General features: G+C 37.4%; 1 non-coding gene across 1 annotated transcript; it reads right to left on the minus strand.

Annotated features, from left to right (window-relative positions):
- Positions 1-19,531: 19,531 nt before the first annotated feature.
- Positions 19,532-19,634, minus strand: LOC125084161 (U6 spliceosomal RNA). The gene has a single exon (XR_007122518.1). It is a non-coding gene; the product is annotated as a U6 spliceosomal RNA (small nuclear RNA).
- Positions 19,635-72,089: the final 52,455 nt, after the last annotated feature.

Genomic DNA, 72,089 nt, shown 5'->3' on the forward strand with positions numbered 1-72,089 from the left:
ACCCCCACAACCCCCCCAAAAACTCCTTACTGTATACCTCCTAATGTATTGTCTTCATATAGTCACAGCAAAGTGTACAGAGTTTAAAAAATAAGGAACCAAATAAAGACCCAGCTCACAAGTCCATATAGCTCATAAATCAAGCTCATCTTGAATTGTTCTGAATGCTGTGAAAAGAGTTGTTGCTTTATTTCCTGCTTTTGCTCTGAGGTTTTGCAATTTTTGGAAGAATTATGAACAAGGTTAATGCTAAGTGGTATGATGATAAAGACACAAATCACAAAGCCCACAAATATACACACAAACGCAAAAATTTCTAGTAGGTTACAGTGACTACAGCACAATGTAATGCCAACCACTAATTTTGTAGTAAGGCCCAGGCAATGATTTTATCAGCAATAAAGGAAGGCAAATAGAGATTCTTGACACAGTCAGAATTAAGCATTAATAATGTCTCCTTTTTATGTCTTAATTGGGTGTGATTTGCCTCCGATAGCACCTTTCATTATCAGTACAGCAGGGCATCTATGTGTTCCCTTTGAGGTGTCCATTGTTCTAATTATTCCTGCATGCTGGCCATCTTCAATGCATGTTAAATAATACCAGTAATGCATATTGGAAAAAGACCACCACATTTAGATATATTAGAGATACTATGTCAGCCCAGGGTTGCTTTTTCATTTTCTGATTGTAGAAAACTATGTGGCTATTTTACATTGATAGGCCTTTATATTGATTGGAGGGGAAAAAGAAAGTCCTCGTTACAAGGCTGCTAGCAGTGTAATTATAGAGTGGCACCCGTGCTGGGTGTATTAGGAGCCAACTCCTCTTTAAAACTATGTAGCAGGGGCGCCTGGGTGGCTCAGTGGGTTAAAGCCTCTGCCTTAGGCTCGGGTCATGATCCCAGGGTCCTGGGATTGAGCCCCACATCGGGCTCTCTGCTCAGCAGGGAGCCTGCTTCCTCCTCTCTCTGACTGCCTCTCTGCCTACCTGTAATCTCTGTCTGTCAAATAAATAAATAAAATCTTAAAAAATAAATAAATAAAACTATGTAGCATGCGGCATCAGTAGTTCAGCAGAATATTCTCTTTGTACTGGTAATTGCTTCCAATTAGACCCAGGTAGCAGGATCTTTTCCTTTCTACCTATCAGAAGACTGATACTGGAATATTTGGCATTGAATTTATTTTAAATCCTTGAAATCATTTAATTGTAGAAATCCATATATTAGGATTTGCCTCTCTTTAGACTTTGGCCTAATGGTCAAAGGCCTGACTTTGAGTATAAGCTCTGCCTCTTACCGGGTCTACGAACATTGGGAAATGTCTTTCTTAAGCCTCAGGGTGTTTTTTTGATTGTTTTTAGTTGAAAAGTGGGGTTGAGAATAGCAACCCTTTGAAGATTTATTTAAAAAAAAAATTCTGGATGCAGAGGACGAAGTATGTGAAAAACGGTAGCTGAAATGATGTTATCATGATTGTTACGGCACAGGAAGCAATCATCCAGACTCTATTTTTTGTTGCCTTCTCGCTGCTGACTTAACCTTCTGCTGATGTGTTTCCTACAATATTACTAGAAATCAGCAAGTAAGTGTTTCATTTTCTTAAAGACATTTAAAAATCCTCTTGTCTGAGTTCACCTTCTTTCATGTTCTTGAAACCCTGTCCACTCAGCTGGATTTCCTTTCTCTGTCGTTGGGTTTCCTAGGCACATGTCAAGTTGCCCGAGTTCTACGCTTTTGCTAAAAAGCAAATCTGGATACAGCTCCAGCACAGCTTGAGAATCCTGGCCATTCAACAACCGACCTGCTCATAGTCTTCCTCTGTGGAAATGCAGACAGAAAAAACAGTGCTGCGGGGCCTCGGACTGCTGTATTTTTTTCTCCTATGTCTCACAGAAATTCTGGCTCAGGAATAAAGTCAGGGGGTTTTTTTGAGCCATCAACAGTGTTAACATACTATCAAAGTCCCCATTTAACAGCGTTTTATGGTTCTAACAGAGATATCTAGTTTCTCCTCTGGAATGTGCAGAGTTTAGGGAACAATGACAAGCCTGAGAAGAGCAGATATGTGTGGATCTCAGGTCCAGTTTATCACTCCTTACCTGCGTGAGTGGTGACTAGTTGCTTCAGATTTTTTTTGTAGCTGCCATTTTTTTTTTTCATTTATGCAAAGACTGTTGTCATAGTTACTTCGTAGGTACTTTTTGGATGAGAAGTAAATGAGAAAATACATACAAAGAAGCCAGCAGAATACCTATTTTTTTTTTCCCCTGAAGTATGTTTTTGAGTATTGCAACTATAAGAAAGTCCTCTAAACTTGTCTTCCCCTGTGACAGAGTACAGGCTACATGTGAGAAGCTATGAGGTATGTGTCAAATTAAAAACATTCCTGCTCTCTCATAGTATCAGAATAATTTAAGATTCCAGAAGAAAGAGCCATTTCTCTCCTTAGAATTCAATGCTTGTCCTTGTATATTGACAAGTTTTTGGAAACAGAGTAGCAAAAGACAAAATTTTAGGACCTTTCCCTTCAGTCACTTAGGTCATGCATTCTTTGACTGATACGGGCAAGTCATATTCTGTCCCTGTTGCTGGGGTGCCTGGGTGGCTCAGTGGGTTAAGCAGCTATATTCAGATCAGATCATGATCTCAGGGTCCTGGAATCCAGCCCTGAGTCCAGGCTCCCTGCTCAGTGGGGAGTCTGCTTCTCCCTCTACCTCTGCCCCTCCCCTGTTCATGCTTGTGCACTCTCTCTCTCAAATGAATAAATTAAAAAAATCTTGGGGCACCCTGGGTGGCTCAGTCAGTTAAACATTTGGCTTCAGCTCAGGTCATGATCCCAAAGTCCTGGGATGAGTTCCTCATCAGGCTCTCCGCTAAGCAGGGAGCCTGCTTCTCCCTCTCCCTCTGCCTGCTGCTCTGCCTGCTTGTGCTCTGTCAAATAAATAAAATCTTTAAGAAAAATCTTTTTTAAAAATTTTGTCTGTCCCTTTCTCTGCAAAATGGATGACCTCAACTTCCCATGGAAAGAAATTTTGAAATTCCTCCTGTAAATACAGGCTTTGCAAAATAACACCAAAACAACCTGTAGATAAGACAGAGATGAATTATTTTGCTTTTTTGTACCACCTCTAGAGAGCCTACTAGACTTTCAGAGAGAGGTAGTCCAAATGAGGATAATCAAGAGTTTTTGAAGTCTGGTTTAAACTAGGTCTGTCAGTGCAGGGAGCTGGTGAGGACTGGGGAAGAAACATGAAATAAGATTTAGGATTACTGGATAGAGCCAGGTATACTGAGGCAAGATGCCTAGAGTCTTGGATGTAAACTGTCATTTGACAATTTCTGTTGAAGAGTTGAGGAATTTTTCAGGCAGTTCTTGGAATTAAAAATAAAGTTGTTTCCAACTCTCATCTTTCTGAGTAAGAACCCCCAAGAACAACAAAGCTATGTTGACAAAGACAGTGGAGTAGTAAAGTCACATTAATATGATACCAATCAGACTGGCAAAATTATTGGCAGGGATGCTAATAAAGGTACTCTTAAGTTTTGGAAATGTGAAATGTTATTTTTTTTAAAGTTATATGGTATCCTCTTTTAAATATAAAAGTAAAGTTTATGGTAGCAAAAATTGAAAGCAAAGAGAATGTTCATCAATAGGGGAATACATTATAGTCCATTCAAACCGAAGAATATTACACATATAGGGAAATAAATATAGGGAATTCAAGCAACACTAGTTTTATTGGGAGAATTTGCATGAGGTCCTATTGAGATGGATAGGATCATACAATTTCATCTTATAGAAGAAAAAACAAAAAACAGTGACTGTGTATGTGTGTGGGGGGGAGGTATGATGGAAGGCAAAATGCAGTGGACAATTAATGAGATAATTTTATTACTCAGGCAATTGTAATAGAAGAGAACATTCACTAATAAGGGACATGTCAAACAAAAAAGGACTAAAGAGGAAGGGGTTATAGGTTTTTGCAAAGACAAATGAACAAGGGAGTCATGAGGAAAGGTGAACAGGAAGACTGAATTCTAAGGAAGAATCAAATGGGTTTTATCTCCTAATACAGGGGGCAGGGTGGTTCTTTGAGGTTACAAAAGGGTGGGGGAAGGATGAATTTTCCAACCCCTGTGGCATTTCAGGGGCAAAGGACTTAGAGAAAATTCAACATTTTTAATATATGTATGTGAGTTTATGTATGTATATGTGTGTGTTTATACATGTGATTGTATTATACACATACATACAATAAGGTAAGTGAGTACTCTGGAGGTTTGAGTGGGGAGGTCAAGCAAAGGAGGGGGAAGAACATTTGTTGTAAAGAAAAAAACATTTATAATGTGATCACATGGTTCACTCATTTATATTATTCAGATGTAATCCACGTATGAATACTTATAAGAATGTTTGACTAATATAAATAATAGCAAGCTAAAAATATGTATTTTTCTGAGCATAAAAGTAATTCATAGAAAAGTTAGACAATACTCAATGCATCTGTAGTTTTAGCTCCCTTTCCAGAGCAAGTTTACAGAGACATACATGCTCATTGCTCAATTATGTCCTCAGACTTACAGTTAAAACACTCATTTTCATGAATAAAATAGTGTTATATTTAAAAGAATTTTTTTTTTTTGGTTTGGCACTATAACGATTCTATAAGTATGGGATCATTTTAACAGGATGAAATATGCCCATGACACTGGGGCAAGTATTCATATGTTTGGTAGCCTTTGTCATCCTGAACATGTGTGCCTCTACTACTTCCAAAGAAAATTGTTTTGGAGACTCAGTAATTATAAGAAAGGGATGCTAGTATGATATCATAGAGGTCTGGTAACAAAGATCTTATTTGAGAACAATCTCTTCCCCATGGCCCTATCATTAAAATATGCTGCTGTATTCTTAAATCTCTAACTGAAGGACTTTGAAAGTAAATGATCCAGACGTCAAAACCCTCTTACCATGTCGATAGGTGAGACATTTCTAAGTAAATGAAGTATGGCTCCCGGTGATTTAACCTGTTCTGTGTTCTCTTAATTTAGGCATCATTCTGATGTCATTTTCCTACCTTTCTTGAGTCCCACCTACAATCAGGATTTCTTTGGAAACTGACTCAATTTCTTTCCCAGATCAAAAGATGAGCAAGGAGGTAAAAGAATAAAGGAAAGACTCTTGTCCTCTGAACATATCCTCCAAAGAGTAATGGCACAAAAGGCAGATTTAAAAAAAAAAAAAAAAAAAAAAAAGAGGAGAGTCCACAACATAAAATCTTTCTTGATGTAAGTGAGGTTTTATAGGCAGAATTTATTCTCACTAAAAGTGAAAATAAAAATATTTTTAATGATTAATTTAAGGAACATAAGAGAGTAACAAAAATAACTGAAGACATCTAGAGCATTCCATTCACCAAGAAAAGAGTTTCCTCCTCTTAGGTAGAATTGATTCCCCCAAATTTAGCCTATCAGCATTCAATTTCTTCAACACACTAATACTGTGTCTATGTTCTTTTCTTCATATCAGAATAAAACAGTTTTTCTACAATAGTGCATTTATTTAAAATCCTGTTTTTGAGTATGTGCAAAAATGAAACAAAGAGAACACATCCAATGAAACAATAACTTGAAGAGCAGTTTCCAGCCTCAAAATGGGACGAACCCAGGAAGAAAATCGCCATCTTTGGCTTCCTACAAAATAAAACTAGCCCCCACCTCCCCTCCTCTTGCCTCTTCCTCCCTTATTTACAGTACAGTGAAGGAATGGAAAACAGTTAATAAAACCTTTGATGGGTATTAATTACTTTCCACTTAATTACCTGCCATGTGGATCTTGTTGAGCTATTGATTACTGGCAAACATACATCCCACTGGGGATAAGTGTGATTTAACTTCATCCAAAGAGTCAATTAGCCCAAGTAACATAGGGAGAGCTGGTGCTTCGCCGCAATAGCTGGGGTTTCTTGCCAAGAAGGGTAGATAAGCCATTTATTCGTTCATTAAAACACAGCACTGCTATCAACAGGAGGCACTTACCAGGTGTTATTGAGATTGGTAAAATGTCACTCTGTGTCCTCAAAGATTAGGTGCATGGTGCTGAAGCAGTATGGACAGAGTCTTTCTTGCTTGAGAACCCTAAAGGAACTGGTGAGGTTATGGAGTTAATCCCCAGAAGGATAGTCCTGTGCAGTTCTGTTCTGTATAACCAAACGGCTTTATCAAATACACCTCAACACAGCTGTAGGATGAAGACAATGCTGCCTTTTGCTGGGTGACTTCGGGATCCCAGATTCTTTTCTTTGATATGTCAGATCAAAAGACATTTTCTGAAACTTTACTTAATAAATTGCTGAACTCCATGTTAATTTTGCCACAGACTCAACAGGAAAAAAAGACTTAGAAGTAAGGCATTTGGGGATGGCGAGAAGGGAGAGGAAGGATACGTGTCAGAGAAAGAAATATCATTCTGTTGATCAATACTGGTTATTAATTTGTACCTTGAAGCCCGTAACAAAATTCATGAAGCTGATTCTTTTAAAACTTTACCCACTAAATTTTAAGTTAAAATATTAAAAAACCCCTTATTATAGAGCTCTTCAATTTTTTTCATTTTTTTAAAAAATTTTTATTTTTATTTTATTATTAACATATAGTGTATTATTTGTTTCAGGGGTACATGTCTGAGGTCTTCAGTATTTTTGTGAGACAAAGTAATCCTATAAGATATCTCCAACTCTGGGAGTTAGAGGGTCAGTGGTAGAAGAATATGCTAAAATGGTTATTGGTAGACCTTTGGCAATAAATTATGTAAAACAGTCTCTTTATTGTGAAATATTATAATAATACTTTAAAAACCCTAAAATATTTGATTTAAAAATGATCTGTGAACTGGAAATTAATATAATCTGCCTTGTTGTGGAATTTACTGTGTGCTGAATCAAAGCAGGGCTAATACTGCCTACTTACAAATAAGTTAGTAAACTTTGCATTGTTAAAAAGTTTATATTATCACTGTGTGACCATTATCATGCTTCATGGGCTCTTCATCACACCCATGTAAAATACAATTATTGTTATACACCCCTTTTCAGGAAGTCGGAATGGAGGATCAGAAGGCTTAAAGTAACTTGGCTAGGGTTGCTGATCTCAGGTCTCTTGGACTCCAAATCTTCTTTCCACTGTCACTTGCTAATCCTTAGAACGATCTTGCCACCTAGGCCCCGAAGATAGCAAAATGGCAACTCAGAGTGAGTGTGAATTTCAACCTCTGGGTTCTGTTTAAATGCAAGTATGTGGGTGCCTGGCTGACTCAGTCGGTAGAGCATCTGACTCTTAATTTGGGGTCCTGAGCTTGAGCTCCATATTGGGTGCACAGATAACTTTTTTTTAAAAAGTTACTAAAAAACAAATGCAAGTGTGATATTCTTGCCTTTTGCTCATCCTCCACCCCCCATCCCACACACACCCTAATGGCTTTTGCAGATTTTTTCTTTTCTGTCTCTCCTTTTCTCTCAAGCATACTCATTTCTTTTTTCCTTAGGCCTTTTGTGTAATGCTATATGTTTGTTGGAGTGAACACATTCATTTCTATCATGCAGTCTGATGATCAAAACACTTTAAGCAAGAATTTAACTTCACTATTTCTCCCATTTACTTAAAGGTATTTCTTTCCTTCTGACTAAAAGGAGACTCTGGGACTTTGAAATGGAGAGAACATACTCAGATTTGTCATCATCAGATTTTGGGTACTTGGTTGTTACTGATCTACAGGGCATTCCTGCTGAATGGCACAGTGACTACATGTCACCTCCAAACATTAGGTCAGAAGATCTTGCCAATGCTGATGACAATATTCATACTGATGTCCGTCTGGACTCAGATGCTTCCAAGGAGCATTCACCTGAAAGACACTACGTTTTGGCCTGTAACAGTGAATCAAAGGGGCTGTAGCCTCCAGAATGGTGATGCTGGCTGTGGGAACCAGTTCTGTACAACTCAAGATTTTCACTTGTTTTGTTTTTAGAACAAAAATACACTCTGGCTTATGGTTGTTAGAGAAACCCAAACCTAAGACTGAGAGAAATGAAAATGGGAGTTAAAGGTAGTACCAAAACCTTGTCTTTGCTCTGTAAGATCTTGATGAATAAATTCTTTCCTAGAATTTCAGTTTTCCTTTCTCTGAGTTTCCAAACCTCTACTTTTCTACAGAAAGCTAATGCATCCTCAAAAAATTCCCAAGCAGCTGAACATAACACTTCTTGTGCAGATTAGAAAATTGAGGCACAAAGGTGGTGAATTTCCAATTTCACAAGATAGAGATGTGATTTAAAACTGCTAACTCTTTCTTCTACAAATATGTCTGTATTATACATTATATATATTATACACACATATAAAGTTAAAATATATATATGAAAACTTTTTTTAGTAAGTGCTGGCAGTAGAATAGGTGAGAATAGATGCACCTAACCAATGGGTTTCTACTATGCCCCAGGATTGGGGTGGGGGGTTTCTTTGTATATACTATATGATCTAAATCTCAAAACGATCCATTTAGGTTGGAAATTCTGCCTCCATTATGATTAAAATGGAAGATAAGGCACAGGGAAATAAGAAAGTTTATCTAAAGCAATATACTCAATAAAAGATTTAAGTCTCTATTAGGCTGACTCCAAACCATAGTCTCACTCCATTCCACCTCCCTGATTTGCTGGGAGATACTTTCTAAGCCCAGAAGACAGTTACTTTTGCTCATTCCTCACAAGACCCCAGGGTTTTGCAGGAAAAGTATTGAACAAATAAATCTTGACTTGTAAACTATGGTACATAATGCAACATTTTCTAATTCATATCTGGAGCATCAAAGCAATGGTAAGGCTAAAAATTCAAAATGGCCAGCCCTTCATTATTTATCTTTTTCTCTTAACAGAGAAATGTAATACTCTAAAGATGTGACTTTCAATGGATTAAATGCAATACATACAGTGGTCCCTCCCTTATGCGTGGTTTTGCTTTCTGTGGTTTCAGTTACCTGTGGTCAACTGTGGTCTAGAAGCAGACAATCCTTCTGATGCATTGTCAGAAGATCAATGGTAGCCTAACACTATGTCGCAAAGCCAACTTCACCTCACTGCAACTCAGTAGGTAGTCACTTTCTCATCTCACATCACTACAAGAAGAAGGGAGTGCAGCACAATATGATATATATTTTTTTTAAAGATTTTACTCATTTATTCTACAGAGAGAGATCACAAGTAGGCAGAGAGGCAGGCAGAGAGAGAGAGGGAAGCAGGCTCCCTGCTGAGCAGAGAGCCCGATGTGGGACTCGATCCCAAGACCCTGAGATCATGACCTGAGCTGAAGGCAGAGGCTTTAACCCACTGAGCCACCCAGGCGCCCCACAATATGATATTTTGAGACAGAGGTCACTTTTATTATAATATATTGTTATAATCATTCTATTTGATTCTTAGTTATTGTCATTAATCTCTTACTGTGTCTAATTTATAAATTAAACTATCATAGGTATGTTCATATAGGAAAAGACCCAGGAGTTACACGGTTCTGTACTATCCATGGCTTCAGACATCCACTGGGGGTCCTGAAACATATACCTCACTGATAAGGGGAAACTATTGCACCGTGTTGGGCCTCAGTATTTTTAGTTGTATTAATTACATACAATAGCAAGATAGCTACAGATAATAAACACAATTCAAAGGCAGCACATCCAGGTGAATTTTATACAAAGTTTTGTAAAATCAAAGTTGCCTTCTATAAACAATTCAATAAATGTGCATTATATTTTATTATAATTTAATAAATGTGCATTACCCTTATGAAGTTATATTTATAGAGATATTTGTATAAGTGTAGTTCACCTAAAATAGAATGCCAAACTGACATTGTCTGGGTTGATCTCAGTATTGTTTAAATGCTTACAGATAATTTATTAGTTTTTTAAGTATTTCAAAACAAAGTGATTTCTAGTTCTAGCCATGAAGGAATGAGTATTGGATCTGCTCTCTCCTAACCTCATTAAAAAAAGTAAGAAATGGACAAAACATACAAAGGGTATGCTTTTTGGTGTTGGACAAATGCAGGGTTATGGTCCTTGAGAGAAGGGAAATGATGCAGTGAACTCAGCATTCAGTTTCCTGAACGTTCTTAACTGCAGCACAGGAGAGTGAGGCCCAGTGTTCTTATGGAGCACCATTTGGATGTGCTGAGTCAGCTGGAATTTGCAAGGTATAGTAACAGAAAGGAGGGCCCCATGCAGAGCAGAAAGCCCAGCTATTTATTTATTTATTTATTTATTTATGTGTCATTTTGGAGGTTCCTATTTTATTCATGTTTTCTTTTTTTTATTTATCTTTTTTTTTATTTATTTTCAGCATAACAGTATTCATTGTTTTTGTACCACACCCAGTGCTCCATGCAATCCGTGCCCTCTCTAATACCCACCACCTGGTTTCCCCAACCTCCCACCCCCCATCTCTTCAAACCCTTCAGATTGTTTTTCAGAGTCCATAGTCTCTCATTGTTCACCTCCCCTTCCAATTTCCCCCAACTCCCTTCTCCTAACTCCCCATGTCCTCCATGCTATTTGTTATGTTCCACAAATAAGTGAAACCATATGATAATTGACTCTCTCTGCTTGACTTATTTCACTCAGCATAATCTCTTCCAGTCCCGTCCCGTCCACGTTGCTACAAAAGTTGGGTATTCATCCTTTCTGATGGAGGCATAATACTCCATAGTGTATATGGACCACATCTTCCTTATCCATTCGTCCGTTGAAGGGCATCTTGGTTCTTTCCACAGTTTGGCAACCGTGGCCATTGCTGCTATAAACACTGGGGTACAGATGGCCCTTCTTTTCACTACATCTGTATCTTTGGGGTAAATACCCAGTAGTGCAATTGCAGGGTCATAGGGAAGTTCTATTTTTAATTTCTTGAGGAATCTCCACACTGTTCTCCAAAGAGGCTGCACCAACTTGTAAGCCCAGCAATTTATAATAACTTTCGAGTCTCTGGCCAAATGCTGTGCTGCAAACCAGAGATTCTGGCAGTTGCCCAGGGCTGAGGGATGTTGGATTTCTGACCAAAGAGATCTGACTAAATGCTCCAGGAGGAGTTGAGAAACCAGGAGTCCATCCTTTAGGAGTAGGAATTATGCATATATGCAATAACACATATAACTCTCAAATGCTCTGTACTAAGTAAAACAAGCCAGACTCTGTAGGTTACATAATTTAGCAATTGCATTTAGATGGTATTCTTGCAGGCACCAATCTAACAGAGGTAGAAAATAGTTCAGGGGTGTTTAGGGCTGCACTTAAGGTGGATAGCTGATGACAAAGGAGCACAGAATTTTGAGGGGTTGTGGAATTGCTTTGTATGAGGGCTTGACAAACTTTCTTCTATAAAGGGTCAAGCAGTAAATATTTTGGAATCATGTGTTGTCTCTGTTATAGATTTTTTTTTACAACTTTTTATTAATATAAAAAAGATTCTTACCTGAAGGCCCAAACATAAGTGAACCACGGACCAGATTTGGCCCAGAGGTCGTAAAGGATGATTCCTGCTCTGTATTTTGATTTTGGTGACTATGATATGTTTGTTAAAACCCCTAGAATGTATGCTTAAAATTATTAATTCTACTGAATGTCAATTGATAACACAATTATCAATTGTGTTTTGATAAGATAAATGGGAAAGAATTGGGTAGAGTAATAAACAGAAAATCTAAAAACTCTCTACCTATTTTTTAAAAAATTTTACTTATTTATTTGAGAGAGAGAAAGATAGCAGGAGCAAAGGGAAGAGGCAGAGAGAGAGGGAGAAGATTCCAGGACTCTGGGGCTAGATCCCAGGACAATGGGATTCATGACCGGAGCCAAAGGCAGATGCTTAACTGACTGAACCATCCAAGGTCCCCTCCATATCTATTTACTAATTTGAATTTGTAGTTAGAGTTGAATTTGTAGAGTAGAAAATTCAGATCCAAAGCACCTCATAAGGAATTTTATCAAATATTTAATAAAATAGCATTTTTAATGTTCTACATACTTTTTCATATAATTATAGGCTAGAAACACTTCTCAAGTTATTTCATGAGGCCAACATAACTCTAATGCCACATCTAGCTAAGGGCATTATATACGAAGGAAATTACAGACAAATACCTATTGTGAGCATAGACATAAAGTCCAAACAAATATTATCAAATTGAATCCAGCAAGATATAAAGACATTAAATTATCATAACCAAGTGGGTTTTATCCCAGCAATAAAAAGTTAGTTTAATATATGGAAATCAATCCATGTAATTCACACATTAACACATTAAAGAAGATAAATCACATAATATATATCAGTTATAGAACACACCACCAAACAACAAAGACTACACATTATATTTCAAGTGTCATATCTATACCAAGACAGACCATATTCCGTAAAACAAACCTCAACAAGTTTAAAAGCACTGCATTCATACATAGTATATCCTCTGATACAATAGAATCAAAGTAGAAATCAATAATAAAAAGTAACAGAAAGATCTCCAAACAGCTAGAAACTAAACAACACACTTCTAAAGAATACATGAGTCAAACAGAAAGTCCTAAAGGGGGAAAAAAAAGAATCAAACTGAATAAAAATGAAAACACAACACATCAAAATTCCTTAGACACAGGTAAAGTAGTGCTAAAAGGCAAATTTACAGCACTAAATGAATACAGTAGAGAAAATGAAAAGTTTCAGATAAAGAAAACCTATGTTCTTACCTCGGGAACCTAGAGAAGAGGAGCAAAATAATCCTAAAACAAGCAGAATAAAGAAAACAATAGAGGTAAGAGAGGAAATCAATAAAATTGAAAAATAAGTAAAGAACTGGTTCTTGTTCTTTGAAAAGATCAATAAAATTGACAAATTTCTCACCTTACACCCAGTAGGATGACCAATGGAAAAAAACAACCAAAACCCAGAAACTACCATGTCGGCGAGGATGTGGATAAATTAGAACCCTTATGCACTGTTGATGGGATCATAAGATGATATAATCACTGTGGAAAACAGTATGACAGTTTCTCAAAAATTAAAAATAAAACTACTGTATAATTTCAGCAATTCCACTACTAAGTATGTATCCTAAAAAACCAAAATCAAGATCCTGAGGAGATATCTGCAAACCCATGTTCATAGTAGCACTATGCACAATAAGCAAAGAGGTGGAAGCAGCATCAATATCTATCCACGGATAGTGAGATATATATACCTTCACTACACACACACACACACACACACACACACACACACACACAATATTACTTAGCTTTATAAAGGGAAAAAAAAAAAACCGAAACAAAACCCTGTCATATGCCTCAACGTGGATGAACCTTGAAGACATTATGCTTAGTAAAATATGCCAATTATAAAAAGACAAATACTATATGATACTACTTTCATGAGGTATCTAAAGTAATCATATTCATGTAAACAAAAAAGTAGAATGGTGGTTCCCAAAGGCTGGAGGGAAGGGGAAGAAAGGAAGTATTTAAAGACTTTTTTCAAGATGAAAAAATGCTGGAGATCTGTTTTACAACAATGTGAATATACTTAAGACTAATGGACTGTACACTTAAATGTGGAAGGGATATATTTTATTTTATTTTTAAATTAAATTTATTAATTAAATTTATTAATTTAATTTAATTTAATGTAAATTGCAATTAGTTAACATACAATATAGTATCAGTTTCAGGCATACAATTTAGTGATTCAACACTTATATACAATGCTCGGTGCTCATCTCAATTATTGTCCTTAATCCCCATCATCTATTTAACCCATCCTTCCCACCTCTCCTCTGACATCCAGGATGTAAATTTTAAACAAATAACTCATATAACTCAATAGAAAAAAGTCCAATTAAAAAAATGGACAAAGAATCTGAATAGACACTTTTCAAAGAAGACATACAGATGGTCAAGAAGTATATAAAGAGGTCCTCAATGACACTAATTATCAGGGAAATGTGAATCGAAATCCCAATGAAATATCACCTCACACTTGTTAGAATGGCTAGTATCAAAAAGACAAGGAATAGCAAGTGTTGGCAAGGATGTGGAGAAAAAGGAACCCTCATGCATTGTTGGTCAGAATGTAAATTGGTGCAGCCATTGGGAAAAACAGCAAACAGCTTCCTTAAAAGTTTAAAAATAAAATTACTATATAATCTAACAATTCTACTTCTGAATATTTATCCGAAGGAAACAAAATCACTATCTCCCAAAGATTTCTGCCCTTCCACATTTGCTGAAACATTTGCAATAGCCAAGACATGGAAACAAACTAAGTGTCCACTGACAGATGAATAAAGAAAGAAAATGTCCTATCCACTCCCACCCACTCATGATCCCCCCCACAGACACAAATACACACAATGGAATATTAATCAGCCATGAGAAAGAGAAAAACATCCTGCCATTTGCAACAACAGCGATGGACCTTGAGGGTATTAGGCTAAGTGAAGTAAGTCAGACAAAAATGAATACTGCATGATCTCACTTACAGGTGGAATCTTAAAACAACAACAATAACAACAACAACAAACTCATAGATGCAGAGAACAGATTGGTGGTTGCCAGAGTTGGGGGCGGCAGATGGGCAAAATGGATGAAGGTGGTCAAAGGATATGAACTTCCAGTTATAAGATAAGTAAGTCCTGGGGGTGCAATATAGAGCATGGTGGCTACTGGTAACAGTACCATATTGTATTTGAAAGTTGCTAAGACAGCAAATCTTAAAGGTTCTCATCACAAGACAAAAAATTGTAACTGTGTATAGTGACAGATTTTGAATTATTGTGGTAATTATTTCATAATATATGCATATATCAAATCATTATTTGTACGCCTAAAACTAACACAATGTTATATGTCAATTAAACCTCAACAAAAAATAAATGATCTATCCCATGAGTTAGCAATTACACACCTAGGTAATTATGCAAGACAAAATTTTTGTTCACAGAAGACTTACACAAGAGTATTTATTGCAGTTTGTAAATAATAGCTAAAAATTGGAAATAACTCAAAATCTATTTATAAGAGAGTAAAACTATGTAAACATAGTAAACTATGGTGCAATTGTTAATGGGACTGACTCCTTAACTTCTCTCTCTTCTGTCTCATTGGTAGTGTATAGAAATGCAACTGATTTCTGTGCATTGATTTTATATCCTGTGACTTTGCTGAATTCTTGTATGAGTTCTAGAAATTTTGGGGTGGAGTCTTTTGGGTTTTCCACATACAGTATCATGTCATCTGCAAAGAATGAGTGTTTGGCTTCTTTGCCATTTTGGATGCCTTTTATTTCTTTTTATTGTCTGACTGCTGAGGCTAGGACCCTCAGGTACTATGTTGAACAGCAGTGATGACAGTGGACATCCCTGCCATGTTCCTCACCCTAGGGGAAAAGCTCTCTGTTTTCCTCCAATGAAAATAATATTCCCTGCGGGCTTTTCATAGGTGGTTTTTATGATATTGAGGTATGTACCCTCTATTCCTACACTGTGAAGAGTTTTAATTAAGAAAGGATGCTATACTTTATCAAAAAAATTTTTTTTCTGTATCTATTGAGAGAATCATATGGCTCTTGTTTTTTCCTTTACTTATGCAGTGTATCACATGGACTGATTTGTGGATGTTGAACCACCCTTGCAGCCCAGAGATAAATCCCACTCGATTGTGGTGAATAATCCTTTTAATGTACTGTTTGATCCTATTGACTAGTATTTTGGTGAGAATTTTTGCATCTATGTTCATCAAGGATATTGATCTGTAATTCTCCTTTTTGGTGGGGTCTTTTCCTAGTTTGGGGATCAAGATAATGCTGGCCTCATAGGCTTTGGAAATTTTCCTTCCATTTCTATTTTTTGAAACAGCTTCAGAAGAATAGGTGTTATTTTTTCTTTAAATGTTTGGTAGAATTCCCCTGGGAAGCCATCTGGCCCTGGACTCTTGTTTTTTGGGACATTTTTGATTGCTGCTTTAATTTCCTGGCTGGTTATGAGTCTGTTCAGGTTTTCTATTTCTTCCTGGTACAGTTTTGGTAGTTTATACATTTCTAGGAATACATCCATTTCTTCCAGATTGCCTAATTTGTTGGCATATAGTTGCTCATAATATGTTCTTACAATTGTTTGTATTTCTTTAGTGTTGGTTGTGATCTCTCATCTTTCATTCATGATTTTAGTTATTTGGGTCATTTCTTTTTTCTTTTTGATAAGTCTGGCCAGGGGTTTATCAATCTTACTATTCTCTCAAAGAACCAGCTCCTAGTTTCGTTATCTGTTCTACTGCTCTTTTGGTTTCTATTTCATTGATTTCTGTTCTAATCTTTATTAATTCTCTTCTCCTACTGGGTTTAGGCTTTATTTACTGCTCTTTCTTCAGCTCCTTTAGGTGTCAGGTTAGTCTGTGTATTTGAGATCTTTCTTCTTTCTTGAGAAAGACTCATATTGCTATATGCTTCCCTCTTAGGACTGTCTTTGCTCCATCTCAAAGATTTTGAACAGTTGTGTTTTCATTTTCATTTGTTTCCATGAATTTTTAAAACTGTTCTTTAATTTCCTGGTTGACCCATTTCTTTAGTAGGATGCTCTTTTTTTTTTCCTATTTAAGATGGTGAACTCTTTTTTTAAAGATGTTATTTATTTATTTATTTGACAGGCACAGATTACAAGTAAGCAGAGAGGCAGGCAGAGAGAGGGAAAAGCAGGCTACCTGCTGAGCAGAGAGCCCAATGCAGGGCTTAATCCCAGGACCCGAGATCAAGACCTGAGCCTAAGGCAGAGGCTTAACCCACTGAGGCACCCAGGTGCCCCAGTAGGATGCTCTTTGGCCTCCATGTATTTGAGATCTTTCCAAATTTCCTCTTGTGATTGAATTCCAGTTTCAAAGTATTGTGGTCTGAAAATATTCAGGGAATGACCCCAGTGTTTTGGTACTGTTTGAGACTTGTTTTGTGAACCAGTATGTGATCTCTTCTGGAGAATATTCCATGTGCATTCAAGAAGAATGTGTATTCTGCTGCTTTAGCATGGAATGTTCTGAATATATCTATGAAGTCCATGTGGTCCAGGGTGTCATTCAAAGCCCTCGTTGCCTTTTTGACCTTCTGCTTAGATGATACATCCATGCAGTGAGTAGGGTGTTAAAGTCCCCTATTATTATTATATTATATATATTATATATATCATATATTAAATAATATATATGATATATATTAAATATATTAAAGAGTCTATCAAACAAGATCTAACAATTGTAAATATTTATGTCTCTAATATGGGAGCAGCCAATTATATAAGTCAATTAATGACAAAATTAAAGAACACATCAATAATAATATTATATAATAATAGTAAAATATAATATATTATATCTATTATATATATATATATATATATATATATATATATATATATATAATTTATTTATTTAAAGATCACCCCTTCACTTTAAAACCAGAGGTGACTTTGGGTCTAAATGAGTCTCTTGCAGAGAACATACTGATGGGTCTTGCTTTTTTATCCAGTCTGATACCCTGTGTCTTTTGATTGGGGGCATTTAGCCCATTTACATCCAGAGTAACTACTGAAAGATGGGAATTTAGTGCCTTTGTTTTACCCGTAAAGTTACTATTTCCATATATTGCTTCTGTTCCTTTCTGGTTATGTTACTTTTGTCCCCTATCTTTGCTTAAAGGATTCCTTTCAATATTTCTTGTAGGCCTGGTGTGATTACAAATTCTTTTAGTTTCTGTTTGTTCTGAAAGGTTTTTACCTCTCCTTCTATTATGAATGAGATCCTAGTTGGATAAAATATTCTTGGCTGCATATTATTCTCATTTAGCACCTTGGATTATCATGCCAGTCCTTTCTGGCTTGCCAGGTCTCTGTGGATAGGTCAGCTGCCAGGATAATGTTTCTACTTTTGTAGGTTATAGACCTCTTGTGCTGCTACTTTCAGGATTTTCTCTGTCTCTGAGATTTGCAAGTTTCACTGTTATATGTTGGGGTGTTGATCCATTTTTATTGATTTTGAGGGAGTTTCTGTGTGCCTTCTGGACTTGGATGCCTGTTTCCTTCCCTAGTTTAGGGAGGTTCTCTATTATAGTTTCTTCCAATATACCTCTGCCCTTCTCTCTCTCCTCTACTTCTGGGATCCCAATTACTTTATATTGTTTCACTTTATGGTATCACTTATCTCTTGAATTCTCCCCTAGTAATCCATAGTTGTTTACCTCTATTTTTCTCAGCTTCTTTATTCTCCATCATTTGGTATTCTACTTTACTGATTCTTCTGCCTCATTTTTTCCTATCAGTTAGGAGCCTCCATTTTTATTGCACCTCATTAATAGCCTTTTTGATTTTGACTTGATTATATTTTATTTCTTTTATTTCTCCAGAAAGGGATTCTCTAGTGTCTCCTATGCTTTTTTTAAGCCCAGCTGGGATCATTATAATCGTTATTCTGAACTCTAGTTCAGACATCTTACTTTTGTCCCTACTGATTAGGTCACTGGCAGTCAGTACTGCCCCCTACTCTTTTTTTGAGGTGATTTTTTCCATCATGTCATTATGTCCAGGGAAGAAAGGATGAATGAGAGAACAAAATGCTAAAATGGCAACAACAACCCCAAAGAAATACATACTAAACAAATCAGAAGAGACCCAAAACCAAAAAAAAAATTAAAAAAAAAAAAAGAGAGAGAGAGAATATAATCAGGTGAACAGATTAGAGCAATACACTGGATCCTGTATGTATTTTGATCCTTTTGTTAGAAAATTGGATCCCAAAATTTGAAGAAAATCTTATATATGTACAAGAATAAAATTAAATACAATGAAAGATAGAATGTAACCATAAAAACGAAATTTAAAAGACAACAAAAAAAGAGAGAAAAAAAAAGAAGGAATGTAAACAGACAGGTGAACAGAACAGAGCAATACACTATATCCTAGGTGTATTTTGGTTGGTTTGTTAGAAGAAACTATATCTCAAAATTGTAGAGAAAGAAAAACGTAGATCTATACAAAAATAAAATTAAATATATTGAAAAGATAGAATATAACTGTAAAGATGAAAATTAAAAAAGACTTTAAGAAAACAAAACAAAACGAAAAGAAGAAAAATAATAAACAAAAAAGAGAATATGATCAGACCCATACACTAGATTCTGGGTGTATTTTGGTCTGTTAGAAGAAACTCCATCCCAAACTATAAAGAAAGAAAAAAAATATATACACACATATATACATATACATGTACATGTATGTACATGTGCACATACATACACACGCAAATAAAATTAAATCCAATGAGAGAATAGAATGTAACTGTAAAAATGAAAATCAAAAGAAGATTTAAAAAAAAGAGTTGATAAAATTAGAAACTGGTTGAAAAGGAAAGAGAAAAAAATGAAAACTCAAAGACTAAAGAATCGTGGGGGAAAAATGCAATGCTTCATGAATCTACATGTCATTCTTGCACAGGGCCATGTTAATCACTGCATCATTCTAATTGTAGTATATGTGCTGCTGAAGGAAGCACAGTTCTTATTACAGTTCTTTTTACTTTAAAAAAGAAGTTTTATGTAGTTTTTTTTATCAAGGTTCTATTTGGTACTTGTTTTGGGTACTTACCACGTTACAAAAAGCAATTAAATTACTAACTAAAAAATGTGAGCCATGCCTAGATGAATAATGAGGGTGCATGATGAACAAGGATTATGATGAATCCAATCATGTGTTCTTGAGATATTCTTTCTTCTTCATCACCATCATCATCAAAAAGTCTCCCAGTGTTCTGATTTGACTCAAAGATATAGCCTAGTCTAGGCAGAAGGGAGTAGATAGGTAGCATTTCTGTTTATTCCTTTATTATTTTCGTAAGTATGGTTTTTGATAGGAGATGGATATTAGATGATTCAGTTTGATATTTGTTGGTGGGATCTTGGAGTTCAGGCAACATAATGTGGCACTGATTGCAGTGGCTTGTAGTCAGTTCTCTGGGTTTGCATCACAGCTCTGCCACTTACCAACTATATCATCTATATGGCAAGTTACTTAATTAAACTCTCTTGTCTGAGTTTGCTCATCTGTGGGAGTGATAATCTCTTTCTCAAAAGATAATACTTATCTCAAAAGATTGCCTCAAAAATAAATAATATACTGAAAGATGTCTGGCACATAGTAATTCCTCAGTAAATATTAATTGTTGTTATTGCTAATAGTAATAGTATTCTATACTGCTGATCAAAAGCAACCTACTTTTTGGAAACAAAATAAACAAATGATAAGACTTATCCTATTACTGAAATGCATCAGAGAAAATGATACCAATTTTCTAAAGCAGTCATTAAAATAAAAAAAAACCCTCTATAATATTCTCATAGGTCATATCATTATTAAAATGGTGGCCTCTTGATATGTTTCTAAGTGTGGCATTGACATAATTCAAAATATTACTGGCACAAACAGAGCATAGTGCTCTGCTGAATAGAATTAGTTAATATTAACTACTTAAATATTGGAGAATTATTTAGCACTATTGAAATAATAAGTACCTGTGTCATCATAATTAGTGTTAATCTCTTCTTCTTGATAGATTACTATCAAGTTCATAATTCTTCTAAGGTCTGTCATGATTCATGATAATAAAACCATGACCTTATTATAAAGAAGGGTAATTATTTTCCTCTTCACTCTTGCAAGTGGGCAATGATCCAATTCCTTGAAAAAGAATATAAAAATATCTAGCTGGAAAGTAAAAAGAAAGTCCAAGACTCATTTTTCTCTTATACATTTAAATTGCTGTCTTGCCTGATTCTGGCAATGATACGATAGATATAGATTTTGCAAGCATATTAATAACTGGAGGCTTATCTTAAACTCACAGAACTTAAAAGACATATATCCATAGAACCAAAGGCAGATGTAAAGTTAATCAAAGGTCTGAAAAGTCCTGCTATTTTTAGCAGAGTTTTTTTCATTGAGATTAAAAGAGTTCAATAATAATCAATACTTCAAGAGCTAATTCTAAAAGCAACTTGCTTCTCACATAAAGAATTACAAGAGCATAGAACTTCAGGTGCTCAAGTAGAAAGATATCAAAGTTTGAAGGCATATTAAATTAACAACTGGGCCTTTATTTTTTTAAAGAATGGCAGGTTATACTTTCTTAGGTGTGGAAAACTGCATATTGAATACCTTCAGATGGAATTATAACTGAGGAATTTATGGAAGTAAAAGACTTGATGTAGAGCAAGATCTTCTCTTAAGAACAAATTTTAAATAAATCTACTTTAATTGAGCTTGCATTGGCTAACCATTTTAGTTCTCTCCATAGTTAGGACCCATAACTACTTGAAATTATACTTACATTATGCAGTTGTCTTAGGACCTTGAAGCTGGGAGAAAATAACTTTCCATATGTTATGAGAGCAACATGGTTCCTCAAAAATCCTAAATAGAACTCTGCCAAGTAAGAGACTCATCTTGGAATCTACCATCTACCATTATTTTTAATTCTAAAAGCCTTTAAGTAAACTTTAAGTTTGCTTAAAACAACCTTTTGTTGCAAGGTTTGTGGGAAGTGGTATCTGTCTGTCTGTTAATCAATGGATTGATCTTATCTATTATGTAGAGGCCTCCAGCTAAGCCTAGCACAGAAGCAGTCCAGTTTTATTTGAGTTACACTGGTAGGATATGAACATCAGTTAGGTTGTGTCAGATCCTTAGATTGATTTGTCGTTTAAAATGAAATGTTGTGAATCTTTCATTCATAAAACAAAACAACTGTATATGTATCAGTGGCTCTTAACCAGAGACGGTTTGCTCCCCACCCTTCCAAGGAATACTGGGCAATGTTTGGAGACATTTTTTGGAGACCACTGAAGGGCATTTTGGTGTCCTCTACTGGGTATAGGTCAGAGAGACTGATAATATCCTAACAATACACAACAGACCCCACAACAGAAAATTTTTCAGTCCAAAATGTCAATAGTGCCAAGTTTGAGAAATGCTGACATACATGAATCAAAATGTATTCGAAGTCAAATTAAATTGATTTTACAGATCTGCTTTTCTTTCTTTCCATTAATGTGAATAATTGTTTATCACATTCTAAATAGCATGCAGTACCTAATAGATTATTGACTTATTATTGACTTAAACCTAGGGAAATCCTTATTGACTAAGGATTTCCCTAGGTTTAAGCTACAGACTAAAATAAACCAATTATTTTTGCCTCTATTAACCACTTAATTAACTGAAACACTGAAGAATAAATATTTCCCTAACTTAAGAAAATAGCATAATATGGAAATTATTTAACTTATTCAATTATAAAAAGTTTTCATTATAATTTGTAAATCATTTTTTATATATTTATTTGTTGGTTGGTTTGTTTCCCTATTATGCTTTCATGGTTTGAAATTAGAATGGCGACTCTAATATGCAAGATTTTATCTAGAGTGTTATATCACTGGAACACACAGAATAACTTCCACAGATCATCATGGAATATCTGGCTGGTAGGACAGAACTCTACATATAAATTCACAATCAAGAAACAGGTATTAGAATGTAATGCACGCCAGTCTTGTGTTTTTAAAATATGCTTTCTCAAAATACTATAGGAGATATTATTGAGAAAAAAGTCTTCTATTCTCTACACTGGTGTTTTCAAAAGCTATACCATAAGATTAAAAAAAAAATCTATCAAATACATCAAACACGTGTGCACTTAGTACTGTTTAGATATCAGTCACAAGGCTAAACAATAAGACATTATGGAGGTAGATGTAAAAGACGTAAAATACTCTCTTGGCGTTTACATACTGGTAGCAACCAAAGAATTAAAGTATATGGGACAATTCTGAGTAGCACAGGATAGCATTTCACTGTGGTTTTTGTGTTTTTATTTAAATTTCATTTAGTGAACATACAGTATAATGTTAGTACTTTGTTTTTAAAATAAGACAACAACCTTCTCATTTTCTTTGCTCTCCTCTAGACTTAGATAGACAGGCAGACTGATAGAGATAACTGGTAGATAATCATTTTAGTAATTGCATCAGTTTGTCAAAATGAAAATATTTATCCTGTCGATGATTTTGAAGGGGTATTATTATATTGTGTCTAGCAAGTAATCACTCTCAGTTTATATATCACTCCTGGAGCTGAGATGTTCAGCTGCATAATTCAAAGTGTTATATCCAGTACTGTGTTAAGTATTTAAAATACAATTTAAGCCAGTTAAATTAGTCCTTCTGGATGAAAGAAATTAAAACTGCAGGTGTTTGACATAAATGTATAACACAATTTTTTTCATTTGATTAGTCTTAACGATTATTATGATTATTCTTATGTAATTGTGTTCTATTACCAATTTATTAATATCTACCACTTACGAAGGGGTTGCTTTGTGTTACACACTGTTGTGCCTGCTGAAAAACAAAATTCAACTGAGTAAATTTTGAAGATCTTACTGACTTGATTTGGTGATTCATGAATTGGGCAGTATCCAATCTAGCAGACAGAAAAAAGCTCTGAGAAGCTGTACAAAATGAAAGACTTTTATAGGCAAAAGGGAGCATGAGTAAGGAATTTGCTTTAAACAGGAAAGTGGATTGATTATTGAGAGAGGATGGCAGAGATTTACCAGCAGATTACCTAACTAGTGTTGGTAAGGTAGTTCCTGACCGACTGGTTTAAGATTCCATTTCTAGGGAGCCCAAGCTGTAATTAACTTCAGTCTCAGATTGGTGATTGGACCTGCTGTCTTACCTTTAACAGACCTCTTTAAATATAATCAAGGAAGAGAAATATTGTGATATAAAACCATGTCTGGTTTATAAGCCTGAGGGCCTATGTAAAAATGAGGGCTCTTTTGTTCTCCTGAGAATCAATCTTTGACACGAATGAATTGACGGACTACGCTGACTTTGGTGTAATTGCCACCTTTTCCTGCAAAAAGGCAAAGAAGAATTTGGAATTCTGGTGGGTGATGAGGAATGATGTGGGAAGAAAGAAAAAAGTCTGAACAATTTGGCAGGAAGCGAGACAGTGAGTTTTGGAAATGGCCCAGAAAAGTTTTAATTACAAAATCTCTAGTATGCAATTTACAGAGTTTTTGCATTTTCGTGAGATTTATATGATCTATCATCTATCACCATCATTATTACCTATGTCATCATCGCCTTCTCTTTAATTTCCCCAAACCCATGTTCCATTCACCAAAATGTATTACATACTCACAAATTCCTTGTGGGAGTAATTTACATAAATAGAAATAAGGGAAAAGACTGGACTACAGGTCGGAGGAGCAGCAAGCCCAGGGTAACATGAGACAGTCCCCGACATGAACTACACAAGTGGAAGCAGGAACTTAGATTCAAAGCTGACCAGGAGATGGTAGTAAGTAGTCTGACAATTTAGAGGAATCATAGAGAAGCTATTGGACCCTCAATTTATAAGATAAAAATTTGTGCTAAATACTGACCACAGAAAAGAAATGGATCACACACACAAATATATAATCCCATTTAATGTCATGTTTAGAATCAAACTGTTTTATTTGATATCGAGTAATGTGAAATAGGAAATCTGAGAGATTCACCCTAAAGACCCAGCTCCAGGGAGACTTCCTGAAAGAACCATTTTCAAAGCTCCTGTTTCCCTCTCTCTCACCTAGAAGAGTATCAAATCCTTTCTCTTGTGAATTCCATGGTTATAAGTGAGTTTAATATAAGTCATTTACACATCTACCCTCTCCTGCAGGTATACCTTCAGCTTTTCTCCCATTGCTAGTAACATGAATACTGTTAATCAATGTTAAATGAGTTAATTCACTAGTACCACTGAGGAAGGAGATTGATAATCTGTTGTTGCTATGTTCTTAAAATTCCCAATAGAGTTTCTTACCTGTATCAGGTACCCAATAAAGACTTACTATATGGATAGGGTAGATATATAAGATTCTGTTCAAATTTCCTCCTACATTTGTGTTCTGGGAAAGGTTATAGGCAAAGTAGCTAGCTATCTTTTCCGTGGGATTCAAAAGATACTAAATGTTGATCTGCCATGAAACTCTTTTCTCAAAGGTCCAGCCAAACGGTAGGGTAGAAAAAGGTGGTGTAGCAGATTTATTAGTTGCCTGACCTTTGGCAAAGCACTTAAATGTTGCAGGTAAATGGCAATTGTGGGTATTTTGGAGGACAGCTGTGGATTTAAATCTGATAAAACACCTAACAGAGTTATAAGCACATGGAAAGGATAGCAACAAAACTTAATCCCCTTTTCATTCCCCACATATTTACAACTCTTTGAATAAATGTCAGGACATTCCAGAAGTTCCCCTACGTGATTTTAACGTATTTCTAACACAGTCCGTATACTCAATGACAAAGTTTGAAAACAAGTCATAGTAGCCAGCTGTCACCTGAGTATACAGCTGCAAAGGAATGGGGTATGAATACCAAGTATCTATGGGAAAGTTGTAAAGAGTCTAGAAGAAAACTTGACTCACTGTTTTGGGGCAGCAGTAGGTGATTCTTGGTTTCCAGGAGTCAGCGTGCAGACACTGGAACCAAGAAAAGAGGGAACATGGGTAAGACACACACAAAAAATCAGGTGAAGGGAGAGATAGGGTGATGAGTTTTCAGAGAGAAATTTAACATAGCACTATTAACCAGAATATCAAAGCACACCATTCCCCACCCCCCAGCTTTATAAACCCATCCTTCTCCTGAGTCCTCCTCAAGCTCAAAGCAGTAGTTAACGAGGTTTAGCGTCTGGCATTTACAGGCATTACATCCCAAGGAGGATGAATGGAAGAACTGCCTTCCTGCTTCTTCTGCACGTATAACTGGAACTGCAGTTGAAGGGAACGGGAAGGTATGATTCTAGAGGAAGAAGCAAAAACCAAAAACCAAAAAACCATGCATGCCACCATTATGCCATCCCTGTCCTGTCTTCACTTTAAATAATTTCCTGCCATAAGGTGGAGCTATATCCTATGGAGAGAACAGCATTGGCTCTAAGATCTGGCAAAAGTCCACTTAGATCATTTTTCACTTGGCTTGTGATTTGTGATTGTTAAGAAGTTAGAATGCATGGCAGCCACCCCCGAAATCCACCACCAACTGACGTAGAGAGAGTTGTTATTTTGGTGCAGCATAGATTTTAATGTGGTGAAAAGGTGTGAAGGCAAGCAGGACCTCCTTTTTTTTTTTTAGTTTATGCTGTAAACATGGCTTCAGGGGAAACTCTTTGAAGTGCCAGATCTGAGGTGGTGGGTTTTGAAGCCCCCCTCCCAGAGTAAGTACAGAGAAACCACAGGTATCTGATAGTGTTTGCTCTTGAGTAAATCATCAAACAGTGTGTTGACAAACAAAATAAGTTGTGTTTTTTTTTTAAGTGCTTTATTTAAAAGAGTATATTGTGCTGAATAGGATATTGCTAGAATTTAAGAGGCTGAGTTATATTAGCTGCAAGAGAGGTTTTGTGCCTGTGAGAGGGATGGCCATGAAAACCCCCAACTGTGTTATCCGTAAAACCCAGCATCTCCACCCAAAGGAAAGAATGATCCCCTGAAGAGAGAGAGCACTGCAGGGTTTCCTGATAACACATCAAGGGTAATCTAGATAAAGGAGAATGGCTCAACAGGAGTGTGTGTTGCATGACTCCCTGGGCAGTGCTCTCCATCTGGAAATCAATTAAAGGGCAAGGTACACCAGCTCATAGTCGGTTTGGGATTTCCTCAGTAGAGATTTGCATAGAAACCTTGCAAACAACTAAAACCTATTGTAAAAATCCAAAGATGTGGTAGGTCTTGGTGGAGAAAAACCTGTATCCAAAAGAAAGTGACTAATAATTGGGAAATTGTTGGTCACCAAAAAAACCTCATCCAGTGTGGACCTCTGTTTTTCCATATTAAGAACCTAACTCATTTGAACGTGTGCAACATAAAGATCATATGTAATATGTTGCTTATTGTCTTCCTAGGGAAGGGAAGCAGAATTTGCACCAATGGCAAAAGATTTACCTTGAGCTGGGGCGCCTGGGTGGCTCAGTGGGTTAAGCCTCTGCCTTCGGCTCAGGCCATGATCCCAGGGTCCTGGGATCGAGCCCCGCATCAGTCTCTCTGCTCAGCAGGGAGCCTGGTTCCTCCTGTCTCTCTGCGTGCTTCTCTGTGCTCTCTGTCTGTCAAGTAGATAAATAAAATCTTTAAAAAAAAAAAAGAATTACCTTGAGCTGGTTATTTTTAAGAAACTGCAGACATAAGAAAAGCTCTGAAGACTGAGTAGAAGCTATTCTTTTGTAAGAAGACACATATTTATAAGGAAAATCTCCATTTGTAAGGGTGTCTTCCTCTCTTTACCAGCTAGAGAAGACTGACTAAATCTTTAGAAACTCTTACGGTGGAGAAGGTGAAGACCTAAACCTGCATTAACAACCTTACTCCTGTTCACCCTCTTCCCCAAGCACCCCCCCACTCCGCCTTCCATAACTGACTCCACCCCTCACCCCACCTTCTTTTGTCTTCAGCTGCAGATGACATCTGAGGTGGTGGCCTGGACCATGTTGGGGAGTTATTTCTTCTTCTGGGATCCCACCCATGTATGTAGGAGGTATACATGTTATTAAACTTGTTTTTCTTCTGTTAGTTTGTCTTTTATAGGGTCTCTCAGCCAAGAACCCAGAAGGTAAGAGGGGGAAAAAAAATCCTTTTCCCACCCTATTCTAGAGTCCTGTAAGATGTGTTGCTATTACTTCATCTTTCCAAATAATAAAATCAACACTCTTGAGGAGATAGCAGGCTTCCCTGGGAACCAGTTGGGACAAATAATGTCACTACTTCCACTTAAATGTTCATGCCAAATAGGGCACTAGATACTTTATATGCACTATCTAATCTTCATTGTAATCATGTGAAGATTAAACTCATGATTTTCATTTTAGTTTTAAATACCTGCCCATAGCCACCCAACTACTTAGTGGTGGAACAAGGAATCCAAACTCAGCAAGCGTGATGTCCAAGTTCTCAAACTCCTGCGTGTTCCCTCGAAGACGATTTGTTCATTGGCTAGTTGTTCAACAAATGTTACTGATACTCCTGTGTTTTTGTCTACAGGTTGGCTAACCTCTTTCTTCTAAAGCTCCCTCTTGGGGCAGGATCCTTTTGTATCTGATTCATCTTTGGTTCTTCACAGAGCTTTGTACATTAATAGTTTCTCAAAAAAAATTTTTTTTAATATATAAACCATGGTCCAGCCTGGAAACCTGAACATACAATGACTCATCCTTTTGATTTATATAATATCCCTCCTCTCCCACATCTATTCTTTCTTTTGTATTTCCATTTTGCCCTGACAAATGCATGTTTGGTCTTCTTAAAATGCACTTTTGTTGGTGAAACAGGGCTCTCACCCTCTCCCACAGGCCTTTAGTCTTATAACTTTGAAGGTCTTTCTGCTTTCTCTCCTACAAAACACACCTGTCATGGCTTTGCCTCCTTCACTCCCCTGAGTCTCAGAGCTACAGACTCACTCTGTAGGGGTTGTCCATCCGTCTAGAGCACCTGGGGTTTAAGGTGTAAGCAATTTGACTGTAATTGCTTCTTCCCAGCAGTTACTTTTTGAAGTGGCGAAGGGGGACTTTTGGTTGGTTCTCTTTTTCCATCTACATAAATAGGTATTGGAGTCAAATCCAAGGAGCATGGCGTATTTATCTAGAAATAAATGTTACCCCCCATGATGAGAGTTTTTAGCTACACTTTTATTTGTCTGACTCTTTTCTTGGCTTGTTTCACTAGAAACTTAGTTCACTCTTTCCATTTGCATGTGATCTGTTGATTTCTCTGGATGAAATAAAGCAGATTTTTACACTATACTGTTGAAATAAACCACATGTTTTTGTTTTCGTTATTTTTTTCTGTTAGATCTCTGTGTTGAATTGATCCAACACATCAATGCTGTGTTGGACTCAACTACTATTTCTTAAAGCCTTTGGTAGAAAGCATTTCAGATATCCTCCTTTATTATATATTTTCAGTTTCCTCAGATTTTCTTCTCAATTTTTGGTAGAGAAGAACAGGCATGATAGTTTTCAAGACACAGAATGGATGGACCTGTTTGTTCAAACTGTTTTCCTTCTTCTTTATACAAAGAATTGTAGTATGGCCTCAGCTCTCAAGGAAATCTTACATGAGTAACACAATATCTTCACAAAACTTTCAATGCAGAATTTCCAAAGTTCAAAGAAGTGCACGGAGATAAAAATCAAGTACAATCCATACAGAAAGTTAGATAGGGGGGTGGGCTATAATGTATTCCTCTTCCATCATTATATGCTTAAAACACCCTTGAATTCTAGTAGGTCCACATAGGTGTCCTGGAGTAAAGTTTGGGGCATGCTCTATTGCATTGGATAGGTCATATATTAGCATGTTCTATGAGAATATAATTGCCTCTGGAGAGAAATTAAGTCAATGCATATAAAAATCCGTATAATTATATAATTGCACAATGATCCCAATTGATCTAATACAAGTTAAAATCTTGAAAAAAATTAGGAAATGTCATATCATGTAAGCTGCTGAAGAAAACTTTGTCAGTCCCAAAGAGTGGAACTGTATTCATTATGTATAATTTATAATAGATTGTATCAGATTTTTAGTTCAATATCTCTCCTTGTGTTATTCATATTCGCTGCCAAGCAGTGCATAGACAAAATAGAGATGCATTGATTTGAATTTAATTTTTTTCCCTTGAAAACCTGATTCACTCTAATAACACACTTCCCTAGCATGCTATCCTTACACTACTCTTACCAATTGAGCAGCTGTCCAATTTATCACTTAAATCAGTACACCTTTAGAAATGAAAGTGGGTACTATTAATAGTTACACGAAGGCAACAGGCATAAACTGAGACTGTTTTTGGAAAACTGGGACATAGAATCAGCATTCTTAGAGCATAGCTGTGCAATCAAGTCACACATAATGTCAGTGTGTCATTTTTCAAGGTCTTGGTGACACCAGACCTAATGTCCTATTACTGTGATGACCAAGATAAAACTTTCGGGAACCAGAAATGCCATAACAAATCCAGCCCATATTTTTGTTACTATGAATTTTGGAGGGGGGGCAGGGGGGAGGTCCCTTAAAATCCAGAGAATCTGAGAGAATCTCTGATTGGAGAGAATCTGGATATACCCAGGAAGAGAGGACGAAGAATTGCTTGGAAGGGTATTAGTTCATCTGATTCCAAGAGGACACATTTCCAGCCTCCTCTGAGAAATCAACAGGAGAGGGAAAAAGAACATTGTTCTTAGATGATTTTGCTATTCCCTGAACAGCTCTTCCTTGGTCTCCTCTATTCTGTAACTATGCCCTGGGTGACCCCTGGGTATTCCACTTAATTGCATGCCATTTCATCCTTGTTCAGTAATTATACTTGTGCATAGTTATGAGTAAAGTGATTTTCCTATATATGCATTAAAGTTAAATTTTGCTCCTGGGGTTTAGTGCATGTGGATTCTAGTGGTATCAATAAGGAGCATGTGTGCTTCTTCCTGCCATGTGTGAGAGAAGAATATGGTCAATTACGATAGTGAAATTTACTAAATGTGATGATAAACACTTTTAAAAGCAGCTCAACAAATGATTATGGATTTCACACTTTTACTAATTGCTTCAATTTCTGACTGAAATAAAAATCTTCTACTTGTTTTAGTATTGTGGGTTGGATATCTCTAGAAAATATTACAAATATCCTGGAAGTATTTCTCACTGTGCCTCTCACCCTTGTATTCCAACCTTTTTATTCCTATAAATTGACTGTTTCTAGTTTTCCCCACAGAAAAATTATATGCAGGGGTAAGTATGTTCCCATGTATATAGATATAGATACTGATGTAGATATAGCTAACCTAAATGTCTTTCTGATCAATGTTCTCTGTTATTTCACAGAAATGTTCATATTTTTTAGTTCTTTAGGATTAAATGTAGATTTTGTTTTCATTTCTGCTTTCTCACCACTTCACCTCATTAACTCTCAGCTCCAGCACTGCTCTCTCAGGGAAGTTTTCCCTGATGTTTCTCCCTGTCCCCAGCTTAGCTTGGTTATTTTCTCTTAGACTCTCTCAGGCTGCACCCTACTTTTCCATTATAAGATTAACCACATTGTATTTTGGATTTATGTTTAGTTGGTGTAGGTCAACTACACTCAGTGGAAATGTGATGTCACGGAGCTTGTCAACTTTGCTTGATGTTTTATTCACAGTGCCTTATGAAAAGCACACTATATAATAAATGTTCGAAATTCATATGAAAGAGACGATGAGAGGAAGAAAAAAAAGAAAGACCTTTCCTTAAGGTTTCTTCCAACAGTCTGAATGTTAATGATTCTATTGACCAGTGATGATTTCTTTGCAGCTAGATATGGATATTTAGCTCGAGACTGACTTGTCAATAACTGAATATTATTAGCTCTGAATTTGAAGGGAGTCTTTTATTACCTGTTGGTTTTTCCATATGGAAACCAAACTTTGCATTTTCCTGTGTTCTTAGCTTTCTTCCTTAACATTGCTTTTCTTTCATTCCTCCCCACAAGCTCCTTCCCAAACCTTCAATATCTTTGTTCATAGGGTTATCTGTTACATAGGTTGATGGGAGGCAATGCAAAGACTGTAGTATCAAGCCTGCTGGTATAATAATACTGTCACAGAACAAAGGATACTTTACTATCTCAATTAGTTTATATACCTGTGTGCTCCCATTAGCTAATGAGCTACTCGAAGAAAGGTGCTGTGCTATGTTTGTACTGGATATCTTCCTTTACTTTCTTCGGGCCCAACTTCTATCTTTTCCATTCTGTTCTGGGCTCCAGGAGGTTTCTGCGTGGGTTCGCCTAGTGGGAAGGACCAGCAGGAGATCACAGGGTGAGGGCACAGTGAGTTTGGGATTGATTCTCTCACTTCGGAAAGATGGCCCATTCCATCCAGGGATCTCTAGATTCTGGTCTTTAGGGCTATGGCTGGAAAGAGCACCCCACAGTTACTAGCTATGGGGCACTAAATCATTCTTTGTTCTTTAATCAGTTCCTTTTCTTTGGCCCTGTTGTAAAGTACTATTTCCTGAATTCATATTTGTTTCCTCAGTGCCCAGCACAAGTCCTAGACTTTTGCTGAAAGAGCAAATTAATTAATTTTTATCCAAAATTCTATCTTACAAACCATGATTTTTGCTTTGCTACCACTGTTTCAGAGACAGCAGGAATCAAAAGTAGACACTGGAGCGGTAGTTACTATTGAGATCCTGAGAACAGTGACAGAATCTTAAAGTCCTTACTTGAGGCAATGGTTCCTTTCAATGTAAGTAAGTATTAGTTCCTAGACCATATCCTAGTTGTGTGGCCCAAGAGAGAGAAGACACACTCTTTCTGAATTATTTTTTTTAAAGATTTTATTTATTTATTTGACAGAGATAGAGAGAGATAGAGAGAGATCACAAGTAGGCAGAGACAAGTGGCGGTGGGGGTGGGATGGCGTGGGAAGCAGGCTCCCTGCTGAGCAGAGAGCCCAATGTGGGGCTCAATCCCAGGACCCTGAGATCATGACCTGAGCTGAAGGCAGAGGCTTAGCCCACTGAGCCACCCAGGTGCCCCTCTTTCTGAATTATTCTTTAAATATTCTTTGAAAGGTGGAACTTACTATATTGCTTAAATCTGATCCATTGCTAGTAATGTAACTAACAGCTGACAACATTTCTATCTGGAATTTCATTAAGGGATATCTTGGAAAGAATGTGCAAATAAATAAAAAAAGAAATGAATAAAAGGGTAGGTTTGAACACCAGTTCTCTTGTTTGTGGCGTGTAGTATGTTAGGTGTAGTGTTATGTTTTGGTCCTAATGAGTGTACTTTTCAACTTTTTCCATCTATAAGCCAAGTAGAGCTCCTAAAGAATGACTTCATGTCCACAGGAAACAGAACCTTGGCAGAATGAGTTTGAAATGTCCCTTTCTAGTTTTATGTTTCTTCATATGCTTCTCCTCTGAATACAGTTCTTATCCTATTCTGTTTACTAATTTCAAACATTACTTGGATGCTGAGTTTTCTCCAGATACACATGCATTTTTGGTGCTGCAGCCAGTAGGTATTTGCCATTATTTGAATTTCCCACAGACTATAATAGATATTTTCCCCCCTTATATATCCCCATTATTCTGGTAAATCCCTACAGTGTTTCATGTGTGTTCAATGCTAGAGAGCATCATTATATTAGAAGAGAACCTAGCGTTGAATATAGATAAGGACAGCAACTGTATTTTGTTTCCCAGGTGCTCCCAGACAGGAAATGACTTTTTTGGTGATTTTACAGTCGATCTGAAAACAATGTGTAAAAAAGTGTGGAGAGAGTACACACAGCTTTCTTTGGTTTCATTTCTAAGGAGAACAGCTATAATATTTCCTGACTCTAAGGAAGACAGTGTATCATGTTAGTTCCTTCCATAGTTTTGCTGTGCCTCAGGTAAAACCCAGAGCCTACCATTTGTTTCCGGTTCTTGGTTTTCTCATCAGTAAAAAAGTGGATGACAACAAAAATACTCTTATGGCTGCTGTGAGGACTGAAGAACTTAATGTAAGTAAAGCCTGTGGAATATTGCCTGGCAGTTAGTAAGTTCTCCAAAGATATTAAATATTATTTATCCTGAAGTCCCATAGTATTTTCTGTAGGTTTCAAAATGCGTGGATATTTCTGCTTTCTATTTAAGTTGTTTTCGTAAAGACCATATCATCGGTACAAGATTCAAAAACAGAAGGTTTCATATTCTGTTCGTATCTTCCACGCAGTATGCATCTATTACCACAATAATTCTTACTTTATCAGGGGTGCAGTAAATATTTGCGCATAAAAGAGATGCATTTTTAAGGAGCATTTGTAAACTTTATGTACCTGGGAAAATTGATGACTTTGAAATTCTCCATTATTTGTTTCTAAAATAAAATAAATTTTATCATTTTGCTGAATGATATAATACCAGCTGTAGAGTTTCGATTAGCCCTTGGAAAGCAGGACTATTTTCATGAAGTGTGAATGTTGCCTGAGAACGGCAATTTTGAAAATGAGAATTTAACAGAAAGTTAAGATTGTAAAAGGGAAATAAGACTGAGAAAATTAATCAAACCACAGTTCTTTAAGTGTCATTCTAAGGTGACCTACCTTGTAGGAACTAGCACTCAAGACAGCATGCAAAAGAACATTCACTTCCCGGGCTGTTCTCCCTGTGGTTAAATAAAAGGAAAGGAAAAAGAAAAGAGTACACATTTTACAACTAAGACCATCTGAGAATCTTTGCATAGAGTAATAAAAAGAAAACTGGACTCTATGTGGCCCTGGGGGAGCTGTTTCTCCCTTCCCCATATGTCAGAGAAAACTTAAAAAAAAAAAATTAAAGTGCTTTTAAACAAGATAATCTGTTGAGTTCTTTATAAACCTAATAAACTTTAATTATCATCATTATGTTTTTTCTCATTGGGGATGGACTGCTTTTAAATTATTTTCAATTATTGCATAACCATTACGCTTCATGAACAGGCAAATAGAGGCATTTGTTAGATGTTAAAAACAATTAGCTTTGATTCTGCTATTTGTGCATGACAAAGGACAGTGTTTATGAGTTAGAATTATAAGGACTTAGCCGCACATTTCCATGTTGCTCTGAAGACAGCAGTGCTTTGTGGCTAAGAAGTTTTTCAAGGATTTTGGTGAGCTTGAGAGAATTTTTTTTTTTTTAACTAATATAAATGGATCTAAAAGTGTGATACCTCGAGATGACTAAATGTTCAGCTACTCAGCTGGCAACATTTTAGCCGAGAATTCGTACTCTGGGCAAGCAAGGTAAAGAACTAGGAGTTAAAGCTTTCATGTGTACCAATATATGTAAATCAAACTCTCACGTAGTATGGTTTAAACTTACACAATGATGTATGTCAATTATTTCCCAGTAAAAGTGGAAAAACAAAACAACAAAAAAACCCTTTTATGTTTTCACTGTTTTCTTTAAGTATGTGTTTTCTTCGTACTTGCTTATTGATTTGTTGATGTTCAAAGAAATTAGCAAGTGTCTTTTGATTTGGGGTAGGAATAAAAAAAAGTGATTTTAAGTTCTTTTTCAACAAGATAGACAAAGCATCATTGCTGTTTCCTGAAACTGCACTTACAAAAATGAATTCCCCAAATTCAAAGATGAGGGCATGCAAGAATAGAAAACCAAGTTTGTTTGGCCACAGATAGGCAATATCTTAATTTTTTTTTTTCTGTAGGATTTCCCGACTTGCCGTGCTTTATTTCTGATTCTAGAGCCATCATTAAGAAAAACCTGCTTTCTTTTATCTGTGCCCCCATATTGTATTCATTTTCCCCTAAGCTATGATGAGCAATCAGGTCCCTAAACTGAAGCTCTTTTGAAAAGTCTGTGTCTTCAATCTCTTTGTAAATATGCTAAGTTATTCTCCCTGCCACCAATGAGCAGAGTTAATGGAGATAATATGCAAAGTGTTATCCCTCTGCTATTTACACCTCTCCAAAAAGGGAGCATTATTTTCAAGTGAATATACTTAATATAAAGGTGGGAATGTTGAAGAATCACCCTGCAATTGCATAGCTCATCAAGATGTGCTGCCCTAGCCCAATTCTCATTTTGATTTATTTAAGTTTGGAAATAACAGTATTAAATTAGCAAAGACAAGCAATAAACAAAGCCCTGGAGATGAATTAGCCATTGTCTCTGGTCCATTAATCTCCTCTTCAATTCTAGAGAATTGTGGCTCACCCAGACCCGAAGATCAAATAAAATGCCTAATTGGGAAAATCCTAAACAAGTGTGTCCTGGGGAGCTTGAATTTATTTGTCACCCGCTCAAACAACTGTGTTGTTTATATAAGTCTTTAAAACCCTGATACTTTTCCGCTACTATATCTTAATCCCTGGTTTTTTATGCTCAGGAGGGCAATTTAGAGTTGTTTTCAATTAACTAGAATGGAGAGGGGGCGCTTACTCCAAAAACAGATAGCTATATAGCGAGTATTTTGCTAAACATGCTGAGTGGTTTAGATCTCAGCATCAGGTTTGGGACCTGATTCCATGCTTTGGAATCTCCTTGAAGGTAATGATATCTGCGCTTTGGCACTTTTAATATCAGTAATAAATTGTGGAACACAGTCACAATTAAGGACAGAAGATGGCCAGGGAGGTTGAGATGTTAAGGCTAGACACAAATGTGAAGTAAGGAGCTGAGATAATTATCTGGAATGGCAACCCCTATCAGGCAATACTTCCTTTCAAATACGCAGATAACCTGCAGATAATGGAAACTTTTTATTTAACACAGTGAAACAGAACGAAAAATCAATGTATTGTTGACACATGGGTGCGGCATTCATTTTCACAGCTTAAAATGCACAAATACTTTTTGTTATAATGAGAAAGCTAAAGAATTAGAAACTGGAAATCAACGGATGAGCAGTGAAACAACTACACATATTGGTAATATTTACTATCTCAAAAATCATTTAAATGCAGTAGTTACGGTGCATAGTAATTTTATAAGGACTATGTCATTTAATCCCCACAGTGAACCAGGGGCAGGTACTATTATTAACCCTATTGTGTAGATGAAAAAATAGCTGCTTCCAGAAATTAGGGATTCACCCAAGACGGGTCAACTGGTGGGGATCAGAATTCACTCTCCAATCTGTCTGCTTCCAAAACCTGTGTGGTTCCTACTAAACTGCAGGGCCATTATCACCAAGGTTGCAAAACTGGTAGCAGGATTTACTGAAGGGATTGGTTAATTTGAGTAGAATGGAAGTTAAAAAGTATTACTGAACCTAGGCGGGACAGAGGTGAGTTAGGATTTGGGGAATCTATGAAGGAATTCTCTAGTTAGCAATATCTATGCAACAGTCAAAACCCACTTAAGTCTTTACTATATGTTTGCTAAACTGATTAGTTATAGGGCATTTATTTACACTATATGGTAATCCTCTAGCCTGGCTCCCTATTTTTAAGCACATTAGTAATCTTTGCCTTCAGCTACAGTTATTATTATTGGAGCAACATATTAATGTGCTCGTGAAGGCTGGATATGAATCAAGTCAACTTTTTTTTTTTAAGATTTATTCATTTATTCATTTGACAGACAGAGATCACAAGTAGGCAAAGAGGTGGGGAAGCAGGCTCCCCACTGAGCAGAGAGCCCAATGCAGGGCTCGATCCCAGGACCCTGATATCATGACCTGAGCTGAAGGCAGAGGCTTAACCCACTGAGCCATCCAGGCGCCCTGAATCAAGACAACTTGTGTGCCATACTGACTTTATTCCCCTATTATCGATCAGCTATACATTAATGTGTTTTAAAGAAATACTCACTGGAACAGAACAGGCAGTATTTAAATGAAGAACAGTGTAGAGGACAGGGGTTATGTAGTGATAAACAGTCTGATGAATTAGGCATAGCGTTTTTGAATATGGTTGCTATACAGGCGTGTCCACTGCGATTTGATTGGATAATTACATCCCAAATGGATCATTTAAAATATTTCGTTTGATTTATAGTAATTGCACTGCTATTTAGAAAGTACAGCTTACTTGTGTTTCTCATCACAAGAAACACAATTTATAACTATATGTGGTGATAGATGTTAACTAGAATGATTGTGGTGATCATTTCACAATATATACAAATATCGAATCCTTATGTTATACCTGAAACCAATATAAAGTTATACCTAGGGCGCCTGGTGGCTCAGTGGGTTAAGCCGCTGCCTTGGGCTCAGGTCATGATCTCAGGGTCCTGGGATCGAGTCCCGCATCGGGTTCTCTGCTCGGCAGAGATCCTGCTTCCCTCTCTCTCTCTCTCTGCCTGCCTCTCTATCTACTTGTGATCTCTCTCTGTCAAATAAATAAATAAAATCTTTATAAAAAAAAAAGTAATTGTTAAAAAAAAAAGTTATACCTAAATTCTGTCTCAATTTAAAAAGTTAACAAGGTATGTCATTTGCAAATATCTTCTCCATTCTGTCAGTTGTCTTTTGGTTTTGTTAACTGTTTCCTTTGCTGTGCAAAAGCTTTTGATCTTGATGAAATCCCAATAGTTCATTTTTGCCCTTGCTTCCCTTGCCTTTGGCGATGTTCCTAGGAAGATGTTGCTGCGGCTGAGGCCGAAGAGGTTGCTGCCTGTGTTCTCCTCGAGGATTTTGATGGATTCCTTTCTCACATTGAGGTCCTTCATCCATTTTGAGTCTATTTTCGTGTGTCGTGTAAGGAAATGGTCCAATTTCATTTTTCTGCATGTGGCTGTCCAATTTTCCCAACACCATTTGTTGAAGAGACTGTCTTTTTTCCATTGGACATTCTTTCCTGCTTTGTCAAAGATTAGTTGACCATAGAGTTGAGGGTCTATTTCTGGGCTCTCTATTCTGTTCCATTGATCTGTGTCTGTTTTTGTGCCAGTACCATGCTGTCTTGATGATGACAGCTTTGTAATAGAGCTTGAAGTCCGGAATTGTGATGCCACCAACTTTGGCTTTCTTTTTCAATATTCCTTTGGCTATTCAAGGTCTTTTCTGGTTCCATATAAATTTTAGGATTATTTGTTCCTAGCAAACTCAACACCCAAAGAACAAATAATCCAATCAAGTAATGGGCAGAGGACATGAACAGACATTTCTGCAAAGAAGACATCCAGATGACCAACAGACACATGAAAAAGTGCTCCACATCACTCAGCATCAGGGAAATACAAATCAAAACCACAATGAGATATCACCTCACACCAGTCAGAATGGCTAAAATTAACAAGTCAAGAAATGACAAGATGCTGGCGAGGATGCGGAGAAAGGGGAACCCTCCTACACTGTTGGTGGGAATGCAAGCTGGTGCAGGCACTCTGGAAAACAGCATGGAGGTTCCTCAAAATGTTGAAAATAGAACTACCCTATGACCCAGCAATTGCACTACTGGGTATTTACCCTAAAGATACAAACGTAGTGATCTGAAGGGGCACGTGCACCCGAATGTTTATAGCAGCAATGTCCACAATAGCGAAACTATGGAAAGAACCTAGATGTCCATCAACAGACGAATGGATAAAGAAGATGTGGTATATATACACAATGGAATACTATGCAGCCATCAAAAGAAATGAAATCTTGCCATTTACAATGACGTGGATGGAACTAGAGGGTATCATGCTTAGCAAAATAAGTCAATCGGAGAAAGACAACTATCATATGATCTCCCTGATATGAGGAAGTGGAGATGCAACATGGGGGGGTTCAGGGGGTAGGAGAATAAAGGAAACAAGATGGGATTGGGAGGGAGACAAACCATAAGTGACTCTTAATCTCACAAAACAAACTGAGGGTTGCTGGGGGGAGAGGGGTTGGGAGAGGGGGGTGGGGTTATGGACATTGGGGAGGGTATGTGCTATGGTGTGTGCTGTGAAGTGTGTAAACCTGGGGATTCACAGACCTGTACCCCTGGGGATAAAAATACATTATATGTTTATAAAAAATAAAATAATTTTAAAAAAAGTTAACAAGGGATTTTTAGGTATACAGTTTTATAAGATCATCAGAATAGACTCTGGGTTATAGTTCTTATTGTTCCTGCTTTACAAATGAAGATATAAAAACACACAGGGGTCAAGTGACTAGTTAAGCCATAGGTATGACATAGCTCATTAAAATAAAACTGGAGTAAGGGAATAAAGCCTCAAGAAAAGAGGAATTATCAAAATAATCGAGCAGAACATTGAGGTGTTGTATTTATTCCACTTTACCTTGTATATGAAAGTGTCAGAACTTGGTAGGTGTAAAGCAGGCGAATATGCATTTTTAACTCTTATGCAGGTGAGGGATACAAAAAGGCAGCAATCTTGATAAGAGGCCATGTTGAATCTCATGTAAAATTTTTATCTAGACTAAAAGTTTCTAGGGATAACTTATGCAACAGTTTGAAACATTCAAAGAATTGAAGACATATTTTTGAATGGGATTCAGATCAGAACATCCAACCTTAAAGTGATAAACATTTTGCCTCCAAACTACTTACTAGTTCACATGTTACCAATTAATTATGTATCATCGAGCAACAGATGCCTAGAAACTCTGTGGTCAACAACTTTATTTATTTACTTTTTAAAAGATTTTATTTATTTATTTGACAGAGAGAGATCACAAGTAGGCAGAGAGTGGGGGGAAGCAGGCTCGCTGCTGAGCAGAGAGCCCGATGTGGGGCTTGATCCCAGGACCCTGAGACCAGGGCCCGAGCGAAGGCAGATGCCCAACCCACCGAGTCACCCAGGTACCCCATGTGGTCATCAACTTTAAATTTAAGGTTGATCTCCCTCCTTCTCTCTCCCTATTTGTGTCTCTCTCACTTCAAAGAGCATAATGTTCCCATGTGTTAATTAACGGAAGAGTTGTGTTTGTCTGCCTTTGGAAGGCCAGTAAACTTATTCTTCTAATGCTGAGACCTTGCCCGAACAACGTAAGCAGGGAGCTCAGGCAGAGGACAGATGATTTAACCTTGTGCATAAGAATTAGTTACAGCTAGGGGGACTTGGGTGGCTCAGTTGGTTAAGTGTCTGACTCTTTTTTTTTTTTTTAGAGATTTTTATTTATTTACTTGACAGACAGAGATCACAAGTAGGCAGAGAGGCAGGCAGAGAGAGAGGAAGGGAAGCAGGCTCCCCGCTGAGCAGAGAGCCCGATGCGGGGCTCGATCCCAGGACCCTGGGATCACGACCTGAGCCAAAGGCAGAGGCTTTAACCCACTGAGCCACCCAGGCACCCCAAGTGTCTGACTCTTGATTTCGGCTTGGATCATGATCTCAGGGGTCCTGGGGCTCTATACTCAATAGGGATTCTGCTTGAGAATTCTCTCCCTCTGCACACCCCTACCCCACGCTCTCTCTTTCTAATATAAATAAATCTTAAAAAAGTGAATTACAGCTTGACTTTGCTCCTGTTTTGGTTTGGTTGTTTAAGCAGTGTGTAGCTGCCATCTGCCTTTTTAGAAGAATTTTATAAGAGAAGGAATATTAATCTCATTGGCTCTATATTCATTTTGATAAAATTTTAACAAAACTAACACAAATTTATCAATTACATTCTATATATCAGACACTGGTAGAATCTGGGGATGGAAATGAATGTAAAGATGGACATAGTCTCTGTTATCAGGAAATTTACAGTCAAATAAGACGGGCATTAGTCGAATAAGGCAAAATAAATAAATGTGAAAAATACTACTTTACTAAGAGCTACAAAAGATAATGCATTCTGAAGTATGAGAATATAGGGTAGAGGAAACTACAGCAGTCTGGAGGGTCTAAAATTTCTTTGGGAAAGTTACAATTGTTTGAGGGATGCCTAGGAAGAGAAAATATACGTAGAGAGCATCTGAACAAGGATACAGCATATTCAAATGTCCCCTTTCGGGAAAAAGCAAGGCACACACAGGAACTGAAGAGCACAAAGTGACAGAAAGGATGACGGATGGACAAGGAGACTGGAAGGATGGCTACGTGTCCAACCCGTGGAAATTTGGTTTATACATCTCAAATGGCCACTCACATATACAGTCAACGCACTGACTTCTTATTTTATACAAATGACATTGCTAGGTGTGATAGTTCATTTTATAGCCAACTTGGCTGGGCTCCGGTGCCCAAATATTTGACCAAACATTATCCTGGATATTTCTGTGAAGGTACTTTCTGGAGAAGATTAACACTTAAATCAGTAGGCTTTGAGTAAAGCAGATTATCTTCTGTAATGTGTGTGGGGGCTCATCCAATCATTTTGAACAAGGCCTTAACACTGGCCTCCCCCAAGGAAGAAGGAATTCTGCCCGTAGTCAGCCTCTGAACTCAAATACAAACAACTTCCCTGGGCCTCCAGCCTGCTGGCTTACCCTGCTGATTTTGATTTGCCAAGGCTCTACAATTGCATGAACCAATTCCTTAAAATAAATTCCTCTCAATAAATAGATAGACAGACAGACAGATAGATAGATATGTGCATACATACACACACACATACTCGTCCTGTTGGTTGTGTTTCTCTGGAGAACGTAATACACTAGGTTATTAGAAATATGGGACACATACCTATGCGCATACTTAAGGCAGAGTTAAAAACCAATAACAAGGATGTAAGTGTAATATGGTAATATGAGAGTCAGACAAATAAGTGGGGCAGACAGATCACTGGAAGAATTATGAGGACCAGAAAGCACCTAGGTAGACTCCAGCAGTCGGTAGGATTGAGTTGGGGGGGGGGGGTGCAGATAAGTGGGGTAGGAGAAGACAAACGGTCCAGGTGAGAAGTGAGGCAGAGCAAAGGTGCAGAGAGAGAGAAATGTGTGCAGCACGATTGCAGGCTGTGAGTAGACCAGCCTGAATGACTTGGGGGCTTCTGGTAATAAACACTCAAACGTGGGATCCATCCCTGATGAGTCAAGAGGTGAGTGGGAATCCAGAGCTGTCTTGTTTCCAGAAGGAAAACACTGTGTGCGGGAAACCTAGATGTGCGGCAACCTCACAGGAAAAGCAAGCTGATAAGATTTTCTTTATGAATTATTCAGAAAGGGAAAATTAACTAACGAGTCCTGTAAGATGGTCTAGTTCTATCTGGATTGTTTTCAGCTCGCAGGGGGTTATAGAATAAGATGAGTAGAGCAAAAAGAAAGTGAAATAACCAGTCAGCCAAATATAGCCAGAGAAACAGTTCTTGGACTCACAGCGTGTGGACCCGATGTGAGCGACGCCCCTAAGGGAGAGGTAAAGCCAACCTTCTGTTCACGGGGATGTCAACCTGCCAGAACAAGCTGCCTGGCCAGAGTTTTTACCACTCTTTCTGCAACTAGGTTAATCTTTTGTGCTGTTTCTTTCTCGCTTTCTGGAGAAGAACTGGGAGAGAGTTCTTCTGTAGGTCATGCCTGGGAAAAGTTCTGTCTTTTAAGTGCGCTGCGGTGCTTACTGCCATAAAGCCGATGAGTTACCCAACTCCAAGCCGTCTGTTCTATTTGTCACCCAGTGCGCTGAGTTTACAGAGGCAATGAACGGCGCCAACCCATCATGGGGAGGAAGGTTAGGTACATTTCTGATGGGCTGCTATCAGCTGCACTTCGTTTGTTCCCCTGTTCCCAACTGTTCTAAATAACAGCTTAGTGAGTTTATGCGACTGACATTTAACCCCGGGGAAGGAATTAAACGTGGCGTGCTGAGTCATTTGGGCAAAGTGTGGGTAGAATGAGTTGACAATATTTTTAGATAACAAGCTGTGGAAAACTTTTGAACATGTTTATGATGCAGAGGTTTATTTACGTTAGTGACACTGATATCATTTGGGGACAAAAGACACAGCATCTCTCAAAACGACCAGGCAGCACCTTGAGTCTAGTTGCTGAGGAGGTAAGAGAAGGTAGAGAGAGTTGGGGTGCCTGGGTGGCTCAGTGGGTTAAGCCGCTGCCTTCGGCTCAGGTCATGATCCCAGGTCCTGGGTTCGAGCCCCACATCGGGCTTTCTGCTCAGCAGGGAGCCTGCTTCCTCCTCTCTCTCTGCCTGCCTCTCTGCCTACTTGTGATTTCTCTCTGTCAAATAAATAAATAAAATCTTTAAAAAAAAAAAAGTTTAAAAAAAAAAAAGAAGGTAGAGAGAGTTTTATCATTACTCAGCTTAATCAAAATAGATACTAAATTCACAAGATAGGCAGGCACTGGGTTCCGCAGTCTATCTGCTTTACTTTATTGGTACAACTACTGTGCATTTATCCTTTAATGAATTTTACTGAGCACTTACTCTGTGCCAGTTGCTGGGGTACAGCTGTGCGCGACACAGATAAGGTCCTGATCTCTCGGAGCTTACACTCAGGTAAGTTAGAGGGACGATAATCAGAAGTAGAGTGTAAGTTCCATGAAACGGGGTTTGCGTCTGTCTCATCTACCACTGAGGCTCCAGCAACCTAGGTAGAGTAGATAAGTCAATACTGTGTGTTACAGATTTGAAAGGTGAGAATGTTGAAAACCAGAGAAGTTGAGTTACTTACCCATGATCTCTTTCCCTGTAAGATTCATAAGCCTTCTAGATATAATTTTTTGAAAGGTTTTATTTATTCATTAAATAGAGAGAGAGAACAGGAAGGGAGGGCAGAGGCAGAGAGAGAAGCAGAGTCTCTGCTGAGCAGGGAGCTTGACATGGGGCTGGATCCCAGGAACCCGGGATCACGACCCGAACTGAAGGCAAACACTTAACTGACTGAGCCACCCAGGTGCCCCTAGATATCAATTTTTTTTAAAGATTTTATTTATTTATTTGACAGAGAGATATCACAAGTAGGCAGAGAGACAGGCAGATGGAGAAGGAGAAGCAGGCTCCCTGCCAAGCATGGAGCCTGATGTGGGCCTCCATCCCGATGCGGGGCTCGATCCCATGACCCTGGGATCACGACCCAAGCCAAAGGCAGCCGTTTAACTGACTGATCCACCCAGGCACCACTAAATATCAATTTAAAAAAATATCCCACTGTTTATACATTTGTCTCCAAATGGGGAAAATAATAATTTGACAGTTCAAAAGTTTCCCCATGTGTTCTCTTGTCTGAATATTGAGATTTTTTTTTTATTATGGTTGTTATATTGGTTAGAGCACTTATATTAATATTAAAACCATCACTCCCAGTTGCTTAACACAATTATAACATCAAAACCAATCTCTGAAGCCCTGCCTATATAACACTTCCTTTTAGGTGCAGGAGATAAAAAAGTGAACAAGTAGAACAGGGCCCTTGCCTCTACTGGAGCAGAGGAGATAGTCAATAAATAAGTAAACAAATAAAAAATAAAAAATAAAAATAAATAAATATAACAAATGTGCTTAGTAAGTTCAATGAGGAAAACCAAAGAGGGCAATGTGGTAGTGGGATGAGAGGAAGCTGATGGTCAGGGAGGACTCCTCTGTTGAACTGAGATGAGACTTGAATGGTGAAAAACACCCAGCTCTGAAAGGATCTTGTGGGGAACAGTGCGAGGAGGAGCAGTGAGGGAAGGAAGAGAGCTTGGCTTCTGCGCTGACAGACATATTGCCATTTAAAATGGGGGCTCAGTTTCCCAGATGGTGCAGCAGAGAAATAGAAGTAGCAAGGTAGATGAGAAAGGAATGTGGTGGGTTTTTTTGGGGTTTTTTTTTTTTTTTTTTTTTTTAATTACAGTTGAAAGGCTTTCTGTGGCTCTGTGTAAGTGAGTGAAAAGGTCTGATTTACACTTGGAACAATCACTCTGGCTGCCATTGGGATGGATAAAAGGTTTCAAACTTGCCACCAGGATGGCTACCATTTAGAAGGCTATTTTAATACTTCCGGCAAGGATTAATGGTGGAAATAATGACATGCAGTCAGACAGAAGTCATATTGTGGAGATAAACTAGCCAGAATTATTGGTGGGTTTGATATAAGTAAGACATGAGGAAAGCAATCAAAGATGTATCTAGGTTTGTGGCTGAGGGTGATTTAGTAACAATGAAGAAGGCTCGAGTGTGTGGGGCATACAACTGTGCACAAGTGGATAAGAAGAATCAATGGTTCTGTTTGGCTACTTAAGTCTGTGATGCTATTAATGCCCAATGAAGATTTATATTACAAATTTATACTGCAAAGTAAGCAATAAGCAACATCAGATGTTTGGAGATGGATCTGAACCTGGAGAAGTGATTTTATACATAACATCTTCAAAGACTTCAGTGTATTTGTAGTATCTGAAACCATGAGACTGAATGAGATCCCTTAGGAGGAGAGTATAGATCAAGAAGAGGGCAGAGAAAAGAGCCCAGGGGGTGTTTCAGTGTCTTAAAGCTGGTGCAGATAGCAAGGATCCAGAAATGGAAACTGGGGCGTGTTCAGGAAGGCAGGACGAAAAACTGACAAGCTGCCATAGAAAGAAAGGGTTACAATAAAAAAGAATGGTATTAGAAAATATCAGCAAGACTTTTTTCATTTTAACAGAAGGAGGGATATGTGAAAATATCAGGTAGTAATTATCAAGGTATAAAGAAAAATAAAGGGAGGTGTTGGATAGATTTTTCTCTATGAAATTTATGGCTAGTCGTTCATTGCCCAAGAGTGAATTATGAAATTATGGGACACAAGAGGAGAAAGTGCGAGACAGTCATGACAAAGGGTCTGAATTGCCAAGATGTAGTGTCAGTTTGAGATCTTTGGTCATAAACTTGAAGGAAGACCTATCAGCAGAATCTTTTCGATTTTCTAGGTCCATACTCAGGATCTTGAGTACAGAAGAATAAATAGATTTTTATAAGTTATTCCAAGTGGAAAATTTCTCAGGTACGTGCAGTGGAGGCAAAGGAGGGTGAGCTGGTTAAGCACACTTACAGAGGAGTAAATGTGATGCTATACCATGGAACCAGTGTACGTAAAAGAGACGCACGAGCATGAATAGGGTGGTGGTTCGTGGAAGAGTGGTCAGTGGATTCCAGTTCTCACAAAGTTAGATAAATTTTGAAGTAGGAATACTTTCACTAAATACGAAAGAATAGTAGGGTAATGTCACGTTTGAAATATGTATTTGTAACGGCTGTGTGTTATTGGTGTACTATACGTCTAGTGTCTGATCATGTGAGTGGGAGGCTGAGGCTGAACTGAGAAAAAAGAGTAAGTGGAGACAAAGATGTCAAGCAATTTGGAATTGAGGGTGTTGTAATTATGACAGGAGTCATGGACAAGAGGATGGCAGTGGGAGAGGTGCTGAAGTCACTGGTGAATGATGCTCCAAAGAAGAGGAAACCAGTAGTTTCAAAAAAGAGAAAAACTAGAGAGGCGAAGGACTGTCAAAATATAATGATGTACACATCAAAGAAAATAAAATTACTGAAGGCTGAAGGAGAGATATAATTTGGATGTGGCGAGGATGAATAATTGCCCGAGACAGTCCTAGGTTATGCCTTGCTGCCTTAGTACAATTTTTAGCATCCTTTTTTTACTTTGAAAAGTGTCCTAGTTTTAAATGGTCATGTCAGTAAGACATCCCTCTTGTCTCCCTGAAGTATGTGGGATTAAGATTGAAGAAGAAATAACACCTTCTCTTAAAGGGTGTGTAAAGTCGCCTTCTTCAGTGGACAGTCACATTTCTGTTAGAACCTGAAGGTGAAGAACTATTTGGAGAACAAGTTATTGGTAAGAGCTTACTGGAAAGACCTTGACAATTTCAAAACACAGCTGGAGAATAAATGGATGATGAGATCACATGAGGAGATGCATAGAACAGGTGAAGGGGGTCTACAAGGTTTGGAATCTTGCTGATCACTAGTCCTATAGAACAGAGGGGACAGAGATTGAAGACTTTAGGGTGGCAGCTGATTTCACACAACATTGTAGGTTTTGTGGCAACTGGGATTATGCAGCGATTGGAGACTGAATTATTTTGGTGGCTAACCATGCTTTCAGAAAGGGGCAACTTCACAGGAGCAATGGTCTGGATAGAAACCTAAGTCCTGTTATTTTGAGTCACACATACCACACAGAGCTAAATCCCATCACTGAATCATCCTTTTGATTTAGACAATCATTGATTCACTTTATTCAATAAATAACCACTTATGGATTGCCATGTGAAGAATGGGACTATATACCCCTAAACAGTGCGGATGTCTCAAGAAAAAGCTCTTATGGTGAAAACTTACTGTAAATAGAAAGTTGAGATAAATACCATAAAACACATTATTCACACTATTTAGTATTGTTAGTATTATTCTATTGATGATTGACATTTGCCAAATACTTATCATAGTCCGAGGACTGTCCAAACAATAAGACCCTATTTATTTAATCCTGTCAACAATGCTATGGAGTAGACATCTATTATCCACCTTTTACAAATGAGAGCCTGGGAAGTAATCTGCTCAGTATCACTCAGTTGGCACGCTCTCAAAACACAAAGTGCTCTGCTCGAAAAGGGGGCTATTTGTATTAACAGAGAATATTCGGGAAGGCCTGTAGGAGTTAATAGCCTTTGAGATGGGCCTTGGAATACAGATACATTTGGATAGGGAGGCAACATGAGCAAAGCTGGCAGGTGATTTTCAGAGGGCATTTATATAAAATGGGATGATTATTTCGGCTGTATTTTCAGAAAGGCATGAGTGAGAACAAAGACTCAAAACATATACTAAACCCAAAACGTATGTCACATATGCATTTAACATACAATATCTTCTAGGAAATAAAAAAAAAATGAAGTCATTTATGAACTGTGTAGCAACATGGCATTTTTAGAAATCCTAATCTGTTTGTTTATTTTCTTTTCCCAGCTGCTATTTCTACCCTTTTCCATTGCTCACTTTCAACAGTTGGCTCTGTTTTTGTTTTCAAAATTGTTAAGTCCTAGGATGGAACAGGGAGATAATTTGGAGAATGGATAATGTGTCTTATTTAGTCATGAAAGAACAATAACTCTTCCTGGACAAAGAATAAGTTCCTCCCAAGCTGAGTGGGAGGGAGGAGAGAGAGGATGAGAAGGTATGCGCACATGACTGATAGTTGTTTCTAGAACATGCCATATTTTCAAAGAAGACATCCAGGAGCAGAGGGTTCCTGGAAGAGAGAATCAGGGACAACCTAACCAGGAGCAACACATGAGGCCATAAAACAACAAATAATAAACAAGGAGGGGGCATCGGGATCTGAAACGTTACGCTGGCTTTCAGGTTGTACACTGTGACATAGCATGGGGGGACTCAAGTTCCTTTCTACCCCTACAAGTCCAAATAACTTTAATAGAGGCAATGGAAGGGGTGGTGGTAAGTGGGGAAGGAGATGACAGTCAAGAAAAACCGATATTCAAGTTGTGCACATCCAAGTTTTGTCCTAGCATAATGGCCAGGAGCCTGAACATTAATTTAATTATAGAAAATAAAATTATTGAATAAATAAATAAATAAAATGATAGAAAACAAAGCTATTATTTCTTATATACTTGAACCTGTAGACTTGATTCATGTCAGCTGTTTCAGGGTATCCAGGCTGAATTAGTTAGGCGAGGCTAGTGTAGGAGGTAGCAAGTGGTAAATCCAGAAATTTCAGTGATTTAACATAATAAATGTATTTTTCCTGCTGTTGAGAATGTGACATGGCTTTGCAGCCCTTCTCCATTTGGAAATCATACCACCGGAAACATGAAAAAATGTGAGCTTCCTCCTCTCCTTGCTGCTGAAAGAAACAGGTGGATGCCAAAGCACATTGGTCCAGAAGACAGACATTATTTCCATTCACCTATCCTTATCTCACACTAGTCCTATGGTCTCAAACGGACTGTAAGATGGGACTGGGATGGTGAGAAATTTAGAGAGGCACATGGATATTTGGGGAGTGCCAACCATTTATCACCCACAAACCCAAGTAGTTGGACAATGAGAAACTCTATTTTACCTTCTGCACTGCAAATACTTCACTTCTTCCAAGTAAGTCCTACTTGCATTCCTGGTGCAGAACACTTCTTGAATCCACAGTTCTTACTTTCTGGAGTCACAGAGTGTTCCTGGAAGTCCATTTGTACATTCAGGCAATATTTTCATTCCCTTCCCTCTCTTCTCTCTGTCCTATTCCTCTAGGAAAGTTATGAGGCTAATCAAACAGGGTTAACTGTATGATAAGAAGGAAAACTCATTAATTGCATTTCAAAATTGGTATTAAAATTTAAAATCCAGAGCTATTTAATAATTGTCCTGACAAGTCACTGCACATTGTTTTTAGTCTGTCATTTGGGCTAACAAATGAACTGAATTGCAGTAAATCTTCATCATTTTGATTTCTGCAAACTTCTTACTACTATGAGAGAATGTGTTTACAGTTAATGGACTAATACGGTGTAGAGGTGTCATTTAGAATTATCCTGATGAGTAAAGCAAAGACCACTTCAGAGCCTATAAAACATAGACATTCTCCTTGTATATGTAATTTGTTTTCATACACTGCCAGTATGCTCTCTAACCACAGAAGCCCACAAAAGAATGTCAAAAATTCCCTAATGCTGGATTTTCCCTCTGCCTTAAGAATTCTCTCCTGTTAAACTACTTCACATTGGATTAAAACTTTAAACAACATGTTATACTTGAGGAAACAGGATATTATAGGATTCACATTTGGACCTAATAGAGGTTAAGTTTGTAACTGATTTGTTGTGACTCAATTCAATGACCCTTACTGGCATCTTTTTTAAACAATCGTGTAATATAGATTGTTATTCTAGCAAATAATATTAGAAGAATGTTGCACAATTTGTTGACTTGATAGCAAAATTTTTGCCCAATGATGCAAATCTATGTAAATGAAAGTGTAAATTCTGCTGTTACCATGCTGCTATTTCAGAATTGAGTAGTAAAGAAATGAGACAGAGAGAAGAAAAAGAAAGAGACAGAAAGACAAAGAAAAAAGAAAGAAAAAGAAAGAGGAGAGAGCGAGAGAAAGAAAGAGGGTAATATAAGGGAAGTGGGAAGACTAGATCCCTACAATCTTTTTTCTTCACCAATGGTGCAAGTTATTGCCCTACTTTTGGTTTAAAAGAGTCTTCAGGTTAACCCTACTAAATGATTGTCATTTATCATTATCAGAGAATTTGGCACAGAGGTTTGGATGGTTTATTGTGCTCTGTGCTGCTGATAAATCTACAAACACAGCAACTGTCACCATCGCTCTCAAATTCATTTTCCATATGCTGAGTGTGTGTGTGTTTCTTAAATATTTTGAAATATTTGGCTAGTCCAAGTTTTGCCTGGCGAAACTGGGCTTGTTTGAGTATTAAATATTTCAGGAAACAGAAGGGGAAATTTATAAGGGTACCCCCAGAGAAGAGCTTAAAGATCTTTGGATCATCAGCATCATCCTTTGGCTACACAGAATTATTATGCATTTTTTTGGTACAGGGATCAGACCGAAGAGTTGAAGGACGGCTGTTAAGTGGAGCATGCCCCAAACTGGAGTATTGGCTTAGGTTATTTTATTCTTTTGCCTCTTACACAGGCCAGTAAGCTTAGTTGCTCTGACATTCTTTAACACTGAATTTATCTGAGACGTAAGATATATGGAAATGATTTTCTTTCAGATCAGTTTACCATCTGATCAATAGCTCATATTACTTAGTTGAGAGTCTCCATTAAGGAAACATTCTCCTGCTGCCTGGCTCATTCTGACACTGTTAAGAGTATTCTTTCGGGGGGAGGGGGGAGGGAGAGGGTGGTTGGGTTATGGACATTGGGGAGGGTATATGATATGGTGAGTGCTAGGAAGTGTGTAAGCCTGATGATTCACAGACCTGTACCCCTGGGGCTAATAATACATTATATGTTAATAAAAAATAAAAATTAAAAAAAAAAGAGTTCTTTCAGCTTGTGAATGGTCTGCCTTTCTTTCCTATTGCTGTGGACTACACTTTTCAAAAACTGCTTATCATTTAAGTAGCTCCATTCATTTATGTAACAGTTCAGCCTTTCTCCTTTGAGATTTTTTTTTCCTCAGGGTGGTTATCCATGTTAGGCTTGTCCCTCAAAGAAAAATTTTAGAACTTGCATTATAATTTTTTTCACTTAGTTTACTATTACCACATTTTAAAGATTTTATTTTTAAGTAATCTCTACATCCAAAGTGGGGCTCGAACTCACAACCTGAAGATCAAGAGTCACATGGTCTACTGACTGAGCCAGCCAAGCACTCCAAATATTGCCACATTTTAAAGAAAATAAGTGGGTTGGAATAATAGGTTTCTATTTCTGCTATCTACTGACAGCCATCACAATGTTTAGAACACATCGAACTTTTTTTTGCCCCATAAATAAAACTCGGAAGTTCCAACTTGGTGGCAGGTCAACTAAACACCACGAAATATCTTCCTTCATATGTGACTATCAAGTTATTGATATTTTACACGTTCTTACCAGATAGCTTTCTCTCTGACTCTATCATAATTTTCCATGTATTTTATGACTGATTAGTTTTAATCATGTATTTTAGGATTGAGATATCAACATCTCATTAGTGTGGTCAGTGGCTTCAATTTAGTCTTTATCTAGCTTTTGTTTTTTTTGGTAGGATTCTGTGGTTTGTTATTACTCTTCTACTTTTGTATTCATATTTATGTCTGTCAAGGCTGCATTTCTCTGAATTGTGAAACTTTTGAGTCATATTTCAATATCACTTATATATCCTCAAACCTCAAATCAAGTTTCTTTTGCTGGACTATTGTGCTACTATAATGAAGGAGAGGAAAAAAAGAAAAGAAAAAAGAAAACAGATTTAGAGCATCTAAAACTTCCAAATTAGACTTAGAGATTTCTTTGTTTTCTTTCAGTTATAATAATGAATAACAAACAGAAAGCATCCATCTGTGGTGTAAATTTGTCAATATTAAAGGGATTCCCTCAACATTTCTGAACCTGACTTAAAAAAAAAAAAATCCAGAGACTTGTCTCCCAAAAGTATTTACAAATAGCAAGAGTTCTTCTTCAGGAAGCAAATAGATGAAAATATCAAAAGCATTGGAGAAAGAAAGCTGTAACTTTAAATCTTAAATCCATAATTTACCATGTTATGGTTTTAGATTCCTAATCCCTATTTAGGGATAATCATCACCACCATCATCATCATACCTATTTTTCAGAATTATTGGGAGGTTTAAATTGGAAAACATACGGAGTGCTCAATAATTGTTATTTTCCACTACTCTTCCCCAACCCATTCCTTTTTCCATTTCAGATATGTTTTCTGTAATAATTCTTATTTAATTTCTTAGCTACAGGCCAGAAGTTTTAGTGGTGTGCTGTAAATGTTTAACAACTGGTTCTTCAGGAAGAAAGAAAGTCCTGAATTGTAGTGTTAATATATTAATTTATGAGGTATAAATCTTCCCACCATAGCCAATTAGAAACTGTTCATGTGACACCAGGAAGGGAGGGGTTGGGAAGAGATGCACACCATCCCTTCTTGCAAAAAGTGGGAGTGGGCTCCAGCAGACCACCAATACCTACTCCTCTATTCCTTCTCCACAGCCCCCTCAGAGTGAAGTGAATGAGGGAAGATGGAAAAGAATCTGTTTGACAAGTGAGAAATTAAGCATAAATAATAAAAAGGAGATGTCTCAATGGTAAATTTGCAGGTTCCAAGGCTAATATGGCAGAAAAAACTGAAAATTTGCATTATAAATTCTGACTTCATCACTGTTTCTCATCTGCCCTTCGTTTTATGTTGTTGTAGGTGCTGTTTATGTAGTTTTGAATTTTAAAAATATCGTCTGTCCCTTTCCTTATTGTTTTTGTACTTCCATGAAAGGGGGACTTTAATAGCTTAAATAAAAGTATAATTGCAAATTATGATATGTGTTATGAGGAAAGTGAACTGGGTGGTAAGACAGGGATTGCAGATTGAAGAACATATTAAAGCAGTAAGTAAAAAGCAAGTTAGGAGTTCTTTTGAGAAGGTTACATTTAGGAATTCAACTCCCTTAATAGTCAAATTATCTATTTCATTTTGGGTGATTTTTGGTAGTTTGTGCTTTTTGAGGAATTAGTCTATTTTTGTCTGTTCCTAAAACAAACCAGTGAGTCAGTAAACATAAAACCAACAAGAATGCATTTGCTTCTTGACTGAAGTATTATTCAAAACATACATCATTTCTGTATGCAATTTTTTTTGTGTTCATTTATGTAACTAGATTTTGATATGCATGGTAGGGGGAACTAATCCATTCTCCATTGTGGTTTACTATCATATAGAAACCAAATATAATTGAACCTTTCTTGCAAGTAAAACCCCTATTTTCATTTTATATATATATATATATATTTTTTTTAAGATTTTATTTATTTATTTGTCAGAGAGAGAGGAGAGCGAGCGAGCACAGGCAGACAGAATGGCAGGCAGAGGCAGAGGGAGAAGCAGGCTCCCCGCCAAGCAAGGAGCCCAATGTGGGACTCGATCCCAGGACGCTGGGATCATGACCTGAGCCGAAGGCAGCTGCTTAACCAACTGAGCCACCCAGGCGTCCCCATTTTATATTTTTTAGTATATATTTTTATATGGGGGAAAACATAAAACTTTTTAAAAAAATGACAACTTAGGTATACTTTTATCAAGATACAGTTAAACATTTCTCATATTTTTCTAAAGCATTATAATTTGCATTTTATACTTAAGTCTATCATCCATTCATTATGAGTTGATTTTTGTATAAGATATGAGGCTCTAGTCATTGTTCACTTTTAATTTTTATTTATTTTTTGTCAATGGATATTTAATTACTCCAGGGCCATTGGTGCACAATTGCCAAAAAATCACCTGAGCATATTTGTGTGGATTTATTTGTGATTTTCTATTGTTTCATTTTTCTTTTTTTACCATTTTTAAAACTTTCATTCCAGTTTCATTAACATATACTGTTATATTAGTTTCAGATGTACAATATAGTGATTCAAGACTTCCACACATCACCCTGTGTTCATCATGATGAGTTCACTCCTTGGTCCCCTTCATCTATCTACTCCTCCCATCCCTCCACCCACTCCCCTCTGGTAACATCAATTTGTTCTCTACAGTTAAAAGTCTGTTTCTTGGTTTGTCTCTCTCTTTTTTCCTCTCCGCTCATTTGTTTTGTTTCCTTAAGTTTTTTTTAAAGATTTTATTTATTTATTTGACAGAGAGAGAGGGAGAGAGCAAGCACAAGCAGGGGGAGCAGCAGGCAGAGGGAGAGAGAGCAGCAGACTCCCCACTGAGCACAGAGCCTGATGCGGGACTTGATCCCAGGACTCTGGGGTCATGACCTGAGCCAAAGGCAGATGCTTAATTGACTGAGCCATCCAGGCTCCCCTCCTTAATTTCACATATGAGTGAAATTAGATGGTATTTATCTTTCTCTGAGTGACTTATTTCACTTAGCATTATATTCTGTAGCTCCACCAATGTTGTTGCAAAGAACAAGATTTCATTCTTTTTTTATGGCTGTACACTATTCCTTTGTGTGTGTGTGTGTGTGTGTGAGTGTGTGTGTATCACATGTGTTTATCCATTTATCCATCAACAGACATTTGAGATGCTTCCATATTTTAGCTATTGCAACCAATACTGTTATAAACAGAGGTGGATGTATCTCTTTGAATTAGTGTTTTTTTTATCTTTGGGGTAAATAACCAGGAATAGTGTGATTGCTGGATCATTGCTATGTTTCTCTGATGATGAGTGATGTTGAGCATCATATTGGTCATTTGGATGTTTAATCTGGAAATATGTCTATTCATGTCTTCTGCCCATTTTAAAATTGGATTACTTGGTTTTTGGGTGGAGCTATAGAAGTTCTTTATGTTTTTTGGATTCTAATGCTTTACTGGGTATGTCATTTATAAATATCTTCTGCCATTAAGTAGGTTGCCTTTTAGTTTTGTTGATTATTTACTTTTCTCTGCATAAGTTTTTTTTTTAATTAATTTTTTATTTTTTCAGCATAACAGTATTCATTATTTTTGCACCACACCCAGTGCTCCATGCAATCCGTGCCCTCTACAATACCCACCACCTGGTGCCCCCAACCCCCCCCCACCAAAATTCTCAGATCGTTTTTCAGAGTCCATAGTCTCTCATGGTTCACCTCCCCTTCCAATTTCCCTCAACTCCCTTCTCCTCTCCATCTCCCCTTGTCCTCCATGCTATTTGTTATGCTCCACAAATAAGTGAAACCATATGATAATTGACTCTCTCTGCTTGACTTATTTCACTCAGCATAATCTCTTCCAGTCCCGTCCATGTTGCTACAAAACTTGGGTATTCATCCTTTCTTTTTTCTTTTTCTTTTTTTTTTTTTTCAAGCTTTATAAACATATATTTTTATCCCCAGGGGTACAGGTCTGCGAATCGCCAGGTTTACACACTTCACAGCACTCACCATAGCACATACCCTCCCCAATATCCATAACCCCACCCCCCTCTCCCAACCCCCTCCCCCCATCAACCCTCAGTTTGTTTTGTGAGATTAAGAGTCACTTATGGTTTGTCTCCCTCCCAATCCCATCTTGTTTCATTTACTCTTCTCCTACCCCCTCAACCCCCCATGTTGCATCTCCTCTCCCTCATATCAGGGAGATCATATGATAGTTGTCTTTCTCCGATTGACTTATTTCGCTAAGCATGATACCCTCTAGTTCCATCCACGTCGTCGCAAATGGCAAGATTTCATTTCTTTTGATGGCTGCATAGTATTCCATTGTGTATATATACCACATCTTCTTTATCCATTCGTCTGTTGATGGACATCTAGGTTCTTTCCATAGTTTGGCTATTGTAGACATTGCTGCTATAAACATTCGGGTGCATGTGCCCCTTTGGATCACTACGTTTGTATCTTTAGGGTAAATACCCAGCAGTGCAATTGCTGGGTCATAGGGTAGTTCTATTTTCAACATTTTGAGGAACCTCCATGCTGTTTTCCAGAGTGGTTGCACCAGCTTGCATTCCCACCAACAGTGTAGGAGGGTTCCCCTTTCTCCGCATCCTCGCCAGCATCTGTCATTTCCTGACTTGTTAATTTTAGCCATTCTGACTGGTGTGAGGTGATATCTCATGGTGGTTTTGATTTGTATTTCCCTGATGCCGAGTGATATGGAGCACTTTTTCATGTGTCTGTTGGCCATCTGGATGTCTTCTTTGCAGAAATGTCTGTTCATGTCCTCTGCCCATTTCTTGATTGGATTATTTGTTCTTTGGGTGTTGAGTTTGCTAAGTTCTTTATAGATTTTGGACACTAGCCCTTTATCTGATATGTCATTTGCAAATATCTTCTCCCATTCTGTCAGTTGTCTTTTGGTTTTGTTAACTGTTTCCTTTGCTGTGCAAAAGCTTTTGATCTTGATAAAATCCCAAAAGTTCATTTTTGCCCTTGCTTCCCTTGCCTTTGGTGATGTTCCTAGGAAGATGTTGCTGCGGCTGACGTCGAAGAGGTTGCTGCCTGTGTTCTCCTCAAGGATTTTGATGGATTCCTTTCTCACATTGAGATCCTTCATCCATTTTGAGTCTATTTTCGTGTGTGGTGTAAGGAAATGATCCAATTTCATTTTTCTGCATGTGGCTGTCCAATTTTCCCAACACCATTTATTGAAGAGGCTGTCTTTTTTCCATTGGACATTCTTTCCTGCTTTGTCGAAGATGAGTTGACCATAGATCTCTGCATAAGTTTTTTATTTTGATATAGTCCTGATAGTTTATTTTTGCTTTTACTTCCCTTACCTCAGGAGACATATCTAGAAAAATGTTGCAATGGCCAATGTCAGAGACATTATTGTTTGTGCTCTCTTCTAGGACTTTCATTTCAGGTTTCACATTTAGGTCTTTACCATTTTAAGTTTACTTCTGTGTTTAAGAACATGGTCCAATTTCATTTTTTTTCCACATAGCTGACCAGTCTTCCTAACGCCATTTGTTGAAGAGTCTGTCTTTTCCATTGGATATTCTTTCTTGCTTTTAAAAAGATTAATCGACCATATAAGCATGGGTTTATTTCTGGGTTTTCTATTCTGTTCCATTAAGTCTATTTTTGTGTCAGTACCATACTGTTTTGATCACTACAGCTTTGAAATATAAAACTTGAAGTCCAGAATTGTGACGCCTCCAGCTTTGCTTTTCTTTTTCAGAATTGCTTTGGCTATTTGGGGTCTTTTGTGGTTCCATATAAATTTAAGGACTGTTCTAGTTCTGTGAAAAATGCTATTGGTATTTTGATAGAGATTGCATTAAATCTGTAGATTGCTTTGGGTAGTACAAACATTTTAACAATATTTATTCTTCTAATCCATTAGCACAGAATGTCTTTCCATTTCTTTGTGTCATCTTCAATTTCTTTCATCAATATTTTATAGTTTTCAGAGTACGGGTCTTTCACTTCTTTGGGGAGGTTAATTCCTAGATATTATGATTTTTGGTCCAATTGCAAATGAGTTTTTTTTCTTAAATTTTCTTTATGTTGCTTCATTATTAGGACATAGAAATGCTATAAGTTTCTGCATATTGATTTTTTATCTTGTGACTTTACTGAATTCATCTATCAGTTTTGGTGGACTCTTTCAGGTTTTCTATACAGAGTATCATGTCATCTGTAAATAGAAAGTTTTACTTCTTCCTTACCAACCTGGATGCCTTTTATTTCTTTTTGTTGTTTATCCTGTCTTATTTTTCTGTGTTCATCCGTCCACCACTATCACACATAGTGTAGCCATATAAAAGTGTTAAAATGGGGAGACTGATTCCTTCCATTTTGTTCTTTTCAGAATTGTTTTAGGTATTCCAGCTCCTTTCAAATTCTGTATAAATTTTAGAACTGTACTGCTTTTTTTTAAAGATTTTATTTATTTATTTGACAGATAGGGAGTACAAGTAGGCAGAGCAGTAGGCAGAGGGAGAAGCAGACTCCCCGCTGAGCAGGGAGTCCAATGCGGGGCTCGATCCCAGGATCCTGGGATCATGACCCGAGCTGAAGGCAGTCACTTAACAGACTGAGCCACCCAGGCGCCCCTGTACTGCTTTTATGTACAGAAAAATCTTCATGAAATTCTGGAAGGAATGATATTAAATCTATATATTAATTTGGAAAGAACCAACATCTTTACTATGTTGAGTCTTCTAAGCCATGAGTGTATGTTTGTCCATTTATATGATTTTCTTTAGATTGTTCATCAGCCTTGTGTAGTTTTCAGCATAGAAGTCCTCCTCATGTTTTGTTAAACTTACATTTCTTTTATTTTTCTGAATATTGTAAATAATATTGTATTTTTAATTTTAGAGTCCATATATTCACTGCTACCATATATAAATATAACTGATTTTTATATATTTACCTCATATCTTATAACATTGTTGAATAATACACTTTTCAATGTTTGGAGTGTGTCTGTCATCCTTATGGACAATCATGCCATCTGCCAGTAGGAACAGTTTAATTATTCTAATTATTCCTTTTAGATCTGTATATCTTTTATTTGCTTTTGTTACCTTATTTTATTGTCTAGGGCTTCTAGCTCTGTTTAATAAGTTGGTGAGAGTAGACTTTTTTCCTTAAGATTTTATTTATTTATTTGACAGAGATCACAAGTAGGCAGAGAGGCAGGCAGAGAGAGAGGGGGAAGCAGGCTCCCTGTCAAGCAGAGATCCTTATGTAGGGCTCCAACTCAGGACCCTGAAATCACAACCTGAGCCGAAGACAGAGGTTTATTCCACTGAGCCACCCACACTCCAGAAAATAGACATTTTTACCTTGTTTCTAACTCAGGAAGTTTCTCATTACTAAATATAATGCTACCTGTAGGTTTTTTGGTACATTGCTCTTTACCAAGTTGAGAAATTCCCTTCTCTTTGTATTTTCTCTGAGATTTTATCATACGTGATACTGAATTTTGTCTAGTGCTTTTCCTGCACCGATTTATATAATTATGTGATTTTCTTCTTAAGCCTGTTAAGATGATGAATAACAATGACTGATTTTGGAATACTGAACTATCCTTGCATGCGTAGAATAAACCCCATTTGGTTATGATGTATGATTCACTTTATGTATGTTTCAATTCTACTTGCTAATGTTTTGCTAAGAATTTTTATATTTACATTCTTGCAGGCTATGCCTCTGCAGTTCCATTTTTGTACTGTCTTTGGTTTTGAAAGCAGAGTAATACTGTCTTTATTAAAATAATAGAGAAGTCTTCTTTCTCTTTCTGTTTCCTAGGAGGAATTGTATAGAATTGGTGTTAATTTTTAAAATTTTGGTAGAACTCTCTAGTGAAACCAACTGGGCTTGGAGATTTCATTTTCTGAAAATTTTCTTAATACTTGAAGAGCTTTATAATGAGCTATCAACTCTATAATTTTTATCAACATATTATAAATATTGTCATATTTATTGATAGAGTGCACATACTGAAAAGAATATCTGGTAGACATACCAGAGTAAGCGCTGGTATGCAGGGCATTGATTCCATGAATCCTCTGTGTATCTTTAGACAGAATTAAGAAAGGGCTGCAGTATCTTAGATAACAAGAGGACAAATAGCATTTCCTAATTTTTCTGCTCATTTAAAATGCTTGAAACATTTCTTGACCATCAATAACAGATATCTGGGGAGGTGTCAATTTTGTTAGCCAACTTAGCTGAGGGGCATCTGCTGCGGGTACTTTTGCTGTGAGTGCAGTGTCTTGGATAGAAGAAGCTTAATTATTTGGTGAAGGATGAGGGTATTGCTATGTCTTTGAATCCTAGCATGCTCCTTTGCTTATATATTACTCTTAATTTTCAGATCTTGCTTTCTCCTTCTTGTCACCAGTAAATTTCTTAAGAATATCCCGCCGCCCCTTTGCAAGTTACTTCTTTCTCTTCTAGAAAAGATGTCTTTCCTCAAATAGCCATGTCTGATTATGCACATGTTCAAGCCCTTTCTCCCTACTGCCCAGAATTACATCTGTTCTCAGTTCAGTGTTTCTATACTGGGAGTGGGGAGTTCTATTCTGTGTTCTACCTCTGCTTGCATCCTGATGTTCTCTCCTGTTGCCTGGGATGTCTCTGTCTCTCTGCTCAGATATAGGATTCAAATCTGGCTCTGTTTGCTTTATACATAGTCTCCCACTTATATGTAAATAGCATTTGTAATATTTCCTGTCTCCTATTTATGTTATAGACATTGTGGGTGGTTTTATTTACTTTCTTTTTTTGATATGTATGGTTTTTGGAGAATGTGGGCCATTTCTACTAACTGCCTGCTTCCTACTCATCCTTTGTATCTGAAAATAAATATTGTTTCTTTCAGGGTGCCTTCTCTGTCTTCTTGTGTACTTCTAGAGCACTCATCTCAGCATTTTCCATACAGTTACCACCCTTTAACTCCTCTGTAATCTCCTTCATACAGTTAGCTAACTGAGGAGAGTTCCTCATGGTCATTCTTTCATTCCCTGTATTCAACACAGGGATCAACAGCTATTAGACTCTGAATAACTATTTCTTGAGTGAAACCCTGTATTATTTTTCAGTGAGGAACTGAATGGAGTAGTTGGTAGGCAGTAAAGGGAGTAGTTGGTAGGCAGTAAAGTATACATATCTGTAAATAATTTAGACATAATAACAAAACCAACCAAAAGTCTTCCTATACTTTATTATCATCATACAACAGTAAATGAAGGCATGATAAAACACTCCTCTTTATTGGGACAGACTCCTCTATGGTGCATAACTATTATTTTTATAATCAGAAGAAGATATGCATTTGGTTATAGCCTGATTTTTAACTTTCTGTGCTATTCTTTCCAAGAGTCATTTTCTTTCAAACTACAGTTGACCCTTGAACAATGTGCGGCTAGAGGTGCTGACTCCATGCAGTTGAAAAACTACATCTAACTTTCAGCTCCCCAAAAGCTTAACTACAAATAGTCTACTGTTGACCAGAAGCTTTACCAATAACATAAAGAGTTGAATAACATATTTTGTCTGCATTCAATGCTGTGTTTTACAACAAAGTGAGCTAAAGAAAAAATGTTGAGAAAGTCATAAGGAAGAGAAAATACATTTACTATACTGTATTTATTGAAAAAAATCCACATACGTGTGGACATCTCCAGTTCCAACCTATGTTGTTCAAGGGTCAACTGTATTCAGAGAGAAGATAATTTATTTTATAGTTCTTCTATGGGTACATATGAAATATTACTTCATAATTTTTTGGTGCTTCCTTGCTGCTTTGGCCTCACTATGACAAGTTCAGCTTGCTGTTAGTTACTGTCTGCAATTCCTGGATTGGAATTCCTGCTTTGGAAAAGAAGACTTATTTCAAGGTGTGTCACACCTCCCTTTATTCCTGACCAAAATTTATCTGAAGGTTCCCTTCAGCTTGACTAAACTTCAGAAGAATTTCTTCCTAAGTCCAGGTACCTGATCTCTCCTTTCTTAGAGCATTTATTTTAGAAGGCTTGCAATTATAAATTCTTTCTCTGCTCCTTTGAGATGAAAATCTACCACCCAGGAATGTTTTGCTCAAGGACCTGGGAGCCATTCCTTTGAAATGTAGTCATGAAGAAAGATGGTGCCCCTGTCTGCCGGTCTCTGTGAGAGGGCAGGAGTCTAACTTCAGTAAGCATCGATTAGCAAACACTGATGGCCTAATCACACTGACCCCACCTCCCAGCCAATGTCCTCCATCATTTTCCTGCTAGTTTACCCCTGTGCTTCAAAATTCTTCTGCTTTTATTTCAAAGGAATTGAGTTCAATCTCTCTCTCCTATTATAATAGTCTTTCTCCCCTACTGCAATAGTCGTGAATACTCTTTCTTGCCAGTTTAACTAGTCCAGTTCAATTTTCCTTGTATACTTCCCCATATATTTTATCTTTACAAAAGCACAACTAAACCAATATGAGCTCAAATAAAATGGAAACTTCAACAAACAAAAGAAACACAATAATAAAAAGAAGAAACCAATGAACTCGTCCTAAATAGGACATTCTCAATTATAGAAGAGAAAGGTAATGTCCGCTAATAGGCATACCTCACTTTATAAATTTATTCTCTATATTCAGGTATGCATTTAAAAAAATGACAACAATAAACAAAACCTCCCTTTCTTCCACATTTCCCTGAGCTTTATGGTTGGTGTTACTATCTTCCTTTTGGGAAATTTCACCCTCTGTTCTCAAGGAATAACTTCCTTTAGTTAAAAAAAAAAAAAAATGAGTTCCCTTCCCACACCATCAGAATACAGTATTTTTTTCAAGTTAGAATATTTGGTCCATAGTCTTATGGAACTCTAGGGACAGTCTGGGGACATAAGTAAATGTCATGAAACAGTTCAGGATAGGTATGGACACTCCCAAGTCAACTCCTCTTGGAGTTTTACCACTAGTATGAGTTTCAAACATGCTTATTTATTCATCAAGTATGTGCAAAGTAACTGCTAAATCTTACACCCAAACACATTTTCCTATTACACAGACAGTACGTTCTAAGCCCACAGGAGGAGGAGAAATATATTCCTAATTGCCTCCATAATTTAGAAGCCTGCCACTTTCACAATGAAGCCAGATCTTAGCATTACCATGCAGAACACTGTTAATTTTCTTACTTTTTTTTTCTGTCTCAGGGACTTTGTGCCTCTATGGTTGGCGGAGAACAAGAAAGGGACACATTCTGGAATCAAATAGCAACTCTCTTTGCTACACAAAGACCTAAATGCACTTTTGGCAGAATGTAATTATTTGTAATTCCTGGATTAAATTTTTAGGTAATGGCAGTCCTCAACATGTCTTGGAGAAAAGGGTTTTTTGTTTTTTGTTTTTGTTTTGTTAACATATAATGTATTATTTGCACCAGGGGTACAGGTCTGTGAATCATCTTGTTTTGTTTTGTTTTATTCTAGTTAAAATAAAATGACAAATAGTTGGATAAGAATGAAAGAGGTAGTTAGCTGTTTGCATTTTAATCATGAGTTATGAAATAATGTTTCTGGATTTTATTTAAGGCTTGGTGTTATAGCTTATTTATTTTTCTATGCACCATAATGCCTATTACATGATTTTAGGCCCATCAGACGTATATGAAATATCACGGCCTGGGACTATAAAAGGAAAACAGTATTTCACTGAAAACATTCCTATAACATCTGTTAGCCACAGTAGTTTTCCAAATGTCTCTAAACTTGTGTATTATTATAGACTTGCCATTATAAGTATACCTATTGTCACTATGCTATGAGGACTCTGAGATTCCAAAACTGACTTTAGAGAATTAGAGGTTTTACTTCCAAAAATCAAGTATCTTTCTGGAATCCATTATCTGGGATTTTATTTTATTTTTTTTTTTTTGCATTTTGAAAATTAATGAATGCTGATATAGTAGACCAAACAAAATATAAATAGATGGATGGGGTTTTCATGGTTTTCTTTGTTTCTACAGACTAAGAACATTATGATGGCAGTTTCATTTAAATAATGGACTTAATTTCTTAATAGGACCTCTTAGTTCTTTACCTAACTGTCCATGTTATGAGAGACAAGAATTTAAGTGCCTAATTTTAGTTAAGGTCCCTGATGGCAATATTCGATTGTCTGTGAGGTGTATCTAGTTTAGGCATGGTCAACTTGTCCTACTTAAACTAAGTTTATATCTAAATAGTTTTGTGATGCTTATGCAAAGGAAATGGAAACACTACCATAACCATCTGCTTTTGCTTCTAGATTGAACAAAACATCTATAATCTTCTAAAGACCTAAAAGCCTGCATGATGTCTGGAAATTGTAGTATTTATCTACTATTCTCAGAAGACTATATGGTAAATATTAAGAATGTTGGGCTAAGTGGTACTCAGTGAGTCATCTGGGACCCTGACTAGTGCTAGGATATAGAGAAGATATTTGATAATTAAAATAGAGGCACAGTCTTTATATAACCCACTAGAGATTTATTAATTTATTTTAATGTATTTGCTATTATCTATGTTTGTGGTGGCCATTCTAGTTATCTAGAGGATATAATCATTTTGGATGATCTTCACTCCCCCAAAATTTCATTTTGGATTCCTATTTTAGTACTTCAGTCAAAAAAAAGATTAAAAAAAAAGTAGACATCATCAAGATAGCAACATAGGTCTATCCCATTGCTGACTCTGTTCCCCTTATAAGAACTAATATCTATTCAAGAAAAAGACACCACTGAGACTATCTTAGAAGGCTATGGTGATGCTGAAACATTTCCTTTCATCTGAAAAACCAAGACAGATTTCATTAGGAGGGTAAAAGAAGTGTTGCCAGCATTGCCCCTCCCCCAGGACAGTGCAGCGCCACAAGGAGAGGTCTTCCCTGAGCTTCAGATTCCTCCACTGTGATAGGAGAACCAGGGAGGATGACCAGACTCCTCCAGCATTGTGGGTCACTTTATGGAGGTCCCTACTCTGATCTCACTCAAGGGGATTGCAGGGAATCTGACAATGATGAAGTGGGGAGGGGCTTGCAACAACTTCCACACACATCTTGGCAGACAGAGATCAGACCTGCAGTGCCCAAGTAGTAATCTTAACCAGTAGTTTTGCTCATCTACAGAACCAACCTGGGGGCATACTCTGACTAGGAAACTCTGTGGGGCACAGATCTGCCTGATACGGATCCTCAAATCAAAAGCTTTGCCAGCTTTAAATCTGGGTTTGCCCATGCCCAGGCAAGGTGCTGAGTCATAGCCCCACCAACTGTGGAGAGTGCTGTCCAGCCCCATCTGACCAGAAGGGCTGGTGACATTTCCTAGAAGCTGTGCAAACCAGCACACTGGAGCTGAGAGGCAGGAAGGCAGAGCCAACAGCCTTCAGATCAAAGCTAATGTCAGGCATGGAGCATTCCCATGCTAAATACAGACAGGGGAATTGATTCATAGCCAAGGCTAAAGGTAGCTCCCAGGGAAATAACAGAGGTTTCTTGAGACAAATGAAAATGGAAACACAGTATACCAGAACTTATGGGACGCTCATTCATTTGAGAGAAAGAGAGAGAGAGACAGAGACAGAGAGCACGAGCAAGGGGAGAGGCAGAGGGACAGGGAGAAGGGGAGAAGCAGACTCCTTGCTGATTGGGGATTCCCAACATGGGGCTCTATCCCAGGACCTGGAGATACTTTACCTAAGCCGAAGGCAGACGCTCAACCATCTGAGTCACCCAGGTGTCCCACAGCAAAAGCAGTTCTAAGAGAGAATTTCTTAGCAATAAATGCCTACATTAGGAAACAAGGAATTTCCCAAACAAACAACCCAATGCTACACCTTAAGGAAGTAGAAAAAAAAAAAGAATGAACTGCACCCAAAGTTAGCAGATGAGAGAAAATAAAGATCAGAGCAGAAATAAATGAAATAGAGAACAGAAAATCAGTATAACAGATTAACCAAACTAAGAGTTGGTACTTTGAAAAGATACACAAAACTGACAAATCCTTAGCTAGCCTACCCAAGCAAAAAAGATAGAGAGGACCCAAATCAATAAATTTACAAAAGAAAAAGGAGACAGTACAACTGATGCCACAGGAATTCAAAGAATCACAAGAGGCTACTATGAACAACTGTGGACCAACAACTGGACAACCTAGAAGAAATGGGAAATTCTTAGAAACAATCATCTTACTGAGACTGAATCAAGAAGAAATGGAAAGTCTGAAGAGACCAATGACTAGTAAGGGCATTGAATTGTAATCAAAAACCTCCCAAAAAGAAAAGCCCAGGACCAGACGGCTTCACTGATGCATCTTATCAAATGCTTAAAGAACTACTAACACCAATTCTCCTTCTTAATTTCTTCCAAAAAAAGTGAAGAGGGGTGACAAACTCATTCTACCAGGTTAGCAAGAATATGGTGCCAAAACCAGAAAAGGACACAACTAGAAAAGTATAGGCCAATATCCCTGATATTAATAAAATACGAGCATTCACTGTAATCAAACAGGATTCATCTCTGCAGTGCGGATGGTTTAACATAGGCAAATCAATCATTGTGACACATCGCATTAATAGAAAGAAAAGAATCATATGATCATCTCCACAGATGCAGAAAAAGCATTCAACCAAATTCAATATTCATTGATGACAAACTTACCAAATTAGCCACAGAAAGAACATATCTCAATATAATAAAGGCTATATATGACAAGCCCACAGCTAACTAATGTCATACTCAATGGTGAGAGGGTGAAAGTTTTTCCTTCAACATCAGGACTAAGACAAGAGTGCCCACTCTCACCACTCCTATGAAATATAGTACTGAAAATCCTAGCTAGAGTAATTGGCAAGAATGAAGAAAAATAGAGAGAGAGAAGGTATCAGAATTGCAAAGGAAGAAGTAAAATTGTCTTTATTTGCAAATGCCATGATTTTATATAGAAAAAATTCTAAAGACTCAGCCAAAAAACTGTCAGAGTTCATCAATGAATTCAAAGTTGCAGGATACAAATTGACACACAAAAATCAATAGTATTTGTCTAAAATAACAAAGTTTCTGGAAAAAAATTGATCCCATTTACAGCAAAAACAATAAAATATATAGGAATAAATTTAACTAAGGAGGTAAGCGATCTCTATGCTGAAAACTACAAGATGTCAATGAAATAAAGAAGACACAAAGAAATGAAAAACTATTCTGCGTTCATGTACTGAAAGACTTAATATTGTTAAAATGTCAATATTACTGAAAGCCATCTAAAAATTCAATGCAATCACTATCAAGGTTCCAAGGGCCTTTTAAGCAGAAGTAAAAAACAAACAAAAACACCCCTAAAATATATGTGGAACACCAAACATCCCCAAGTAGCCAAAGAAATACTGAGAAAGAAGAACAGAGCAGAAGGTGTGATACTTCCTGGTTTCAAGCTATACTGTAAAGCCATAGTCATCGAAACAGTAAGGTACTGGCATAAAAACAGATAAATAGACCAACAAAACAGAATCAAGAGCCCAGAGATTAACCCAAGCATATATGGTCAACTACTATTTGAGAAAAGATCCAAGAATACTCTATAGAAAAAGGCGCCTTCAATAGATGGTGATTGGGATAATTGGATATTCCCATGCAAAAGAATGAAATTGGCCCCACATCTTACAACACCCACAAAAATTAACTCAAATGGTTTAAAGTCCTAAATAGAAGACCTGAAACCATAAAACCCCTAGAAGAAAACATTAGTATTAAAAAAAAAATAAACAGACCTCATAGAAAAGATTGGACTTGTTACCAGATGCAGGGAGTGGGGAAGGAGGAAGGATATTAAAAGGTGCAAACCTCCAGTTATAAGATAAATAAGTACTAGAGATATAACGTATGCCATGATGACTACCTCTAACACTGCTCTGTATTACACAGGAATGCTGTTAAGAGAGTGAGTATTCAGAGTTCTCACCACAAGGAGAAAAATAGTTTTTCCTTTTTTATTTCTTTAATTTTTTTTTTTAAATCTGCTGGAAGATGGACCCTAGCTGAATCAACTGTGGTAATCCTTTCACAATATATGTAAATAAAAATATTTGGCTGTGTGCCTTAGACTTATACAGGGATGTCTGTCAATTATTCCTTAATAAAACCAGAAAAAAAGTAAAATGTTGGGCGCCTGGGTGGCTCAGTGGGTTAAGCCGCTGCCTTCGGCTCAGGTGATGATCTCAGGGTCCTGGGATCGAGTCCCGCATCGGGCTCTCTGATCAGCAGGGGGCCTGCTTCCCTTTCTCTCTCTCTGCCTGCCTCTCTGCCTACTTGTGATCTCTGTCAAATAAATAAATAAAATCTTAAAAAAAAAAAGTAAAATGTTCTCTGTCATTATCAAACCAGCTTAAGAGCCACAATTTTCGTGATTCTCTAATTTGATGAAATTAGTAGTGAACAATGTTACGATTCCATTTCTGCTGTTGAGAGTCTTGCGACGTTAGTCTTGGTCTCAGGTTATTTAGCCAGAAAATTACAGGGATGAATTAGATGATGTGGTAAACAGTCCCAGTGCTGGCAAATATTTCTGCCTTTGGCCACACTCTGAAATACAATCATGTCTCCCTTGAAGTCAAGATGACCTTAGGAGCTCTCTGAATAATGATACAAGAGATAAAGAGACAATGTATCAATTTTGGCCCACTCTATTCTTCCCTCCTACAGGGATGTGGAAGTACAGATTGAGGGTCCAGTGCCACAAGATTGACCATACCTGCAATGCTGAACTGCCTCAGGTGGGCAGTGCGCTGGGGAATTATCTAGGCTTTACTTGAATGATGAACTTTGACTGTGTTACGTCAGAACATTGAGGTTCTTTTGCAATTTGTTACAACAGCATTAACTAAACTATTCTGATTGCTACAGATGATTTATAGATCGTTTTTCAGTTTAATGTGTTTGTGAGACATTGTAAAATATGCTTGTCTGAAAGTGCACCAAAATAAATAAGGAAAACCACTGACTCATAAATCCGGTAATCTGTTTTTGTATTTTTCAGAGATTTATTTATTTGAGAGAGAGAGAGCAGGTGTGAGGGATGGAGACAGAGGGAGAGAGTCTTTTTTAAATTATTTTTTTTAGGGGCGCCTGGGTGGCTCAGTGGGTTAAGCCTCTGCCTTCGGCTCAGGTCATGATCTCAGGGTCCTGGGATCGAGCCCCGCATCGGGCTCTCTGCTCAGCAGGGAGCCTGCTTCTCCCCCTCTCTCTCTGCCTGCCTCTCTGCCTGCTTGTGATCTCTCTCTCTCCATCAAATAAAAAAAAAATCTTTAAATTATTTTTTTTAAATTTTTTATAAACATATATTTTTATCCCCAGGGGTACAGGTCTGTGAATCGCCAGGGTTACACACTTCACAGCACTCACCATAGCACATACCCTCCCCAATGTTGATAACCCCATCCCCCTCCTCCCAACCCCCCTTCCCCCAGCAACCCTCAGTTTGTTTTGTGAGATTAAGAGTCACTTATGGTTTGTCTCCCTTCCAATCCCATCTGGTTTCATTTATTCTTCTCCTACCCCCCTTGACCCCCCATGTTGCATCTCCACTTCCTCATATCAGGGAGATCTTATAATAGTTGTCTTTCTCTGATTGGCTTATTTCGCTAAGCATGATACCCTCTAGTTCCATCCACGTCATTGTAAATGGCAAGATTTCATTTCTTTTGATGGCTGCATAGTATTCCATTGTGTATATATACCACATCTTCTTCATCCATTCATCTGTGGATGGACATCTAGGTTCTTTCCATAGTTTGGCTATTGTAGACATTGCTGCTATAAACATTCGGGTGCATGTGCCCCTTCAGATCACTACGTTTGTATCTTTAGGGTAAATACCCAGTAGTGCAATTGCTGGGTCATAGGGTAGTTCTCTATTTTCAACATTTTGAGGAACCTCCATGCTGTTTTCCGAGTGGTTGCACCAGCTTGCATTCCCACCAACAGTGTAGGAGGGTTCCCCTTTCTCCACATCCTCACCAGCATCTGGCATTTCCTGAGTTGTTAATTTTAGCCATTCTGACTTGTTTGAGGTGATATCTCATTGTAGTTTTGATTTGTATTTCTCTGATGCTGACTGATATGGAGCACTTTTTCATGTGTCTGTTGGCCATCTGGATGTCTTCTTTGCAGAAATGTCTGTTCATGTCCTCTGCCCATTTCTTGATTGGATTATTTGTTCTTTGGGTGTTGAGTTTGCTAAGTTCTTTATAGATTTTGGACACTAGCCCTTTATCTGATATGTCATTTGCAAATATCTTCTCCCATTCTGTCAGTTGTCTTTTGGTTTTGTTCACTGTTTCCTTTGCTGTGCAAAAGCTTTTGATCTTGATGAAATCCCAATAGTTCATTTTTGCCCTTGCTTCCCTTGCCTTTGGCGATGTTCCTAGGAAGATGTTGCTGCGGCTGAGGTCGAAGAGGTTGCTGCCTGTGTTCTCCTCAAGGATTTTGATGGATTCCTTTCTCACATTGAGGTCCTTCATCCATTTTGAGTCTATTTTCGTGTGTGGTGTAAGGAAATGGTCCAATTTCATTTTTCTGCATGTGGCTGTCCAATTTTCCCAACACCATTTATTGAAGAGGCTGTCTTTTTTCCATTGGACATTCTATCCTGCTTTGTCAAAGATTAGTTGGCCATAGAGTTGAGGGTCTATTTCTGGGCTCTCTATTCTGTTCCATTGATCTATGTGTCTGTTTTTGTGCCAGTACCATGCTGTCTTGATGATGACAGCTTTGTAATAGAGCTTGAAGTCCGGAATTGTGAGGCCACCAACTTTGGCTTTCTTTTTCAATATTCCTTTGGCTATTCGAGGTCTTTTCTGGTTCCATATAAATTTTAGGATTATTTGTTCCATTTCTTGGGAAAAAATGGATGGTATTTTGATAGGAATTGCATTAAATGTGTAGATTGCTTTAGGTAGCATAGACATTTTCACAATACTTATTCTTCTAATCCAGGAGCATGGAACATTTTTCAATTTCTTTGTGTCTTCCTCAATTTCTTTCATGAGTACTTTATAGTTTTCTGAGTATAGATTCTTAGCCTCTTTGGTTAGGTTTATTCCTAGGTATCTTATAGTTTTGGGTGCAATTGTAAATGGGATGGACTCCTTAATTTCTCTTTCTTCTGTCTTGTTGTTGGTGTAGAGAAATGCAAATGATTTCTGTGCATTGATTTTATATCCTGACACTTTACTGAATTCCTGTACAAGTTCTAGCAGTTTTGGAGTGGAGTCTTTTTGATTTTCCACATATAGTACCATATCATCTGCGAAGAGTGATAGTTTGACTTCTTTGCCGATTTGGATGCCTTTAATTTCCTTTTGTTGTCTGATTTCTGAGGCTAGGACTTCTAGTACTATGTTGAATAGCGGTGGTGATAATGGACATCCCTGCCTTGTTCCTGACCTTAGTGGAAAAGCTTTCAGTTTTTCTCCATTGAGAATGATATTTGCGGTGGGTTTTTCATAGATGGCTTTGATAATATTGAGGTATGTGCCTTCTATCCCTATACTTTGAAGAGTTTTGATCAGGAAGGGATGCTGTACTTTGTCAAATGCTTTTTCAGCATCTATTGAGAGTATCATATGGTTCTTGTTCTTTATTAACGTGTTGTATCACACTGATTGATTTGCGGATGTTGAACCAACCTTGCAGCCCTGGAATAAATCCCACTTGGTCATGGTGAATATACTATGTACTGTTGAATCCTATTGGCTAGTATTTTGGTGAGAATTTTCGCATCTGTGTTCATCAAGGATATTGGTCTGTAGTTCTCTTTTTTTTAGACTATTTATTTATTTATTTATTTGACAGACAGAGATCACAAGCAGGCAGAGAGGCAGGCAGAGAGACAGAGAGGAGGAAGTAGGCTCCCTGCCAAGCAGAGAGCCCAATGCGGGACTCGATCCCAGGACCCTGAGATCATGA

Source organism: Lutra lutra, chromosome 13, assembly GCF_902655055.1.
Source record: "Lutra lutra chromosome 13, mLutLut1.2, whole genome shotgun sequence".
In the NCBI taxonomy this organism is placed as follows: Eukaryota; Metazoa; Chordata; class Mammalia; order Carnivora; family Mustelidae; genus Lutra; species Lutra lutra.